At 34.5% G+C, this 52,527-nt stretch overlaps 5 protein-coding genes and 1 pseudogene across 5 annotated transcripts; 4 read left to right on the forward strand and 2 right to left on the reverse strand.

The window, feature by feature from the left end:
- The first annotated feature begins 476 nt into the window (after nucleotides 1-476).
- LOC114721726 (probable WRKY transcription factor 61) lies at nucleotides 477-4,029 on the forward strand. The gene is made up of 5 exons (XM_028907575.1): nucleotides 477-652; nucleotides 1,792-1,848; nucleotides 2,074-2,709; nucleotides 2,844-2,957; nucleotides 3,110-4,029. Exons 1-5 carry the CDS (start codon nucleotides 536-538, stop codon nucleotides 3,878-3,880), a joined length of 1,695 nt encoding a protein of 564 aa, XP_028763408.1. The 5' UTR covers nucleotides 477-535; the 3' UTR covers nucleotides 3,881-4,029.
- A 3,971-nt stretch (nucleotides 4,030-8,000) lies between these two features.
- LOC114721712 (DNA primase small subunit-like) lies at nucleotides 8,001-12,728 on the reverse strand. Its single transcript, XM_028907558.1, has 16 exons — nucleotides 12,559-12,728; nucleotides 12,273-12,323; nucleotides 11,957-12,132; nucleotides 11,483-11,560; nucleotides 11,289-11,400; nucleotides 10,652-10,736; nucleotides 10,516-10,567; nucleotides 10,363-10,424; nucleotides 10,164-10,279; nucleotides 9,950-10,065; nucleotides 9,708-9,776; nucleotides 9,462-9,519; nucleotides 9,189-9,262; nucleotides 8,705-8,753; nucleotides 8,441-8,520; nucleotides 8,001-8,116 (listed from the first exon to the last, which is right to left on the reverse strand). The coding sequence occupies exons 1-16, from the start codon at nucleotides 12,689-12,691 to the stop codon at nucleotides 8,054-8,056; spliced, it is 1,374 nt and encodes a 457-aa protein (XP_028763391.1). The 5' UTR covers nucleotides 12,692-12,728; the 3' UTR covers nucleotides 8,001-8,053.
- Nucleotides 12,729-15,264: 2,536 nt separating this feature from the next.
- LOC114721709 (ubiquitin-conjugating enzyme E2 2) lies at nucleotides 15,265-19,992 on the forward strand. The gene is made up of 6 exons (XM_028907557.1): nucleotides 15,265-15,525; nucleotides 16,081-16,214; nucleotides 16,351-16,376; nucleotides 16,879-16,968; nucleotides 17,052-17,140; nucleotides 19,580-19,992. Exons 2-6 carry the CDS (start codon nucleotides 16,090-16,092, stop codon nucleotides 19,706-19,708), a joined length of 459 nt encoding a protein of 152 aa, XP_028763390.1. The 5' UTR covers nucleotides 15,265-15,525; nucleotides 16,081-16,089; the 3' UTR covers nucleotides 19,709-19,992.
- Nucleotides 19,993-23,516: 3,524 nt separating this feature from the next.
- LOC114721708 (uncharacterized) lies at nucleotides 23,517-25,974 on the reverse strand. The gene is made up of 6 exons (XM_028907556.1): nucleotides 25,890-25,974; nucleotides 25,675-25,762; nucleotides 24,776-25,148; nucleotides 24,135-24,618; nucleotides 23,986-24,038; nucleotides 23,517-23,890 (listed from the first exon to the last, which is right to left on the reverse strand). Exons 1-6 carry the CDS (start codon nucleotides 25,939-25,941, stop codon nucleotides 23,873-23,875), a joined length of 1,068 nt encoding a protein of 355 aa, XP_028763389.1. The 5' UTR covers nucleotides 25,942-25,974; the 3' UTR covers nucleotides 23,517-23,872.
- Nucleotides 25,975-32,155: 6,181 nt separating this feature from the next.
- Nucleotides 32,156-37,770, forward strand: LOC114721701 (protein IQ-DOMAIN 31-like). The gene is made up of 7 exons (XM_028907550.1): nucleotides 32,156-32,197; nucleotides 33,595-33,692; nucleotides 33,775-34,149; nucleotides 34,949-35,152; nucleotides 35,722-35,796; nucleotides 36,102-37,206; nucleotides 37,500-37,770. The coding sequence occupies exons 2-7, from the start codon at nucleotides 33,609-33,611 to the stop codon at nucleotides 37,529-37,531; spliced, it is 1,875 nt and encodes a 624-aa protein (XP_028763383.1). The 5' UTR covers nucleotides 32,156-32,197; nucleotides 33,595-33,608; the 3' UTR covers nucleotides 37,532-37,770.
- Nucleotides 37,771-43,615: 5,845 nt separating this feature from the next.
- LOC114721710 (ABC transporter A family member 7-like) lies at nucleotides 43,616-51,886 on the forward strand (annotated as a pseudogene).
- Nucleotides 51,887-52,527: the final 641 nt, after the last annotated feature.

Consider the following 52,527-nt stretch of genomic DNA (forward strand, 5'->3'; position numbering starts at 1 on the left):
TTGCCTAGACGTAGTGGTTCGATATTTCATGCAAGTTGTAACAAAAGAGGACAGAGAGTAATTAATAGGGCAACCCACTAGGTTAAATGTTACTTGACTTCATCAAGAATGGACGAAGAAATACACTAAAGGCGCGGTTCCGGTCACCGGAGTTGGCAAATTGGTTTGACTTGGCGATGCTTTTGGCTTTTGGTATCGTACGAAACTTCTCTCTCTCTTGATCTTGTCTCGACCGTTGAAGTTGAATTCTTCTACTAGTAATATTTTTTATGCTCTTCTTGACGATAAAAATATTTGTTTACTTTTTCCTCGCTGTGCAGTTGGATATGGCTCTCTGAGTTGTGGCTGACATTTCTTTATCTGTCTTTATTTTGACTTTCCAATTCTGCCCAGCTATATTTCCCCTTTCCAAGAGTCAAATATCTCATGCAAGTTCCGCCCTCTATATATTAAGCTTTCGGCTGAAGAGGCCTAGAAGGAAAGTAAAAGAGAAAACAGGGAGAAGAAAGAAAAAGAGCTCTATATTCTCGCATCTATGGAGTTTCCTTTAGGAAGATCTGATCATGAAAGCAGAGTCAACGGACAGAAGAGGAGTGAATCTGGTGGCGGTGGCGATGAAGATCATCATCGGAAAGAAGAGATTGATATTGAGGTGAAGATATTTTCTGCTATATACACATACACTCACACACACACACACACACAGAGGATCTTTCAACCGCCATAATCAGTTTTATGAGACTGGCCGAAATCGTCTTTCCGTTCATGTTTTGAGTTAAAAATAATCATTGTGATGTTTTTGGATTTGATTTTGGTGTCAAAGCTTGATTAGTATGATTACTTCGGTCAAGCTTTCTGATTTAAATCATAAAGCTTCTTTCTGATTTAAATCATAAAGCTTCTTTCTGATTTGAAGCTTCTTTCCGATTTAATTGTTGTCTTCAGCACAAATTTAAGAAGCACTATATATTGAGATATATATATATATGATGACTTTTTTGTGATCGATCTTGTGTTCTTGTCTGGTTTGTCTCGTTCACTGAAGATAACAAAGAGGTTAATATAATTCATAGCCATTACTTTTCAGTTCTTTGTTTGATTTTCAAGCCAAATCAAATATTAAAACAGTTTATAATCTCTTTATAATCTCTGAGATACACTGTATAGAGGAATTCGAAGGTGCCGACACTAACAAATACTAATATGCAGTCTATTCAGAATATATGGGCACGAGCACACAAATATATATTCCTCCGGTTCTAAATATAAGACTCTTATACTAGTGTATATAAGAATTTTATATTTAAGACCGGAAGAATATATGGTTATTACAAACATATTATTTTTCACTAATAAGTAAAACATGATCTATAGTTGTATGGGTTTTGAGTTGTATAATTAATCTATCACATTATATATCTGTTATTATTATTTCAGACACATCTTATCATCTTTTGATTGAAAAATAAGATACAAAAACTGTGTGTATATTATCCGTTAGCATAAATATAGAGTTGACCATGCATGTGCGGGATGTGCTGGGGAAAACAGGAAATATATTATAAGATGTCTGAAATTATGAACGAAGACACCGAAAAAGATCTCATTAATTATATACTTAGCTTGTTTCTAGTTTTATACCAGAGAAGAGTGATACATTTCCATATGTATGCATGTATAAATAGATAATATATCGAGAAAATGAATATATATAATTGACTAAAAATAAATGCATCCATTTTGGTGACGATTTGATGCTCAAGTTAATTCATGCTCTTCAATTAATTTCAGGTGCCACCGGCTGATACTTCTTCTGGACCAATTGTATCTTCAACTAAAAAGGAAGAGGTGAGTTTTGAAAAATTCGAATGTTGTTCATGTAAAAGTGATTATACATATGTTAAAACTAAAGAAAACGATATACGTGTGTCCTTGGGGGGGGGGAAGAGGTTCATATACAATTTTTTCTGTGGTAATATTATTATTCTTAAATATTGTGTTCTTTTTCTTTTTTGGGGCATGAAATATCGTGTTCTCTTTCTGAAGTTATATTATTGCATAATATGGTGATAGGTGGAAGAGCTAGAATGTGCAAAAACGGAAATGGGTGTAGTGAGAGAAGAAAATCAAAGGCTGAAGCGAAGTTTGGATCGAGTTCTGAAGGATTACAGAACACTTGAAATGCAATTCAAAGATATGGTTCAAAAAGGAAGAACCAAACAATCCATTACTTCTGATCATCACAAAGGCTCACCATCATCGGATCACAGTGGTCGAGACATTATTATAACTGAGGAAGAATCTGATGAGCTAGTTTCTCTGAGCCTTGGAAGAGATATTCCCAGTAATAATAATCCAATTAGAAAGCCGCATGATCAGAAAAGCAAAGCTTCGAAAGCATTATTATTGAAGGATGAAGAAGAAGAGGACTTGGCTCTTGGATTGGACTGCAAATTTGAGACATCAAAGTCAGGAAGCTTAAGTACTCATGAAGCTAATAATAATAATAATTCGCCAAATACTATTAATCCAAGCCCTACCAATAGTTCTGAAGAGACACCCAATAAGGAAGAAGAAGAGAGTTGGCAACCAAGCAAAGCACTCAAAACAACCAGAGATACTGCTTGTTCAGCAGAAGACGAAGTTTCCCAGCACAATCCTGCAAAGAAAGCTAGGGTTTGTGTCAGAGCAAGATGCGACACTCCAACTGTAAGCATCCCTCTCTCTCTCCGTCCTCCAACTTTACATTATTAATTAGATTCTTCCATACAAGTTTCAAAATACGACCTTATACTTCATTTTAATTTCTTTCGAGTTTGATGAATTTGAGTTTCTGGAAACAGATGAACGATGGATGTCAGTGGAGAAAATACGGACAAAAAATCTCCAAGGGAAATCCTTGTCCTAGGGCATACTATCGTTGTACAGTTGCCCCATCGTGCCCAGTAAAAAAACAGGTGCGTCTATATATATACATATACATGTGTGTGTGTGTGTACGTATAACACATGAACACTTGGTTATTTCAATATCTCTTATAATTCATTTTGATTGTGTGTTACTGTACACGTGTGTTATTAACAGAAACTTGATGAACATGTAATTTCAGGTACAAAGATGTGCTGAGGATATGTCGGTTTTAGCTACAACTTATGAGGGAATCCATAACCACCCTCTTCCTCTCTCAGCCACCGCCATGGCTTCCACTACTTCTGCGGCAGCTTCCATGCTTTTGTCTGGTTCATCGTCTTCTTCCGCCGCCGCCACAACCGCCACTTCAGCTGATCTCTATGGCCTGAATTTCTCCTTACCAGATGGTTCCACCAGCAGATCAAAACCATTATATCTCTCTAATCCTTCACTCTCATCATTTGCGCCTTCTCACCCAACAATCACTCTCGACCTCACCACAAACTCAGCTGCCTCCAGATTCATGACCTCATCATCATCAAGCTACAACCTAGCTCCAAGATCATCATCATCATTACCATATCCTTCTTCCACAAGTCTCAACTTTAGTACCCCAAACAATAATAGCTTTCTCAGCTATAACAGTAATAACAGGAACATTTTCAGTTCCGTGAACCTTGGAAGGTCTACAATGGATAATATCTATAGGCTGCCTTACGTGCAAAAGAACAGTGTTAGCAATAACCCAACTCATCCTCCTCCCCAACCTACTGCTCTACCGGATGGTATCGCCGCCGCGACCAAGGCCATCGCGGCGGACCCAAAGTTTCAGTCGGCTTTGGCGGTGGCACTTAGCTCAATTATTGGCACAGGAAGTGGCAGTGGAAGTAGCCAAGGCAATCGTGCCGGTGCCGGAGAAAACTTGACTCATCAGAAAATGAAATGGGGAGGGCTGTTTCCAGCATTATGAGTATCGCAATTTCGATTCAGTAGTGCTATATTGTGATCAATACAATCAATTAATTGTTTAGACCATTTTTCAATTATTTTTAATCTTTGTATATTATTTACTGTCATAGTATATGGATGCCATGTCATGTATCCTTCGGTTATTAATGTAAGACATATTTAACTAATTTGATTAGATTGAAAAATTAGGTAAGTTAGTTAATTATAAAAAACATGATATGTTTTTCCTAAAATAGCATAATCATCTTTCTTAATATCCTCTCATCCTCTTCTATTGATTATGATTGAAAAATCCATAAGATTAATTTAGAAAAAATTGATAAATATGAAAAGTAGAGCTTATATTTAGGACCAAAATCAACTCAGCAATTAGATCCTATATTAAGGACTTAAGAAGTATCATATATCATATCTATGTTAATATTCATCTTCGTAGAGAACAAAGCAATCAATCAAGGAATTTGTTTTTGTTTTGTTTTTTGTTTTTTGTTTTTTTGCCCCCGGCTAATTAAGCGGTCCAGACTTGTACATATGACTTTTTCAGCGGTTTTACATAATCACTTTTTAAGTTAGAAAGCATTTATAAATGAAGTCAATTAACAATAATTTGACAAATGTATATTCCAAGTCCCACCAACCATAAGCATGGTTCTCTCTATATCGTTCTATGCTTTTGAGTATTGTCAACTTCCCCTCTCAACTACCTTTTTTTATTTGCGTCCCATGCAAGTTGATTTCTGCTGCTCGTATGACTTTTTGCGTAGTATCGCTGACCTAATACTGGATACCCTTTTTAATTGGAAACTAGCATAATGCAATATGCCACTCGTCGGTAACTCGTACTCTTTTCAAATTGCTGATGAAAAACATTAGCAACTCGATCTCCTTTCTAAATGGACATGATTCTTTATTTCGGGACGGCAATTGCTTACTTTTACATGGTCGGAAATTTATATATATATATATATATATATATAACTTGTACTACCTCCCATCCCTAATATAAAAACTAATTCAAGATTGGATTTGGTTTCCAATATAGGACCATAATTTATTTTGCCTTTTAAATTTATAATTTTTTTAAAAATATTTTTATTAATTACAAAAGATTTTTATCAAAAGATAATTCTAATGCAGATAATTCAAAATGATAGTTTAAGAAAATTAATACACATTTGTTTAAAAAAAACTAATTTATGAGAACCGGGACATATCATGCCTCGTATTATTACTCTTATAAATACCATTTGGCTTGAAAGGAACATTGCCCTTCATCAAGGTAAAATGTGTCCCATCAATTGTCATTCAGAAATGGTTCTTAGGTCTTTATCATTCTCTGCCTTAGCTTTTTCAAGAATGACCAGCAAATGGGCTTGCTTATTGGTATCGTCATCCACAAAAGGAAGAAAAACAGAATTGCATTCTGTCATGTCATTATTTGTTATTAGGTTACATAAATATTTTCTTGTCTAGATTGTCATACAATGAAAGAAGATTTTCTGCTGCTAAACAAACGGGGCATGATAAAATCTATATTTTATATATTTTATCTCATATTAATTTAGGATTTAAATAATAATTTTGAGTTTAATTAGATTTTTATGCACAATTAGATCAATTGGTTGATTTTTGGATTTTGCATAAAAATTGAGATTTTAAATTAAAAATATAAATATTTTGTGATTTTCTATTTTTGACTTGAAATTAATTTTTTCTATTTCTTTGGAAAAAAGTCTCATATTTTTAGAAAGATTATTTTAAGAAAGTTTTGCAATTTCTGGCCTAATTTTTGTGCATATCTAATATTTAATTTTGATATAGATTATATTATATTTGGATATAATTTGCATTAATAAATGTACTTAAATTCTTGTAGGTCAAGAAAGAACATATAGGAAATCCAATAGTGCAAGATTGTTTCTTAAAATTTAAGCACAATCTAATAACTAATATCAATTAGATCAATTAATTATTAATGGGCTTGAATTTCGGATAAAAAAAATTTTCTTTTCTCCCATTAAAATATTCCTCTCATCCCCTCCACAAAAGGACGAAAAAGCTCTTCCTTCACCAAGCTCTCCAGACTCGCTGTATACCATCCGTTCCATAGTCACCATCTTGGAATTCCCACCATATTCCATCGTCACGTTCAATCAATTTCCTCTCCTTTCTCACTACACGCACAGCTCCTCACTATCACCTTCAATCAATTCATGACTATGACATCTAACAACTTTGGAGGAGGAGACATTTTGATGGTAACTTAAACTTGCTAGAGAGGCAACTTGAAAAGAGTATAAAGGAAACTTAAGTCTTAGACTAGCACTTGAAGATTACAAGAGAGTGATATTCCATTTATTTTTTTAATTCAAGAACTTAAAATTATTTAGTTTTAGATAATTTAAAGTTGTAATTTTGTGAGACAATTTAATTCTATATTGTCATCTTTATGCTTGGATTGGATTGATATTTGGATTTTACTTGTATTGAGACATTTACTGAAATTTATGTTTATGAACCTTTGCATTGTTAATTGAATTTATAATTGAGTTTTCATTATCAGTTTAATTATCAATGTGGTTTGAATTGCAAAATTTGAGTTCTTTTGCCTCTTAATTGTTTAATTAAGTTAGTTAATTGTCTAATTGCTTAACTGGATAATTTCAAACATAATTTTCAGAGTTAATTTGAGTTATTTTCATTGGTTTTAATAAGCTTAATTAACCAACCTTATACTGTTATGAGTTCTCTAATATTTTGAAGGTTTTTGGAATTAAGGGTTCTCTTTGTTTCAAATAGGTGATTAACTTTATTAATTCCACTTTCTTATCACTTCACTTTGGTCTAATTAACTGATTAAGGTTATGAAGGTTAAATCCATACGAATCCTAAGTTGTCCCCTCTACTTTACCTGAAGAAAAACTTCTCAATTTTTACTTGTTAATTTTCTTTGCTCTTTAGTCAATTTTCCTTATTTATTATTTTTTTTCCAAAAAAATCCCCTCAAAATATTGCATTGCATTCATTTAGTTTAATTTAATTTTCATATAGATTTTAGAACATTTGCATCTTGCATTTAGGATTAGAATTTTATATTTTAGTTTAGATCCAATTTATTGTATTTTTTTATCACCTAACTTTTTATATAAAAAAAATCCATAACTTGCTCTTTGGAAGTAATGACCTAGATTGATACTAAATTACAAATTAATTAGGACCTGATTTAATTGAGTGTTTTAACGACAAAAAGCATCATCAAGGCATTAAACAGACTGGCCCTTATATTGACTTGTGATGAGATCATGAGACAAGCACTTGTTTTACATGTTTTAGATTTAAACCATATTTATATATTGCCGTAGTGTCGAGTTTGCGTCATGGATCATATATATGTGTTAGCATTTATCATCTCCTTAGAGAACACAGTGATCAATCAAGGAGTTTGAATTCTGCTTTTCTTTTGGCCTCGGAGATTATCTAGCAACGTCTTCCATGCTCACATCAAATGACATCTCCCTGCTCCTTGCTTATCAGTACATTTGGTGATTAATAAATAATCATTACTCCCTAATCATGTAATTAAAAAAAAAACTACCCCTCAATCAATATATATTAGTATCACCAATCAACAATATTCTATATGTATGATAAAAACAATAATATACTGCCTATTCAAAAGTCAAATAACATAATACTGTTATAAATTAACAGTAGAACTAGTGAATTGTTTAATACTGTCGTTTCCCCAAACCTTTTCCTTGTCGCAATCTGAGAATGATCAAATGTTCAACTATCCAAAAACCAGAAAACCTATTCAAGGTGGAGGGAAAGTTCTGGATTCCTAGCAAACATTGTAATTACTACTCCGTTACTCCTAAGCATTCCTAGGCATTGGCAGAAATATACAACTATTCCATTCAGAAGTTTTTCAAAAGACGATACAGACAGAGCACCTTTCATCGCTAGAAGAGGAGTTGTGGGAATATATTGCCACTACAATCGGCGAATAAATATGCAGATAAGGTTAAATAGTTTCTTATGATTCAATGTCGTCACATATTCCATCCCTATTGTGCTAACTTAGTGCCACAACAAAAAAAAAAAATTAGTGTCGCAACAAACAGCTGTCCTGTCCCATCAGTTGCACCTCCCAAAGCTACTTGACAAAGGGTCATTACCAGCTAAAGGAGTTTTTCGACTGCTGCAATTTTGCACTGTAAGAACTTTCTATCTCCTCCTGTAATATTCAGCATTAGCATAGTTGTTCTATGCATATATTCCGAAATATATGTTTACTAAAATCACAAGAAGCAGCATCAATAGCTATGTATGACCAACGCGTCTACCAATTTTGATCAAAGCATTCAAAAAGATATCATAATCTAGTAAGTATTATATTGCGAAAGTTTTTTTTGCCTTTTGGGGTGTTGGGGAATTCAAAGATGAATAGGGATTAGCTATGCTGCATAAGATGAGCAGCAGAGGATCCCAGCGCATTCAAGTATTGCATAGAGCTTTTTCGAACTTGACTTACAAGGACATGTTGAAAAATGCTCCTTACCTTGCAAGCTTTTAGTAGAGGCTGTAAGAATGACGTTCTGAAAAGGCTGACGGCACCCTCAAGTGAAGTTCCAGTCCATTCTGAAATCCAGCGAGACCAATTAACAAAAGTACTTGTAACAGACGCTAAAGTTGCACTTAATATAGAAAGGAAAATATGATTTTGACATGAGCCATTTTTCCAGCATTGCTAAGATAGTCAATATTATTAGGCCATGTAATGTTTTACACAAAAATGGACTTTCCAATTATCAAGTAAACATACCATCATCTAAATCATCTCTTGGACCTCTTTCGTTAAGTTCTTCTAAAAGCTGCAATCACACAACACAGCAATTCACATGAGAAATATGTATTATATATCAAATTGCTGTATCCCTTCTGTTGTAAGATAACATGAGTACAACATCCTTTTAAGATCCATTTTAGTTATCAAAAGGTGATGATGATATTGGGGACAATGTGTTAGAGATGGTATTGCAATAGTTTTAAGCTAGTGCTGGCAACCAATCCGAGTGCCCAGTAAAAACCTTCTTTTACTGGAAATAGTTTTCTCGTGCCAAATTGCCAATAGACAAATCAGTTACAACCTCACTGGCTGCAGTATTGCCCGAAGTGCAACGATCAATCTTCTTCCAACTAAGCAAATTATAGAGAACCAAGTGGGAAGCTTTCATCTCTATCCCCAAGATTAGTCAGAAGATAGACCAGAAAATCATCATTCTCGTGTTCTAGAATAATAAGTTTACCTGTGAAAGAGTAGGTACTGTGGTAGGATTAAACTGCTCACAGTGATTTGGATCGATAGGTACACATATGCGGCCTGAAACAATGGGAAAAAAGGCTATCTTTACAATATAAATTAACGAGTAACTAATAAAGTATACTAACAGCATCAGTTAACAGACAAACTGGTACATAATAGAATGTAGTTGATAGTCAAAACATCAACCACAGAAACGATAAAACAAAAAGAAAAAGAAAAAAGACAAGAGAAAATCATATGAAGGTTAGTTACTGACCTGTTTTTGGGTGCACACAGAATGGAGCTTTAAGCAAGTGGTTCATGTGCTTCGAAACCTAAAACATATATTGGCCAAATCAGACACCTCAAAAATTTAGACTTGAAACCTTTAATTTGTCAAATGAATAGTTGACTTTCTATCAATAGAGACTGCAGGGACAAGATACGAACGTGTAAAGGTACAATCAGAAACAGTTCAAATAGGCCAGTAAATACAGGAAAAAGGAATCGGATATAGACAAACCTCCATATCTAGCCTTGGGTAAGTAAAGGAGAACACAATCTCTTCAACACACCTTCGCAGTCCTAGTGCCTGCACAAGGGAATAGATCTCAGCAGCAAAAGACAGAAACATGTGACTATTAAAATAGATTTCAGCAATGAGAGTCCACTAACTATTATCTACAAACTACACCACAATGCATAAAGGAAACGCCATTTTCACCTTGAAAATCGATATTTTGCTACTAGCATTTGACTACTAACCTTATTCTTTGACAGCAAGTGTTTGAGCTGTTCCCATCGAACAACATTAATGTCTTCTTTTGCACTTGAAGACCGCCTGTTATCTTGCCATCTACCCCTAAGTTCAGAAGCAATAGCTGCAGACAGCACTCACGAATTAATTACATAGATCAGAGCTCGAAATGTCATAACAAGATTCAGCCGAAGGCATGGCTGGAACAGTAAAAATATGCACCTGCATCTGGAATCAAATCTAGGATCATCTCATATCTCTCTTCGGTAGAAAGTAAATCTTGACTTATTAGTAGTCCTTTCTCAAAAAAATCTTTAAGAACTTCAGTGTATGCTCTCCTGCAAAAACGAAATTCACCATAGGTCAAATAGGAATATGAAATATGTACTCCAGAAGCTCAATCATCCATATTAAAACTTACACCAGGAAAGGATGAAGAGCATGGCCTGTTAATGAAACCTTCTTATGACTATTCTCATTTCCCTGCACAGAATAAAAGATAGAAAGTACTCGTTAAAATAAGCATCCCCCCCCCCAAAAAAAAAAAAAACATTGTATATCTACAGAATACCACCTTATAGACACGAAAATAGTCAGCAATAGCTGCTCTCTGCTCATTAGTCAGCCTGCAAAAGCAAAAGGTAACATATTAGAATATTTACACTATGTAATGGAAGGAAACAAGGCAATTCTTAATTGTAATGTCGCACCTTCTTGCCTTCCCATCACAGACCCAACAATGAACACCTCGGCGGCCACTATAAACCCACAGAATGTGTTTAAAGCCAAAATCATCTGAAAATAGTAGGATTCCACATAATTTAAAAACATAAAATCAATTTCATTAAAAAAAAAAACACATGACAACATCAATGCCCAGGAATTCTAAATATCAGAAAGTGAATACCCATGCAGTTATGGAAGTAATAATATTATTATACATTTCTTATATCAGGCATTGCTTAGGCCATCGATTTCCCACAAATTTAAAAATTTAGGTAGATCTCATTTTGGAATGTATTCAGACCATTGTAATACAAATTTAGAGTGGGATTCTTTCTCTTTCTGGTCTGGCATGATACATCTACCTTTCCGAAGAATGACGTCATCTGGCAAATCAATTTCCCCACCTTATTATTATGAAGCTATCTTCAGTCATTTAGGAGCATTTCCATTTGGGGACTATGCTCATTTTCTTATGAGAAATGCAGCTTGCAGCATGCACACTATTAAATGAAACTTAAAATCGCCAGCATGAAAGAGATCAAAATTAAGTCTACTGTTCTTTAATTAAAAAAAAAATTGTAAATCACAGTTTTGCCACATTATATAAGATACAAATATCACCTCTTAAGGCGGTATCAATCACTTTAATAGCTATAGTCATCAATGGCCAGCAATCCAAGCAAACATCAGCACCAGTGCAGCAGTATCTAACATCATCGTAATCTGTCATATCCTACAGCACATATTTAACTACTACATGTCAATAATTTTCCGGTAGCAGTTTTTATTCGGCGAATTGAGGTTGAAAAGCTTACAATATCGAAAATTAGCTCTCTCTCAACTGGAGCGAAAACATTATCACCACTTTGAGCATAGGCATGCCTTTTTGTGGGCTACAACACATAAGAAGCTATAGATTAAGAAGAGAAAAACAGGATAGAAGATCTCAGTAATAGCATTTCAAATGAAATATACTAGGAATAGATTTTAAAAAACATTTGCATGTGCCCAGAGAGATGATAGCTCAGAATCCATCGAAAGATTGTGCAATGTATACTGAACTCAACAGAGGCAACAACGTTGTCAAGAAGAATTAAAATTGAATTTAATAAAAAAATTACAGCAATTTGTGGCTTGTTTGAGGCTTGAAAATATTTCAAATTTTAATTCTTTTTAGACACTACTAGATACTGCATTGATAACGAGACCAAATTCTAACACACAACAGAACAATGACGGTTCGACGTGATTCCAGAATGCAGAATTGAGGAAAAATATGGTAATCTTACCTCCACGCTGTACACAGGTCCGATATCAATCTTAAATGGGCATTTTTCTCTGATGGAATTTTCAAGCTCTACGGCGTTGTGGAAAGATTGGAATCGTAGAAATATGTCGTTGTCAAGTGTAAATGAAAATTCCCTCCGGCTGATGTAAGAGGGATCGCAACCGGGATGCTTCCCATCTACAAATACATTGAGAGGAAAAGAGGGGGATGGGGAAAAAAAGAAGGCAAATGTGCATTGCACCCACTGATTAGCAACCCTCCCCCGATTATATGCATCGAAAGAGGAATAGGCGAGATAACATATATTCAATGCTTACCATTTCCGTAAGACATCCATCTGAAAAAATCAGCACAAGGAAATAGCTTTCCTGGTGAAAACAGGAAGGGAGAATATGAATCACAAGCAGAAGTAAGTGAAACGTCGATATAGCATAAAAGTAAGATAAACTAATACAATCCCTAGTGACTTGACGGAAAAAGGCAAATTTTGATCAGATTATCACTTAGAAAAGTGCACTATAGTTGAGCAATTGAGCCGAAATTACAGTGAGCTCAACTAAAAGGTAAATTAGCAATTGCAAGCAGATAAGAACCAAAATTTACCGTAAAATAATTTAAGGTGATCGGGATTGAACTCGCCAGGATCATGACTTCCCTGCTTTTGCCCAGGTGCTTCAGGTTCTTGTCCATCGATAAGCATGTCATCATTTTCGTTCTGAAGCTCTTCTTTCGTCATTTCTGTGGTTTTTATGCACACTGCGTAAACAGAATTGTAAGGGGAAAAGCGAGTGATTTGATAGAAAATTTAAGATCAGAGTTCTGAAAGTGAAACGAAGGTGGCGTTGTTGGCCAATGGGGGAGATTGTATGACCGGTGACGGGAACAAAAAGAGATCTGGCGCGAGACACTGGAGATTTGGCGGGAAATTGCGGGGGTATTATGGGCCTAACCATTATTGGGCTCTTTGGCGATTTGATAGTGGGCCTAACTCTAAGTACCCCAATTCTTTTTGGACAAACCAGGTCCACTTTGCCATACTGGGTATCTGGATTGAATTCCTTACTCTATTTAAAAAAAAAAAAAATAGAAGGAAAAAATCTTTTTATTGAAGATAATTATATTGATACGCCTTCGCCTTTTGCCTTTTAAATAGAGCTTGATTGATATTGTTAGGAAATGAGTGGATACAAGAAAGGACTAGAAATAAATAGTTGGAAAAAAATAATTTGCAGGTACTGGTGATTTTCCTCTATTTTTAGGCAAGTGCTTACAATTAAAAAAAAAAAAACTTGCAAGCTGCTTCTCATAATTTTCTATTCTTACAAAGCTAATCCTCCAAAAATCTGAATTCCAATCCTTGATTATTGGAGTGGACTAACAAATTTGACCAATTTGGTGATGCTGCAAACAGATTACATGTAAGATCAATTAGAAATTTAAGTAACATGTGCATCCGTTTTAACGTTTGTATGTGTTTTAGTACGTGTAAAAAGTTTTTTGTTTTTGGGAGAATTGCAATGAGGTCTCAAGCAAGAAAAATAATTAAAAAAAAGTCTCAGATATTGTTATTTTCATTATAGGACTTGTCATTATAGGCTGTTAATGTTGTTATTAGAATTTTTTAGTAATTATTTCTCTTTTGTGGAACTTGATTGTAATTTTCTTTTTGTTTTTTGGGAGCTTTTAAATGCATGCATGCGCCTTTGAAATGTAGACAATTAGGAATTCAAACTACATGTGTCAATTGCAGTTTGGAGGCATTGCACACAAAAGCTACTGCTTTTTTTGGAGCTTTTAAATAAATGCGTCTTTAGAGTTTAGTTAAGTAGTTAAGAACTCAAGTAACACGTGTCGTTTATGGTTTATATCCTTTTTTTTTTTGACATTTTGCATGTGTTTCATTGCACAGAAAAGCTTTTTTTTTTTTTTTAGCTTTTTAAATGAACGTACCTTTAGAAAATGCATGTAAATGCGCGTACTGAATTGAAATTAACTTGTAATAACGCTACTAATTAAAACCCTGCAGTAACTATATTATTCATGCAACGCTCGAATTCAAAGTTTGAGCCATTAAGAGTTTAAATAACACGCGTTGACTATAGTTTATAGGCATATTTATTTTTATATTTGCTCATGTTTCACTGCATAAAAACAACCTGATTTTTTGAAACTTTCAAATGGACACACCTTTGGAAAATACATGCAAATGCACGTAGCGAATTGAAGTCAACCTATCCCTATAGTAAGCTTTTATGTTCATCTTTTGTGGATGGAAACTTGATCATTTTGATTCTTCTCTTTATGCGTTGGAAGAGTATTGTTCAAGGTATCTAAGTTAAATCTAAATATTTGGCTAAAAATAGACATAGATATTATTAACTTCTTAATATAAAAGCTAATTAACTAATTTGAGTATATTAAAAAAATTAGTTAAGTTAGTTATTTGTAATACTACCTCTGATCCTAATTATAAAAGCCAGTTAACTAATTTGAGAAAATTAATAAAAGAAGTTAAGTTAGTTATTTGTAATACTTCTCCGGTCCTTAATGTAAGACCCATTTAACTAATTTGATTAGATTAAGGAAGCTAGGTAAGTTAGTTAATTATAAGAAATGTGATACGTTTTTCCTAAAACACCGTAATCATCTTTTTTAATATCTCATCTCCATCTTCTACTTGATTATGATTGAGGGAGTATTTATAGGGGTAATTTAGAGAAAACTGATAAAAATGAGAAATGGATCTTATATTTAGGACCAAAACCAACTTAATAATTGGGTCTTATATTAAGGACCGGAAGAATAAATAGGTATTGTCTTTTCTAAAATATCCTTATTAATCAAGTATGTTGGTTAAAACTATAATTATTAGAAAGACTATCTTGAAAAAAACCGAGTAAATGTGATAGACAAAATAGATTGGGGTCTTATATCTATAACCAACATAAAAGTCAAATAGAGTCTTATATTGACCGGAGGTAGTAAATAAATACTGTCTTTTCTAAAATATCCTTACTAATCAAATGTATCGGTTAAAACTACTATTATTATAAAGACTATTTTGAAAAAAAAATAAACATAAGAAATAAAATGAACTGAAGTTTTATATTTATGATTAAAATAAAAGTAAAACAAATTCTCATATTAAGGATTGAAGGTAGTATTAAAAGTTAGACAAAATTAAAATTCAAAATATTATATAAAATAAATAAATAATCATCCACGCAAGCTTCGGTGGTGATACGGGGTACAGAAGTTATGCAAATATCCGAAAACTTCAATAATCCTTTGTCCAGAGGCTGGTGTTATGGGTTAGGTTTAAATTAGCAGTGTATGATCGAAAATAGCGCGTAGAAGTGACGGCTGATTAGGTCCCAACACAACGACGCCAGAGGAGGCCCATCTTCCTCGAATCCTCTTCCTCATCATCAACTCAACCCAATTCCCTGTCTTGGTACATCTCCCGCATCGCGATCTGGAGGATCGTCCTGTTCCCACCCGGAAAGCTGAATCATTGATATGCTTTACTGAGTCCTGATCTCTTCAATCCCTTTTGATACCTGGTGACTGGTGAGATAATTTTGTCCTTTCATTCGTTTATGTTCAATCTGTTTCCTTTTTTCCGCCTTTTGTTTTCTGATTTATACTCTTGTGAGCGGTTCTTGTTTTGTGGCTGCTGTCCTTGACGGTGATGAGCAATTCGGAGTCAGGATCGGATTTAAAACCCTAATTTTTTTTCCTCTTGTTGTGTAAATGCTGACTTGTTACGTTTTTGGGGCTTTGTGCTGGCCGGCGATCAAGCTATAGCTGGAGACTAGTTGGGATTTCTGCACTTATTAGAGAAATATGGAATTCGAGTGAACGTTTACATGTGCCCTTTAGCGTTTCTGGTTTTTCTTTTCAACCTTTGTATGGTCTTTGTAGCATCATGCTGCTCCTATTGAACTATCGTCGCGTTTTAAATCTCTCTTTCTCTCTCTCTCTCTCTCGTTTATTTTGAATGAATTTTTTACCATGAATATTCACCTATGAAAATAGAGTTGCTTCTTTAGGTTTATGTCGTTATTAATTTCACGGCTCGTGTCCTAACAACTGTTTTCTCTAATCGGCTGTTGGTTTTGCTAGGTGGTGACAATGTCGACTCCTGCAAGGAAGAGGCTGATGAGAGATTTCAAGAGGCTGCAACAAGATCCGCCGGCAGGAATCAGTGGTGCGCCTCAGGACAACAATATAATGCTCTGGAATGCTGTAATATTTGGGTGAGTTGGAATGAAACTGGATGAAGATCCACCGTCTTGTTTTTTGGTATAATATAATCACTTCATATTATTTCTCACCTTGTTTAAGTACCGATGGATAAGCAATTTCTGCTTTCTTGTCTGCTTTGGATTGCAGTCCTGATGATACTCCATGGGACGGAGGTGAGTTGATCCTGCCCCTACATCTCTTAAAATGATGCTGGCTCATGTGTCACTAGACTCTCCCTTCTTCAAAAAAAAAAAAAAAAAAAACTCTGCCCTCCTTTTATTGATTTGTACATATTCTGAGCAATCGAATTTAAGTCTGTGAACTCCACTTTTGCTTTACGTGCAATGGTTCTTTTGTGATTGATGAGTTTAGTTAATTAGGCCTTTGAATGATATTGCTGAGACTTATAACTCTAATTCTCTGAAAAGTCTCAGGGGTCTCTATCGATGATTGTTATCCTGACATTGAGAATTATGCTTGAACAGTCATGTAGCTGGAACTCGTGTGGTGATGGATTATTCTTTTTATTTATTGTATTCATATATTCATTCTTGTTAGCTGTATGTTTATTGTATTGTTGATACGCTACCTAATTGTGCCTGTGAGAGGTGTGTGTACTTTGTCTGGGTACTCATGGTGTAACTTGCTTTGTGTTATATCTTTTGAGTTGTTCAGGAACGTTTAAGCTAACCCTCCAATTTTCGGAAGATTATCCAAACAAACCACCAATGGTGCGATTTGTCTCTCGGATGTTTCATCCTAATAGTAAGTTGCAGCTGGAAATATGTAAGATTTTATTCATAAATTAGCTATTTTGATGCTAACGTCACATTTTCAACTCTTGTCAGTTTATGCGGATGGGAGTATTTGTTTGGATATATTACAAAATCAATGGAGCCCCATATATGATGTAGCTGCTATCCTAACATCTATCCAGGTAAAATCTAGCTGTTAAGTGTTAATAATATCTCCATGATTTTATGTTTCCACTGCAAAAGAGCACTGCTGCATATCGAAACTATGAATTACGGGCTTCCTCTTTCCACGGTTTTAGCAAACAAGGATGGTTACTATGGCAAACAAATTGCTTTTAAAATTTGTGATGGAACTCAACCCAGACGCTGTTCGAATTAATGTGAAAATACTACAATAGGCAGGAAAGAAAGAAAAACACAAGACTATTATCTCCTCTGGTACTTGAGAGACCAGAGACTATCCATAACAACGCTCACCGGAAGGTTGACTCCTCACTAAGTCTCCCTTTACAATATATATTCCGTCACAACCACCCCCCCCCCCCAAAAAAAAGGGGAAAAAAGGGAAAAAAGACTCGGCCCATAAATCAGTGCCACACCTGACCCATTAGTTACATGCCCGTCTATTTGACATTTGATGGGTGTGGAGTGTGGAACGTGATTTTTTACCCCCTCCTGAGTAAAGAAAATATATCCCTTTTAGTTAGAGGAGTCCAACTGAAGTGACAATTAACATTTGTTATCTCTGTTTTAACTTGATTTGTGTTAGGGACCTTGTTTTTTAGATCCTCAAGTTTATTTCTAATGTTAAAATATGATCAAGAATACATTACTGGCCTTGTTGCTGGCTGTATAATCCTTCTGAGGCCCAATATGATGGCTGCTTTTCTCTTCCTGTTTCCACTTGAAGCTTTCTCCTGCTTTTCCAAGGGAAAAATTAATATATGGAACCAAACTGAACCTTTTATAATTGAAATATTAATTCAATATATATATCCTTTTTATGAAGTCCTCTAATTCCTGAGTCTATTCTACTTCGATTAGAATAAAAGATGAAAGTTTGAGGTCAATTACAATTTCGTTGCAAATATTTTCTGTTTCATTTCGGTCGGGCACTTTCCAAATGTTATGTCCTGTTTGGTTGGATTACATGAATAGAAATTACATGTAATCATGATATAAAAGACTGATTCAGTTGTTTGGTTGTACTTACGTAATGTAAAAGGGATTACGTTTTGTAATCCTCATTCCCTTAGAAGGCTGCATCTTGATTACATAGCTAGATCCTATGAATAAGAATTACAGCATAATAAAAATACAGTATTGTCCTTAAAATGAAGTCACAAGCCGTCGACACCTCCTCTATCATCTCTACGGCAATTGTTGTGCTTTATTATGGTGGGTATCTTGGCTTCACTCCATTAAACTTCTTCTACTCACAGCGTTGCAGCTCCACGATTCCATTTTCTTCTCAGATTTACCTTCACATTGACTTCCGAACTAATCGACGGCAATCTACCTCCTTAGTCCACCTTCTAGATTTGAATCCTCATTAACTTTTCACACAACCCAATCTTTCTTTGTCTTCTACAAATATGGTTTGACCCAATAATTTTGCAATTCTATTTTTGTTTTGGATTTTACCTTGGATTGTTTCTGGTTCTTGATTACGGCGATAGATGAGGAAGGAGAAGGAGGAAGTAGGGTAGAAGGCAAGGAGTGAGGAAAGAAAGAGAAGGGTATTTCAGTCTTTTTAAATTTTTTGATTTCTAAATTTAATATATAAATTATTATTTTTTTTAACATTGTCAAGATTAACCAAACATACTTATTGTAATCCTTTTTGCATTACATTCCATTACTTATGATTCTATGAACCAAACGGGCCATTAGTGTTTTCACAAACCCTAACTCTGTCCATAGTTGTTGCTATTATGTGGTCCAACGCCACGGCTAGTTAGGAAGTACCGGTTGTGGCGTTGCAATTGTTGTTCTTTCATATTTGGGCAGCACAAACCTGGTATAACTAGCCAGAAGTCCATTAAGCCACCCCAAAAAGAACAAACAAAACAAAACAAAAACATGATAGATGAAATCAGATTGTAGAAATATATTAAAAAAATTATTTTATTCACGTATAGTAGTTTAGTTGTGCATGTGTATCTTTATTTTTTGAATTGTATAGTTTTTGAATTATATAATCACCGAGTTTCTTAAATTTTTTTTTTGAAGCAAAATGAACTGTGCACTTTGTTATGCATCATCGCACCAGGGTCTCTGATTGCAGCAACGCACTGATTAAATTACTAGGGTCCTAATATGTTAATTTTTCCTCTTTTACATGTGAGCATGACCTACGTAGCTTCCACAATGTTTAGGTGTTAAAATATCCTTTTTGCATGAAGGATGGCCGTCTGAGTTCGTCAGCATAATAGTACTAGCCACTATCAAAATACTGGACGTTCGAGGGACAGTTTTTGCCCCATCAAATAGAATGTCATTAGAATTTTGTTTGTGCGTGTGGGGTGATCTTGTTTGTTTAGGAATGCTTATACTGTGCAAGCAATAGACAGCATGTGATGATTATTCTTCTTCCGGGGATTAATAGTTTCCTTTGGCAGTCACTGCTGTGTGATCCGAACCCAAATTCCCCTGCGAACTCAGAAGCTGCTCGGATGTTTAGTGAGAACAAGCGTGACTACAATCGGAGGGTAAGGGAAATAGTGGAGCAGAGCTGGACAGCTGACTAAGCACATCCTTGTAGGCGAATTCAGCATATCTGAAGCTTTGCACAAACGAATTTAGTGGCAGTCCTTAAGAATCAATGTTCAAACTCAAAACTTCAATTTTAATTATGCATGCATTGCTATTCTGAACTTTAGGATCACCTTGTCTTCATTGTAGATTTCGCTTTGTGCCAATCTGTGTGTAAAATAGAAAAGTTTGTAAACATTGGATTGCTATCAACATGGTTCAATTCAAAAGTTGTAGTTTGCTAAATGATTGGGTAAATGACATAGATTTATTCAATTATAGCCGATGCTTGGTCTTGAGAAGATGCAGTGGCCAAAGTGATCAAGTTAGTTGCATACAGGAACATAAATCAGACTGAATGTTTCAGAGGGTGTTTTGTTGGTAATGGTTCGGACGTGCCACTTTCTGTGTATTAGCGTGTTGTCGCAGGCCAAAAGAGTTAGCAAGCATTTTGTAAGGGGGAAGAAGGCATCGCAACAAAACAAGGTCCCTTTTAAGTTTTAATAATATCGGGATGCGAGGTTTATTTTCACTATACAAAATAAATTTATTGAATTTTTGCTATTATTAGTTAATTATTTTAACATACGAAGAAGCATTATTTCCCACATTTTCTTCTGGTAATTTCATTTTATTTTTAATTAAATTTTTGTAATTTTTTTATAGGGTCCTTATGGTTTCCTTAATTATAAGTATTGAACTCTATATTCATAATTTGTTAATTTCACACAATATATACTTGAATTAATTTTGTCATATGGATTTAATTAAAATAAAAATAAACCAAATGCATAGATATAAAGAGACATTCATGCGCATAATAATTTATTATTTTAAAGCTTACACGAACCTTTTCTAAAATCAAAATTTATATAAGATAGACCTCTTTTTAATAGTTGATATTTTATTTCTATCCATTCAATCTTATTCACTAGTAAACAATATTTTAAGGATCAAAGCGCACTCTTTAACATGAATGATCTATAAAAATCATTTACTAACATTACCTATCACTTGGAAAAAAATTTATTAGTTCAATATTTTTTTTTTTCAATTTTTAAGTATTATCATAATTATTTAAAATATTATAAATCGTGGAGATTGCAAAATTAGATTTGAGCTCTATAAAAATCATTTAATATAGTTTTGATTTGTAAAATTAATTATTTTAGAATATTCAATGAAACATTTTTAACAATATTAAAAATCGGATTGAAGAGTAGATCTCTGTAATTTTAAAGATAATCATTGTATTTTTTTTTTCCTTTTTTGTGAATGCATATTTAGATGCTTACGTAAACTTTTTTCGGCTTATAGATTGGAATGAGTGTATTGTGAAGGAATTTACAGATCGAAGTTCAATGTGTCAGGACAAGAGGGAACGGCTTGAATCGTAACAAACAATTAAGGCTCAATACATATTAAACGTGCAATAAGGTTCAATATTAGTCGCTAGGGGATATACTAGTACGGCACGATTATGAGAATGTGATACTAATTCAACACCAACCGGACTATTATCTACTCTTCTTGTCTTTAATATAAGACCTAATCTTTAATATAAGACCTAACTAATTTAATTAGGTTAAGAAATTTAGGTTAGTTAGTTAATTATAGGAATTATAATATGCTTTTTTTAAAACATCATAATCATCTTCTTTAATATCCTTTCTCCATCTTCTACTTGATTATGATTGAGAGATTATCTATAAAAGTAATTTAAAAAAAATAATAAATATGAAAAATATATATTATATTCAGGGTAAAAATCAACTTAATAATTAGGTCCCATATCAAAAACCGAACGAGTATATTCTACCACTCAAAACAAATAAGAAATGAACACATTATCCGTTAAGAGAAGAGCACATATTAACGCTTTTTTATTTACATACTACCAACGATGAAAAAAATTCCCAAATTTCATACTTATCTGATTTTTAATATAAGGCCTAATTGTTGAGTTGATTTTGGTCTTAAATATAATATCTATTTCTCATATTTATCAATTTTTTCTAAATTACCACTATAGATACGTCCTCAATCATAATTAAGTAGAAGAGTGAGGGAGGATATTAAAGAAAATGATTATGGTATTTAAAAAAAATATGTCATTTTTTATAATTGACTAACTTATTTAACTTCTTTAATCTAATCAAATTAGTTAAATAGATTTTATATTAAAAATTCAAAGAGTATAATAAAAAATACTTACTAAAATATTATATTTAAAATCATTCATAATAAGAATGAGTTTGAAATATTAGCAAGAATGAGTTCACTTTATGATATCAATAAAAAGTGAACTCGTTCTCACAGAAAACGATATCATCTCTGACACCCAAGTACCATTAAAAAAAAAAGATTTCTTAAATAAATGGGAGGAGTGTCAGTGGGGAGAGATAGTGGATGGGTGGGAGTGGCTAAGCAGTCAGTATGTCGGATGTGTTCTTCTGGAATACCTTCTCCATTCCCTTCATATCTTGATTCTCCATGTCAAGATCATGCACATGTGCCAAATAAGAAATTCATTAATAAATAAGCATTATAAATTTACAAAAATATATTAAAGATTTTTTAGACCTAGTTATAATTTTTTATGAATGTTAAAAGATCATACTATCTTAGCTTAATACTTTTCTAGTCCTATTTTTATGGTAGAAAGAGAATAAAATTTTTGGTCCTATATACAAAATAAAGAGAAAATTTTAGTCAATAATTAGGTGAACTGAATTCAGTTCTCACCCTGTTAAAGAAGACTCTTGAGAAAGGGCATTTTAGTCATAAACCAGGCAGTCCAAAGTGCTTTGTTGATCTTATAAATGTCCATCTCCATTGTGTTAATTGGAATACACTTTATCATTTGTATTGACGTTATTTTGATGAAGTATATTATATATTAAATAGGAATAAAGTTAAAAAGTTATTAAATTTTAAATGAGAGTTAATGGAGTTTAGGATTTTTATTCATCTGTGTAAAACATATTATAAATGACTTATAAATAAGACTAGTAGAGTACCTATTAAATCATAAACACAAATTTAGAATTATAAATACAAAAATACATATAAAATTCCATAAATAAATTATGATATAAAATTATTATTTTGAAATTTCATAATAAATTATAATTAGAAGCATGCTTATTAGTCAACATACCTTATGGCTTAATTATCATATGAAATTTTTTTTTTAATAACTCTTGTTTTTTGGTGATAATTTTTAATAACTCTTTGAGCCGCCTGGTTTGTGACTAAAATGCCTTTCCCCAACAGTGAGAATTGAATTCACTCAATTATTAACTAAATTTTAAATAGGATAAAAAATTTTATTCTCTCTCTATTCTATAAATAAGACACTATTAAGCTAGGATAGTATGATCTTTCAACATTCATAAAAAATTATAACTAAGTCTAAAAAGTCTTGAATATATTTTTGTAAATTTATAATGCTTATTTATTAATAAATTTCTTATTTGGAAATTGGCACATATGCATAATTTTGGCATGGAGAATCAAGATATGAAGGGAATGGATCAGATGTTCTAGAAGAACACACCCCGCATATCGTATAACTAGCCACACCCACCCCATCCAGTCTCTCCCCATTCACAATCCTCCGATCCATTTTAAGAAATCCTTTTTTTTTTTTCAATTGTACTTAGGTGTCAGCGGTGAAAACTTTCTCCACTCTGTGAGGATGAGTTGACCTTTTTCATTCTTATTTTGAGCAATTTTAAATGCAGTATTTTAGTAAATATTTTTTATTGTATAGGATCTGGGAAATTTTTTTCACTGCTTGCAGTATATGAGTAAAAAAGCCCACATCAGACATACCATCTATTATTTAATAAAGCCTCTCGCCTCAACAAATATAGCATTTCAAGGTCAAAAAAAAAAAAAGAAGAACAAATATAGCATTCAATCAAAATATAAAAAACAAATCCAAGTATAAACCATGATACAATTTGAATTTGGTTTAATTAGCAACTGTTTGACAGACAAACACCACGCCTTCGTAACTGATCACAAAGATTCAGGCTTTGAGGGGTAGGTCCGAGACAAATTTCATGCGACTGGTAAAAACGCCAGCTCCACACATAACAACTCAGAAGTTCAAACACAAGCTTCGTCACATGGCTTGTTACACACTTATCTCTTCAGTGGGTTACTGCATCCTACAACAAGACAGGAGTGACGACGAATAAGGCCCTACTTTTATACAATATTTCTTTTAAAGAAAAATAATCTATAATCCAAGCCAACATTTTACCAAGTTTTCTTTGTTTCCTTGCTTATCTTCAGCAATGGAAGTGCTGACAGGACCTGCATGTGGAAAGTAAAAATATTGAACGCTTAAGACTATCTTGAACTGAACTTTTGTATTATTGCATGTCAAAGGAGAAATTGCTTCAGGCTTACCTTGTGCAACATTAGATTTCTTCCCCTGCTTCCTGATCTTCCCCTTTTCTTTGTTAGGTTCTTCCTTACCTGGCTTTTCAGGTTTTTTCACTGACCTGCGACTCCCACTGTCCAAACCAGATCTTGAATTTGCAGAATTCTCACTGAAACTTCCTCTTGCTCTGCATTTGGGATTACTCTTTTGACAAGTCTCCTTCTTGATTGGTTCTTCCTTAGGAGAGGGTTTACTAGGGTCCATGTTTAAGCACTTAGGTTCCATATTCCCAGTACTCATGGTAGATGAGTTATTCAAATCTTCATCGGATAACCCACTTGCCTCTTCTCGAACCCCTGAAACAGATTCGGGGACATCCTGCTGTAACTGCTTTGTGTTTTCTGAGATGTTGTAGCTCTCAAACAATTCTCTCACAAGTTCTTGTTCAGCTAGCTGGTGGCGCTGTGCATAAGATTTGAGCTCATCTTGCATTCTCTTCAGATGCTGTGGCTGATGTCAATGCCAAACACAAACCAAAAGATGGTTCAGATGCGCTGAGAATAGAGACAAGGACTAAATACCCAAGTTCCCAAAATCTTTAGAGTAATTAACTTAAAGAGTAAGAGTATGAATGAAAGAGAGAGCATTGGATATGAATAATATGTACCTCGGATATTGCCTCTAAAGCCAGTTTGAAAAATCCAAGCGAGATTGAGTGCTTAGCAGCCGATTCTGAGACCTTGATCTGGGATAACCAAAACGAAGCAGAAGACAAAGCATTGAACTTCTTTCTGCTAGATGGTCTTGACATGTCAGAAGTGGGAGTTTCACTCTTGTTCTGACCGTAAGTTGACCTAGAAGTTCTGGTCTCCGTGACTGGGGAAATATTAGTAGGCTTACCAGCCAGCTTTGGGCCTGGAATTGCAGATGCTTTGGCAGGAATTGAGAGCCTTCTCGGCGGTTTAGCACTACCAGACTTTTCCTTTCCAGAAAGATCAAGAACACCCACACTTTTACTCACACTTGATGTTGGTCTTCCCCTGAAAAATGAAAATGCAACTTTTTTTTTTTGGTCATGAAAGCCAATTATCACAATTCTTCTTGTTATCATTTGTCACTCAATTTTGAATCATGAACCATAAAGCTAGTAACGGCCGCATGATTAGGTGAAAGTGATTTTGTAGATGAGTAAATGATACAAATCTCATCAAGAGAATCAATTCACTAAACATATAATCGTTGAGAAGTATGAGGGGATACACGTGAAAGGGTCCATAAATTCACAATCTTAAGGTCGCTTATTTATGTGTATCATCTCACACGTTCTCAACAAGCTTCAATAATCATAATGAGAATCAAATTTTAAAACTACAGCATATAACAGAGACAGAGACATTGCATTTCCCAGGTTGTCTAATAACATTCATTCAGAAGCAAATTTTAGACCAAAATAGGGGAATTCAGGTCCCAAGCACTATTCGACAGACAAATTGTTCGAAAGCTTTATAAGCGGCAATAAGAGAGAAAATTTGGTAAGAAGAAAAAGGAAAAGATAAAAGGAAAAACCTCCTGGACGCAGCATGTGGCTCCTCTTTGTTTGATTTATTCGCGGAACGCAGAGTGTATCTTGGAAGCTTCGGCCTTGCCGAGTTCGCTGCATCACAAGACAAAACGATTAAAAGACCAAACGATTTTCTGTTTGGCGACTGAATCAAACGAAATTCGTAAGAAGAACACAGAGGAAACAAGAGAAGAAACAGAATATGGGGCGAGCATTGTACCGGAAACACTCCCAGCGCCAGCAGAGGCATGTACCTTGACAGGTTCCTGCATTGATGCTTGTGTTTCTGATTCAGAATTCACAGACCGAGGTTGCTTCTGTCGAATCGGCAACTTCAAAAGTGGATATATAAGGGTGTCTGCGGTGGCCAAGTGTCCGTTGGGCGGGAAAAGCAAAGAACCACCCCTCTTTCTCTAAAATTAAAAATTTGTCTGTTGTCTAAGACCACGCGCCCAGGTTGGACGGCAAGGGTACTCGCTCGATCACATGTGAGCTCGCTGACGTGGAGAGATTCTGATTTAGAAGGTTCATTGTGAAGGACTGTAAACCGCAAGATGGTTGAACGTGGCAATTTCGGGACCGTTCGATGTGATGATTTGCAAAGAAAATTACGGGGGAGGTGAGGATTTGTGAAGCCAGTAATAACGGTTAAACGTTAAGATTGCATAATTGTGGGCTCTGGCTGGCTTGTGAATAAAGTCCCGTAGTGGGCCCTGAAGGCTCCCTCATCGTTCGAATTTCAAATTTCAAAACCCGGAGCCGTTAGATTTCTTTTATTTTGGGTCAAATGACCATAGACATGGCCCAAACATACATATTTTATAAACAAGGGAAAACTAAGTCCTAGGTCCTTATAGTTTTTGTCAAATTTGGTCAAGGTCCCTAGAGTTTATTTACTTGGATACAAGTCCTTATAGTTTCAGTCAAATTGGTTCAAAATCCTTCCGTTAACTAACAGTGTTTAAAATAATTATGTGGCAAATAACTTAATGAGTTGGCAATTTTTTGAAGATGGCTGGCCTTGTTTTCCGCAAATTGATGCCAACTCACAATTTTGGGAACCCCCTTCCAAGATCCATCATTTACGATTTTGGCCACAGATTGTCGTCTTCTTGCGCTTCTTCCAGATCTGAGTTTCATATCCTTTCCAGATGAAGCTGATTTTAAATGAGTTGTTTAAGTGATGGTGGAAGGCTGCACATCGCAATAAATAAAGGCATCAGACGTAGAGAGAACGCTTGGAATCTTGCATAGAGCAAGTAAATGGATGCAAATACAACGATTACATATCATAGTGGAAGGAATTCTTTCTCAGATCTATACCTCCATCTCCGTTTTTCCTTCATTCCTTCAATATTGGGGATTTAAATGTGAGAAAAGAGTACTTGAATATGCAAGTTCTTCCTCTGGTGTTTATCACCATCCCTGGACCCCTTTTTTCTCTCTCCCTCTCTCCCCCCAACTCGACAAACAAGGAAGACCCATTCTCATCTGTTATTTGCTTCTGGGTTTGGTTCGAAAATTGCTTACAGATATTGCGAGAGCAAGAAGAATTTTTCTTAGCTTCTTGTAGAGGTTGTCTCTCTGGGTTCCTTCTTATAATCTTTTCTCAGATCTATTACCTACCTCTTCATCTTTTCCCTCGTTCATTCATTTTTTTGGGAGGCGGGGGTTAAGTTTATGGAATGGAAGAGGTAAGTTTAATCGTCCCCTTTTGGACACCGCGTCCCCTTTTGATGATGATAGATTTGAAACTCAAATATCCCAGGAGCACAAGAAGGAGACGATCTGGCATTCCCTACCAGCACCAATTTGGAGGAAAAAGAAGCCCAGTCATCGTAAAGAAATTGCCAACTAATTAGTCATCTGCCAAGTAATCATTTTTAACAGGGTTAGTTAACAGAAAGAGTTTGACCAAATTTGACTGAAATTATAAGGATCCATATCCTAAAAAATAAACTCTAGGGACCTTGACCAAATTTGACCAAAACTATAAGGACTCAGAGCATAGTTTTCCCTATAAACAAAAGGCACTAAATTTCAAGAATTGCTAGTATGTTTTTAGTTCACTCTTTTTCCCTCAAGTTTTTATTATGACGCCATTTTTTTCAAATTTTGAAAAATTTTCGAGTAATATGTCAAAGAAAAAGAATCTTTTCAAAGTAATGATCTCGTGTGAGTTTGTTCCCAAATGTAAACTATTTTTATTCCTAGGTATTAAGGGCTAATTCAATTTATCAATTTGTTTGAAAAATACAAAGGCCACGGCATGGTGCCATATGCAGAAGAAAATGAAGAACTAAGGGCATTTAGCTTAGTACACAGGTTAGGCAAGAGGAAGCATCTATGGTCATGAACTCGGTATATGCATGCAATGTGTTAAAAGGTGCTAGTTGGTCAATATAAATATTAACGCATCTCAATGTGGACTTAACATATTACTTCCTTTTACCTCATGCTCTAAATATAAGATTTAATTTATATCTTGTACTCCTCTAGTCCTAAGTATAAAACCCTTATACACACTAGTATAAGGGTCTTATATGTAGGATCGGAGGAGTAGAACTTACATTACAAACTATGTCTTATATTACTTTTAGTCCGTAATATAAAAACTAATTTCAATTTCAATTTGATCTTAAATATAAGACTTCAATTCATTTTATTTTTCATATTTATCTATTTTTTTAAAATAGTTTTTGTAGTAGTTGCACATATTAAAGGTTTCATCAAATGGTTATTTTAGTTAATACACATGATTAGCAAAAGTTTTTAAAAAAGATAATATCTATATATTATAAATAACTAATTAACAAACCTTCTTAATCTATCCAAATTAGTCAACTGACTCTTATATTAAGGATCAAAGGTAGTATGTAGGATCAGAGATAGTACCATTTTCCCATACTATGCAAAAAAAAAAAAAAACTAAGAATCAGATATGGATTGGGAGATGGCACCCAACAATCGCATGGTAGTGTCACAGGATTTTTGTTCTTTTTGGGCCAAGTACATGTATCTCCTATAAAAAATAATATTGTTTGAGATATTATAGAGTACTACCTCCGGTACTTATTATAAGACCCCATTTGACTTTTTGTTTGGTCCTAATTATAAGATCCCAATCCATTTTGTCTCCCATATTTATGTATTTTTTTCCAAGATAATGCTTCTAATAATGATAGTTCTAGTCAATATACTTAATTAGCAATGATATTTTAGGAATGACAATACTTATTTATTATAAATAACTAACTTAACTTATTTCCTTAATCTCCTCAAATAAGTCAACTGGGTCTTATAATTAGGACCGGAGGTAGTATTAAATATAGATATTCAAACATTAATTGTTCGCATCATATGGAAGATGAGAATTTATTCTATGCGGTTGAAGTAAAGGATGATATGGAGAATGGTTGGGGGAGTTGGGTTCGGCTTGTCTTCTCTGCCTCTCCCATTCGCTGCCACAAAACACCAACATTTTGCCTCAAAATGGAGAGACTAAACTTGTGGATTGAATGAGCAAAAGACATGGTTTAATGAAACCTTAAACACGTGCCTTGAACCCGGACGCGTATGTGCAATTTCCTCCATCATATTTTTTCCATTCAGCATTATTTTATTTTAATATTCAATTTATTTCTCTCTTTATATATAATCTTTAATGAGGTGAATTATTGTGGATTCTCATTATTGCCAAGTTATCAACTTATCATCACGCAAGGTCCTTGAAAAAAAAAAACAAAACTTATCATCATATATTACTACCTCCAATCCTAATTATAAGAGTTAGTAGACTAATTTAAGAAGATTAAAGAAAAAAATTAAGCTAGTTATTTGTAATAAATAGGTATTGTCTTTCTTAAAATATCCTTACTAATCAAATGTATTGGCTATAATTATCATTGTTAGAAGGACTATCTTAAAAAAAATACTTAAATATGAGAGAAAAAGTAGGTTAGGGTCTTATATTTAGGATCAAAATAAAAGTCAAACAAGGTCTTATATTAAGGACTAGAGGTAGTGCTTTCTTTAGTGAGCATATGAACTAGCAAAGACTTATCCTAAAGGAAACATTTTAAAAAAATGCATTTAAAATTTAAAAATTTCAAATCAAGAATCACTACAAAAATATGTTATCATTTACTTTTCAAATATAGTTAATTGCTATTAAAATATAGTGAACAAAACTGATTTAAAATTTTAAAATTTAAAAGTATTTTTTTGGATTCTCCCTATCATAAATATTATATATTAATCCACTTTCTTTCTTAATTTATTTTTTTCAAAATATTTATATTGATTACACGTGTTTAAAAGATTATCAAGAAATAATTATAAGCAAATTGTTAAAAAAGGTATTTTAACAAAACAAACACATATTTTTAACAAGTAATTAATTTAAATTATTTTCTTAATTTTTACAAATTAATTACTTTTTCGGTTTTAAATATAAGACTCTTATACTAGTATGTATAAAGGTTTTATATTTAGGACCTGACAAGTATATAACTTTCGTATTAGAAATTAGAGAGAACAGTTTGTGGGTAACTTCTGTGATCCATTCAAGCTGCCAACGAGTATTGGCACCGAGACACAGTCAAATGCTATCTTGTCTACTTCCCATTGCTACTCTTCTTCTTGGCTTTGATACCTGCTGTCGCATGTATATCTGAGAATGATGTCCAGTAAAAGATTAGCTGAAATACAATGAAAGCCAAGCTCTTTGGCGGAGGCAAGCATAAAAGAAGGATCAAGGCCAGCCTCGACTAAAAATTTTAAATTTGCAAAAGAGTTACTCTTCTGGTCCTTAATATAGGACCCAATTCTTAAATTGGTTTTGGTCCTATCTCATATTTATTAATTTTTTCTAAATTACCCCTATGGATACTCTCTCAACAATAATCAAGTAGAAGAAGGAGATGGGGTATTAAGAAAGATGATTGTGGTATTTTAAGAAAAATGTGTCACTTTTCTTATAATTAACTAACTTACCTAACTTCCTTAATCTAATCAAATTAGTTAAATGGGTCTTATATTAAGGACTGGAAGAGTATATATATGTGTGTGTGTGACTTATTGCTCAATTCTCGTCTCTATAAATGTTTTTCATTTGGTTGAGAAAGGCATAAAGTTTCCTACATATTGAGAAAATCAACAAAGATGAATATAAAATTTCCTATGTATTGAAATATTTGTGTGTATTCTTTATTTAAATCTTCTAACAAATTATTTTAATTGTTAAACCATTATTACTTTTGATCTTAATTACTCCTCCGGTCCTTATTATAAGACCCCATTTGACTTTTTATTTGGTCCTAATTATAAGATCCCAATCCATTTTGTCTCTTATATTTATGCATTTTTTTTCCAAGATAATCCTTCTAATAATGATAGTTTTAGCCAATATACTTAATTAGTAAGGATATTTTAGGAATGACAACACTTATTTATTATAAATAACCAACTTAACTTACTTCCTTAATCTCTTCAAATAAGTCAATTGGGTCTTATAATTAGGACCGGAGGAGTATAAGATTTTGTATTTTAGGTTAAATAATGTGAGTTGATATATCATGTCAAGAGGATGATGGGAATAATGATAACAGTACAGTAACTGTGATTGCAACTTTGATTGGTTGATGTTTTGTTGTTCGGTGAAGACGGACAAAAGCCCTGGATTAACCACCAGACCAAAGAGAACAACTCAAAAAGGAATAAAATGTAATCACCGTCTTATTGCAAAACTAAACCTGGTTTTTGTGTCAGAAAGCATAATTGTGCTGCATAAGATTATTGCAGCAATCGCCTGGTTTGCTGCTGACAGTTATCAGTGACGTGGCTCTTATCCTCCTTACTCTTTTTGTCCCACGTTGCCTCCTAACTTCACTTCATCCCCCCACCTTGTCCTACCCGCCAGCGTGGCTCCCACGTACCAACCGTAACCCCCCTCCTACCTCACCTTTCCAAACTCCACGCGCCGTCCGCTCATGGTCGTCCGGGGACTTGCCCATCACATCAACGGTCCATATTATTTGCACGCGCGTTTGAGCGTGTTACCCTTTTTTGGTAGGGAGGACGGAAGTGTAATTTTGTAATGCTTCCGAATAAAGAACCTGCAACACTTGGTTTCGAAGTAACTGCACTGGGACTCCCCACACGTCCACTTACTATCACGAATCTCGACTTTGATATCATCTGCGCTCAAGCGCACCATATACTATCGTGGGAACCGTCCGATCAGACAATTTTTCGCGTCTCTGGTCAATAGCGTTAATGTCAATCATAAGCCATTACATCTAGCGGTGAAATTGAGATTGGCTACATGACATTCAGTGAGTTCTGACTATAGGGGGTTCATTTTCGACCAAATTTGCCACCTTTTTCAGTTTCAGACTTTGTTTTCTTCGCTTCTCCAGCAGAGGGCATCAAAGCAACTCAGCAAGCTAGCAGAAAATTGATGGAGCTTTAAAGATCACATTTTTTTTTCCCTTGGGTTTCAAGGTCTCTCTCTGACTCTCTTCCATGGTAAGCCACATTTGCTTCTGTTCTATCTCTCGTCTACTCCAATGTACATATGATCACGTTCTTCTAGGAATCAGTTCATGCACATTTTGTATTCTCATGGTTTGATTCGGGATTTCAGGAACAATTGACTTGGGTGAAGATAGGTTCTGCATTTGTTTGGTACGGGGTAGATCTAGCTCGAATTGACCTCGTTAAGTTTGATCTCAGACTTTCAGAAATGTAGCAGCGTGTGTTCGTAGTTTAATGAGCAGTAGATCTTGTGGGTTTTAGGGATTCTCGACGTCTTTAAGGACTTTCCTTTGCTTCTTTTTCTCTTTTGTCATTATGAACCATGCCTAAACCAGTCTGTCACATCTTGGTATTCCCTGCCTTCTTCGTAATCGTTTTAGGTACTTTGGAAATAACCATCTTTGACTAAAACGACAACTTCTACTTATAGCGTCCCAGGTTGATTAATGCTGAGCTAATTGTACATTTTCCTGACAAAAATTGTCGCAAAAACGTTTCTTTGGGAGGTCGGAAAGTAAAACTTGATTTGCTTATTTGCAATGTGCTTTGTTTAACTAGCTGATTTAAACAATGTTATTATTGGGAAAAACATGTTTCAGCCAGAAAGAGGAAAATGCTTGGAGATCACACTCTAATATGCTCAACCCTTACTGGGAAAAAGGAAAATACTCAAATTACTCTTTCTCTATAAAACTTTACTCCTGTGATTTCCCTCTTCGTCAAACTTTTAAACCCTTAACTCTATTTGTACTAACCTTCGTGGCTTTTCAAACTCTAGTGCGGTGAACTATATTTGTTACCTGAATTATACAACTTTAGATGAATTACATGATTCCAGGAACATAAATGAAAGAGTCAATACCAAAAATCTCACTCAATTCCAAAAACGGAAACCTCTAAAAGTTGTTTAATATTTAAACCTATTATTTCTAGCAGTTCTTCTTAGTTCTTACGTTTGATATTACAGTCACAGCAATGAGTGAGGTGCACCATATGTATAAGCATAAATGATTCATCTGGTTTCAATTTATGTGCTGTATGGTCATTGCTTCACTTGACACTGTTTCAGAGCCTTCAGAACTTCTTGCTTGGACATTAGGGATAAAGTTATTGAGTTTCTTTACTTATAAACTAAAAAAGATTACTTGCGTATCTGAACCATATATGGCAACACTTCCCATCTCAAACTTAAGAAAAAAAGCATGAAAATCTCAGCAAGAAACTAAAATCTTTGTTGCACTGAAATAACTGAACTTGATGATCGTCTATAGCTGGAATCTTGATTTAGTGAATTATTCTTGTTTGTTGTCATTATTTAATTTTTTATGTAAACAATGTCCATGCAAATTGATGCAGAGAGACCAGGTTCACCCTTTCTAATTTTACAGGTCCAGACCTCATCATGGGGAAGTCACCGGGAAAATGGATCAAAACTGTGCTATTTGGGAAAAAGTCATCCAAATCCAATATTTCAAAAGCAAGAGAGGTAATACTCTGCTATGTCATTGTGGGATCAAGTTTTTGCTTATTTCATCGAAACTCCTGACTTTTAAAACTTCGTAATGTAGAAACTTGTTAAACAGAAAGAAGCGCCAATTGCTTCCAAGGCATCAGAAACTGAGTTCTCTTTTGATCCAACTCCCACTACTTTTGCTAGAAGTGAGAGGGATCTAGGAGTGGAAAATAATGGATCAGAAAATCTTTTGCTGCAGAATCAAGCAGATATTGCAGGATCTGATCATCAAGATGCCCCTTCCGATCCAGAGAGAATTATGCAGGATGAATCTGCAACAAAGGTGCAGGCTACTTTACCGCCTGATCTAGACAAAATTAAGCAGGAGGAAGCTGCAATTAAGATGCAGGCTACTTTACCTCCTGATCTAGACAAAATTAAGCAGGAGGAAGCTGTAATGAAGGTGCAAGCTACTTTCAGGGGTTATTTGGTAATTTTCATGTATACTCTTAAAGCTTCAATTGAAAATGTATTTCAGGGGAAAAATGGTAGTCTCAAGTGTAATCCTGAAGATGATATAAATGCAGGCTGCAAAAAATATAAAAACTGTATGGAATTTGTTTACTGTTGATGTCATGAATTAGAGTCAAGTGACATCTGTCTTAAAGGCTTTGTTGGAACAAGGAATCGAGAAGTTAAGAAAACATAATCTAGTGCGATACTTGAATTGTAGAGTTAAAACCAACTGATGTTTAAGCTGCTTACTGTATCTGATGTAGTGGTGTATAGCCAGAAGCATTCAAGTGAATGTTCTCAGTGCCAACTGGAGAAAAAGGGAAAATTAGGGAAAAGTCTTCCATTAAAATTTTTATTGATGAGAAGGACATAAATCAAAGTACTGGTACTCTGTGTGGACAAAATTTGCAAAGTACCAGTACTTTGTGCATATAAAAATTTATCAGGTTCTCACTAGTAAAATTTTCAATGGGGGACTTTCCCCAATTCTTCCAAAAAATAAAAAAAATTGTGTATTCAATTTATTTTGAAGCTTAAATTTCCTGTTGATCTTCTGCTGGACATTCATTCTGCCTTGTTCCCACAGCTGTAATGCTCATCAAGAAAATGATTGCAGCTGTCAATCTTCTTTACTGCTTCTGTTCTGGCAATTCTCGTAAATGTCTTCAGAAACAGTTATCAATAACAGCATTCTTAAGTTTGTTGAATGTATTATTTTGGAATTCTCATTGTCATGATTTATGCCTCAACTAATGGACGTGACTGGTGTCAAGGCTCGCAGGGCTTTCAGGACTCTTAAAGGCATAATAAGGTTGCAAGCACTTGTCCGAGGGCACCTGGTTAGGAGGCAAGCTATTTCTACTTTATGTTGCATGTATGGGATTATCAAGTTACAAGCACTTCTTCGTGGCCGAAGAGTTAGGCATTCTAATGTTGGACGTGAAATGCATGGGAAGTGCAATCTTGTGAAGCCTCTGGTAATGCTTTCATAGAGCTAAGTCTCTCGATTTTCAATAATCAATAATAGGTCATATTATTTATATTATTTTAGATTTCTCTAATGAAAGCTCCTCAAATGAAAAAAGACTAAAGAATAATGAAACTCCACCAAAGATTTAAAAAATGGCTCTTCCAGGAATTCAGTCACATCCTTTCTTGATCATGTAAACCTGAGCCTATAATAGGAAGTAGTAGTCAGTGGGTAGTAGTTATTTGAAACTTCATGCATGTCAAGAGATGAAGAGAATACTTCATAATGTGCCTAACTGTCTTGGTGGGTAATGTTATTCGAGTTTTCATGAAAATAAAAGCTGAAGTGTTTATGCATGGACAGTGTCTAGTTGTATGCGAACTTTTGAACTATAGTCTGTTAATCGGTGGGCACTGTCTCCGTAATGCACTTTTAAGATCGAAACACAGGGTATCATTGCTTCATAAGTCAATGCAGAGAGAGAGAGAGTATGACTTTATGCTACATTTATCATATCATATCTTTCAAACGTTGTTTCTGCTGATTTTTTTTCCTCCTGAATATGTTGTGCTTCAGGTTGACAAGTGTGGCAACTCAGTTGGGTTAACCACAAAAATTGCAAATACGTCACCGAATGTTTTTATCCACAAGGCAAGTTGAATTATGTTATGCTTGTGATAACTGGTAAAGTTATTTTGTATTCGTGGCTTCTGAGTCTGGATATGTGTTATTTTTAACAATGAATTATAGTATGATTCTGTAATATAATAGACATGCTTTTATGGTCTCTTATTGTAAAATGATGAAACTCTGTGCCTAAACCAGTCCCCATGTGAGTTATGCGCAAGTTTCATTCATGTCTTGATCCTAGTTTACCATAGCTTAATTTGGAAACAGAGGGACTTTCAGAGCTGCATCATTGATCTGTCTTGGCCAAATTTGGTTCGTTGTTTCAGCTTCTTGCTTCATCAACTGCAAAAACTGCTTCGCGTCTTCAATACGCATCTGGGGATCAAAATGTAGTCCTAAGTTGGTTGGAGCGCTGGTCAGCATCTCACTTTTGGAAACCAGTTCCCAAACCCAAGAAACTCATAGACTCTAAATCTCAGAGAAAGCTGGGTAATATTTCAAATGGAGATGCTCAGATGAGCAAACCAAAACGTGCTAACTGGAAGATTCCTTCTACAAGTTTAGACTTGGTCTTAATGCGAGAAAATTCTGATTTTGAGAAGCCAAAACGAAACCTGAGAAAAGTTTCAAGCAAGCCCACAGATCCAGTGCAGGAAAGTTCAGAAAATGAGTTTGAGAAGGTTAAGCGTAACTTGAGAAAGGTTGGTAACCCTGTTGTAGAGAATTCTGCTCAGTCAGAAGTTGAATCAGAGATTGCGAAGCAGCATCCGGAAGAGGAAGCAGTTACCTCAGGCTATGGTGTTTCAGAAGACGGGATCAAAAGCTGTTCCAATGAGAAGATAAAAATGGACACAGCATTGGCCATGTCCAATGAGCCTAACGGAGTAGTTACACTTAGAATTTCAGTTGGCAAGGAGGCGTCTAACATTCCTGATACTCAAGTGCCCATCAATTCGGCACCCTTGAGAGAGAATACAAGTAGATGGAAAAACAATTCTGGTGAAGAAGATGCCAAAGTACTAAAAGATCCACACGAGAGTTGTAATGATGAAAATTCTCCCCTAATAAATGGGCATTTGAGTCTTAAGGAAGATTCAATCAGAAATGAAAACCAGAAAGCCGGTGGGAAATCCCCAGCTCTAGCTAAGCAGGAACCTGTGGAGGATGGTTTACAGAATAGCCCAACTCCCACTTTACCAAGTTATATGGCGGCTACTGAATCTGCCAAGGCAAAGTTGAGAGCACAAGGGTCCCCAAGGTTAGGACAAGATGGTGGTGAGAGAAGCAACCTTACCAGGCGGCATTCTCTGCCATCTTCAAATAACAGTAAAATTAGTTCGCATTCGCCAAGAACACAGAGACCAGCTCAAGCAGGAGGCAAAGTGGGACACAGGACTGACAGAGCAACAGGTTCTTCCAGAAGTGCTAATGGTACGATATATTTCTTCTTAGATAAAATGGATTGATATGTCACATATGATGATGACTTCACTTGCAAACTAGCGTTCTAAGTTTTGGAATTGCAGGGACCAGAATAAGCAAAACAGTACTAAAGTTAAACTATTGGTTTTTGTTCGTTTCGCTTTTTGCTACACAATATCCTGGTTTTCAAAACAGTACAACTCTGGTGGAAACAACCTGAAAATTAAAATCGATCTGAAATATGCTGTTTTATTTTATGTTTTCATGATTGATAGCCATAAACTAGTTTCCTCATCTCGCAGGAAAGTTAACTCAAGCAGAGTGGAGAAGGTGATTTCAAGTAATGATTTTCTTGAGTTTAACATGAGGATATGCTGAAACTTGCAGAGCTCGTGTATCTATCATGATAATTGATTAATTGTTGAACTTCACAGAACTATAGGAGAGGTGAATTTGATCGGCTTGTTTTTCCTTTTGGTGTATTTGGGCTTTTGAGGGTGATTTCTGCATTATTTGTGGTTCAAGTTTTTGAAATGCTGCAACCCGAAATTTAACTCCTTCATGCCTTTTGACTTTTGATACGACCTGGGGACTATCCATTTTGCTTGGGATTAGTGTGTGATTTTTTTTAACTTGGCCTTGGGTCATCTCTCACCTGAGGACTAATCTTACTTCTTGATATCATCATTCATATGTGTAAGCCACTTTCTTGATTGTTACTTTCTCATTCTGCTACTCTTGGATTGGATCCTTGTGTCATTGTGTGAGCTTCTTGTTCTGTTGAGTCTGCAACAACCTTAGTTCGGATTTTAATCTCATGTAGTTTCTTTGAAATTTACGGGCTTTGTTCAGGTTCGACAATAACATTGTAAGTTTCAATTATCACTAAGATGCAGATTTTCCTAACAGCCACACGGACTAACTCTTGAGATTTCTTTTCCTTTTGTTCTTTTAGCATGAGGCCAAAGACTAACACCTTGTTTGGATTTATAAAAAAAGAGGGGAGGGGAGGGAAAAATATTTTAATATGGACAATTTTGCTCTTATTTTATTTAAGGCGTGGGCATAATAGTCACAACATGACAAAATATAAACATAATGGTCACAACATGACAAAATATGAACATAATGGTCATAATATGACAAAATATTGCCTTTTCCCTCCAAATCCTCCCAATTTTGGAGGGGAGGTTGAGGAGGGGAGGGGAGGGGAAATTTTAAAAAATTTTCCCTCCCCTCCTAAAATTTGTGTGTTGCCAAACAAGGGAAAATGATTAAAATCCTTCCCCTCCCCTCCCCTCCCTTCCAAATCCCTCATACCAAACACACCCTAACTCTCTAAGATTCACGTTATTAGAGACCAAGGGGAAGAAGGCGACTTAAATCTGTTTGCTTTTGTTCGTTTCAACCAATTTTTCAATTAAATCGCAGTACTACTAGATTTTTTTCAATTCACCAATGATAAATGCAGGCGTTAATGTTTAATTAAAGAATTAGTTGTTCTTTGTTTTGACATGAGCAAATAATGTTAAAAAAAAAAACAGATAGAAACTACTCCATGATATATGACATTTGTATATTATAATGGGATATAAGCATGGGACTTGGTTTCATTTTCAACTGGCGTAATTAATTTTAATTTCTTGTTTTATTACTTCTCCGGTCCTTAATATAGGACCCAATTGTTGAGTTGTTTTTGGTCCTAAATATAAAACCCATTTATCATATTTATAAATTTTCTCTAAATTACCTCTATGAATACTCCCTCAACCATAATTAAGTAGAAGAGGAAGATGGGGTATTAAGAAAGATGATTATGGTATTTTAGGAAAAACGTGTCACATTTCTTATAATTAACTAAGTTACCTAACTTCCTTAATCTAATCAAATTAGTTAAATGGGTCTTATATTAAGGATCGGAGAAGTATTTCATAAGTGTAGGCTTCTCAAGGACCAACTAAACTACGACTAGGTCAAAAATTAGGCAAGAAAGAACAAAGTATATATACATATATACATACATATATATATATATTAATGTGATGCTAAAGTTGTTACATCAGTTTGCTTGACCATGAAGAAATCAAAACAAGCTACAATGCATATTATTTTATATATTTTTCCTCGGTTTTGGATACATTACTAAATCGATTTAGTTTATGGATGTGGTTTGGTCTTATAATACATGATGCTGTCTGCTTTGTTTTCCCCGTTTAATGTTTTCCCCACATTACCCTAGTTAATCTCACTCTTTTCATTTCTCACATTTAATACCCCCACTAGAAGAGCTGTATTTTAAGGGGAATGGCACAAATTTTTTACATAATAATAATAATAATGATAAAATAATGAACTTAGTTAATAATGTTCACGAATTAGTTAATTAGATTGTACGCCCAAGGGATATTATTTTTCTCCCAGGAAATTTCATGCTAGGTACTTGCAACGCGACTCATAAAGGTCTTAAGTCACACATTTTGGATTGTTGACCAGTGTACCATTTTTACGCGGTGGGGGTGGAGAATAGTGAAGTGGCCATCAGATTGCTTGCAGCCCAAGTAACCTCTTAGTTTTAGTACCCTGATTTCCCTTTTAAAATTCAGTTATTCTCGCTGGCCGTTACGCCAGGACACCGCCTCTCCCTGCAATGCGAGGTTCCTTTCTTTATTCCCTTTTAAAATGATAATGACGATAATAGAATAAAAGTGGGCATCGAGTTGAACCAAGTCCCACTATTCACATAGCTAATGAATAGTAAGTTACCAAAAAAAATGTACTCCTCCGGTCTTAATTATAAGACCCAATTGACTTATTTGAGGAGATTAAGGAAGTAAGTTAAGTTGGTTATTTATAATAAATAAGTGTTGTCATTCCTAAAATATCCTTGCTAATTAAGTATATTGGCTAAAACTATCATTATTAGAAGAATTATCTTGGAAAAAAATGCATAAATATAAGAGACAAAATGGATTGGGTCTTATAATTAGGACCAAATAAAAAGTCAAATTAGGTCTTATAATAAGGACAGGAGGAGTAGTAGATCATGTTACCCCAAAGAATCAGACTGATTAATATATGTAACTTCTGATTGGATTATTGTGGAGTATTATTTATAATTTGTAAGTTATAAATGATTAATGTGATTTATATAAGATTTAATATGATATATTACCTTCGGTCCTTAATATAAGATCCTGTTTGACTTTTATTTTGATCCTAAATATAAGACTCCAATCCACTTTGTCTCTCATATTTATATTTTTTTCCCAAAGTAGCTATTCTAATAATGATAGTTGTAGTCAATACACTTGATTAGTAATGATATTTTAGGAAAGACAATATCTATTTAAGATAAATAACTAACTCAACTTATTTCCTTAATCTCTTCAAATTAGTCAACTGACTCTTATAATTAGAACCGGAGATAGTATATTTTTATACATTTACTCAAAATAAGGTTTATGACTTATAAATAACATGATTTTTTTATTTTTTAAAATAGTGTGATTGGTTATAACTTGTATATTTTATATTGACTGATTTGTTCTGATGATAGAGACAGAAGGTTGTCTATGTGTTATCTAGCATTCTAACCTCGAATGGGAATATATTCTATTTCTAGGAAATTTCTTACAAGTTAAGAAAAATAAAAAAATGAGATGTTTTCACTTGAAGAATATATTTTTTTCCTTCTTATTCTTTCAACCAAAACAAGTGAATTTGTTTATAATGTACAGTTTTACACCCACGGCATGATCTATTTATTTGTATTAATTTGATCTATATGATACTTATTTATTTGAGTTATAGAAAGTCACATACTCTAATATAAGGCTCACTAGATCTCTTTAGGTTTCGAGTTCAAGTTTAAGAGAAATCAACTTTGTAGGGAGGAAAAGCACGACCCTTGACTTAGGGGGTGTTTGGGAAACCCAAAACCATGGTTTCAGAAGCACTTTTCCGCAAAACGAGGTAATCTCCTCCACATATTTACTTCGTAATCCGTAAAAGCACTTCTGAAACCATGGTTTGGTTTCTATCCAAACACCCCCTTAATATTTAAAAAAAAAAAAGCATACACACATATCCTACTTTTTCCACTGTGCATGCGTCATTGAATTTTAAGTAATTTGCTTTTTTACTTTAACTAAATACAAATTACTCCTTTGGTCCTAACTGTAATACTTATTTTATAATGCAAATTATATTATATAACACGTCTAACTTTTTTAATTAATCGGAGGAGTACCAACTCGCTGCAATTCAATGCTGAGAAAAACAATCCGCGTACCTGGAAAACCACAAAACACACACAACACACAGAAGAAAGAGACATAGAATGAGCAACCTGATTATATAATGACACCATCATAGTTGAATGAGAAGAGGGAGTAAGATAAATTACTTAAAATTGGCAATATTTCATAACGTAAGCGTAAGCTGACAGTGATAAACTAATTTATTCTCAATTAAGAGAGCTCATCAACCATAAAGAAGCCGCTTTATCAGCTAATTAGCATGCATACGCACACTACTCTCTCTCTCTATATATATATATGGGGAGTTGGTTTTGAAGTTGCCTCGGTATATAGTACTCTTTCGGTCCTTAATATAAGACCCATTTAACTAATTTGATTAAATCAAGAAAATTAGGTAAGTTAGTTAATTATAAGAAATATGACACGTTTTTCCTAAAATATCATAATCATATTTCTTAACACCCCATCTTTCTCTTCTACTTGATTATGGTTGAAAGAGTATCCATAGGGGTAATTTAGAGATAATTGATAAATATGAGAAATGGGTCTTATATTTAGAACCAAAACCAACTCACCAATTGGGTCCTATATTAAGGACTGGAGGAGTATGTTATTTTCAATATATTTTATTGGGATCAATAATAAAAATATTTATGTTAATTTTTTTATATTTATTATGTCAAGTTTTCTAATAACATATAACCAAGAAAAAAACTTAAATGATTAACTCTCATTAACTTTGTTTTTTTTTTTTGTAAACTCTCATTAATTTTGTTTTAAAAGTTAACAATTTTTTAATTTTACTCCATTTAACATATACACTTCTAAAAAATAATAATAATTTACACAATAATAAATGAGAGGCAAAATAGTAAATTTGTGTTAAAAGTTTAATTATATGACTTATAAAGAGGGCAATTTTTTTTTCATTTTACCTTATAATATTAATAAGGGGAGTAAATAATTAGTATATGGTATACTGTTGTGTATTTATGTGGGAGTTGGTTTTGAAGCTGTGTCTATTCTCTGTTGTATATTTATATATAGTTTTAGTAATAGTAATTAGGAAAAATAATAATAAAATACCTATTAATTTTTCCTTCTTTTTGGGTCTCTTCTGAGATAGTGCTTTGGAGTTTTCCCAAAGCCACATGACCAAATCCAAAAGGACAATGAAAACTTGATATTTGACCGTATAATTAAAAACATAGTCCTTGTCCAAGTTGTCTGACTCATGAAATAATCGATAAATTATTTTTCTTGTTTTCAAAGGGCATCTGGGCATGTAATTTTGAGATTTAATTTTAATAGAAGCAATATTAAACTCTGATGTTTTATTACAGATAAAAAAAAAAAACGTAAAGTTGTTCTCCCAGCTACTTTCGTATTGCGTGGTCAAATCAAACAATGCATTGATTAAACAAAAAAAAAAAAAAGCTTGCTTTAATTTGTATGAGCTAAAGTCAAGAAATGATCTCCGAAGTTTCCATGAAATTTCTTCGAAACTGTTAGGATGTGACTGGGGGTTATGTAATGGAATTGAAGTTCATTATGAAATGAAAAATATGTGTGAAAATAATTTTAAAAGCTTAATATAAAAATACAAAATAATATTTTTCCTCGGAGAATTGCATTGATTAATCTTCTTAGTTCATTTGGCCCAAAAAAAAATCTTCTCCCACTTCACTTTTTTTTTTCTTTTCAGTTTTGTTAATTTTTGTCCCCATATTTCAAGTTCCTTTTTTTTTTGTGTGGCCAGAACCGAAATTTTAAGTTTCAAAAGAGTAATAATTGCATGTGGGGTAAAAGAAAAATTGCAAATCAAATACATTTATTAGAGAATCCTTGATTGATAGATGTTGCGTGAGGTATTCTCCAATTACTGTTACATTTAATTGAAATTAACTCAGTACTCTGAATATGAGAAAATAGTTATGTATTCAAGGGATTGAACATGAAAAATTTGTAAACTGGAATATTGAGATTGATAATAATTGATACTAACGTTGATAAATTGATGAGAAGATCCGGAGCAATAAATATTAATATGGTATTTCATGAACAAATCAATTCCGAACGTTGTAAGCAAACGGACCATTTTAATACGAAACGCGTATATTTAAACGGCGGAAGGGCCCCAAGATTTGCTTTGGATTCGATTAGTTTAAAGTTGTTGACTTCAAACTTCCTCGATTAAAATTCTTGAACTTTAAAAAGGGGGTAGCAGGAGCGGAGTGCAGGCAGAGAAGAACGAGATTGGTTCTCTTAAGCAGTTTCACAGTTACAGTACTTGATACTTGGCGGGAACTTACGAAATTCCGTTGCCTCCGGCGCGGTGTAACGGTCATCAATGGCGGATTCGCCCAGGGGCTCTTCCAGCTTTTGGACTCAGGCTAACGCTCTCCTTCGCAAAAATCTGACTTTCCAGGTTCCCCCTCTCTCTATTCTATCTTGTTTGTAAAAGCGTGTGCGTATAATCCGCTTTTGGGATCCTTAGTAACCCCCAATTTCTCTCTCTATTCCATTTCTTAATTTTTCGCGTTGTTCTTGGGGGGTTTTAATTTTACCAGAGCATATTCAAGAAGCCAGTGATACAATGATTTTTGAAGCCGCCTTGCTGATTTTTGGGTAACACACGAGGCGAAACCAGGATTATTTCCTCTAGGATTCTTACGTAGATTTACTTAGAGTCTGATGTGTACTTCAATTTGATGGGTTTGAAGCAGAGACCTGTCATTCTTAAATTTTAACGAGTCTGGCTGATGGCCATATATATTTTTTGTGGGTTTGTCTGATAGTACGCGGATATCTTTTTTTTGCAGAAACGAAATGTAAAGACAAATATACGGCTCATCTTATTCCCATTTTTCGTCTGTGTGCTGCTTGTTATTATCCAAGCAGTAGTTGATAATGAATTGGATAAGCCAGAAAATAAGTGTGGCTGCACTTGCACTAGGAGAGATGGCGATCAGTGTCTGGAAGAAGCATGTGGGATTGAATACTCGGACACAGATCAAGTTGCAACTTGTGCAATTCCTAATCCTCCGGAATGGCCTCCATTGTTACAAGTGCCTGCTCCCCAATATCGAGCCGTACAAACCGATCTTGTTCCGTTCTCAGATTTGCCAAATGATTCTTGCAGGAGGACAGGCTCTTGCCCTGTGACTTTTCTTTTCACTGGCAATAATCAGTCTTTGGAGAAAGTATGTGGGTGTATTTCAGTGCTTGCACTTGCGCTTTTATTTTATTATGATACTGTTAGATTTTGTTTGCTGACTCAATTGAATCATGGATTTCACTGTTTTAGATGTCTTGACCACCAGTATCTATTATTTTTACAGCTTTGTTTGGAAATATGTTTAAAAGTCCCTTTAGTGTGAACACCTCTGATATCGTGGGTAGTTTGGCAAGAAATGTCCTGGTGAGTTAGTATGTTTACTATTTATTATTTAGAATTTGATTGATTGTTTGTATGTGTATTTCACTTGTTCTTCCATAATCTCTCTATCTGGACATATTATCTTGCTCCTTCTGCTCATTATTATTTCATGAACATTGTTGCTGATGCAATCATCAAAATGATCCAGGGATCAGAATCAATGCCACAAACGCAAAATTTTCTTGAACCAGCTTTCCTTTCGGATCGTCCTATTTATTATCTGCAATCTCAGTGCACACAGAACTCTACATTCTCTGTTCCAATCGAGATATCAACCAATACCATCCAGCAAGGTTTGCAAATTGAAATGCTACTTTTATTCACAATTTATCATACAAGATATGATTGCAAAGAAACACGTGATTACGCAAGGCTGCTCACATACAGAGCTCCTACTATGATAATATCCTTAAAATATGAAGTTCTTACGTATTTACTAGGAAGCCAATAAATTATTTTTAAGTTTTTATAATTTTCAACTGATATGGATGCATTGCTTTTTTAATTAAACCTTTCTAAATAGATTATTTTACTCTGTATGGCAAGTAAAGTAATAAACTTAATTTATGAAAGCAATTTTAACTTTTTAAGCACATCAGGAGGAGTTAATACCCAATTACTTATTGGGTTTTGCAAACACTTAGGCAATATATTTTATTAGGCACATCCAACTCCTTTCTGCACAACCCATCCCATGGTCATATGTCCTGAAGGCTATCTAAAGTTGCTGAATTTCGAATGATAATAATTAACTCGTCATGAATGATAGCTTCTCCATGGATGCTTTTAACTGTAGGCTGACCATACATTTTTCCAAATCTCTTAGTTTCTATTATTTAGATGGTTAGTTGATTTCTATGTAAAGACTATTGACATTTCATAAAACGCAACGCATGAATTGGAGAACTTTTGGAAACTTAATTATAAGATTTGCTTATTTCTCATCTTTCATACGGTCATAACTGTAACTTTCTTTGTGCATTTGAAACACTTGCTTGCTAATAAACGCTCAAAGGAAAATGCATGTGGCACATTGTTTTTCTTATGTAACAATGATGCTTTCTAGTTAGATATGATCAAGATGCAAATATGAAAGTTTATAATTTTATTCTTAATTTCTGGCTCTAAGCAAACATCTGCTTGGAGTGCACTGATAATTGCTATAGAATTACATTGCTTTCTAGGTTAGATATTTTGAGGGCTTGCATCTCATGTCTTAAAATCTTGTTCCCAATTTACCTTGGATCTAGAGATCAGGTGTGCTCAAGGTTTACCAATTATGGCGAAATAATTCTTCTGCTGTGAACAATGAGCTATATAAAGGTTATCGGAAAGGGAACCCAGAGAGACAGATCAATGAGATAGTCGCAGGTAAGTACTTGTTATCATTCAATTTTAAATGTGGCGATAGGGGGAAGCCAATATTTATTGCAATGTTCTCTTGACAGCCTATGATTTTCTAAATTCAAGTGAGAATAGCTTCAATGTCATCACATGGTACAACTCAACGTTTAAGAATGACACGGGTTTCCAGCAAATTGCATTGGCACGAGTTCCTCCTTCAGTAAATTTGGTATGATATTGTTTTACTTGTTTCATCCTCTTGTTAGTATTCTGATACCTGATAAAAATCTATAAAGCATCAACTCCTAACATATAAGATGTTCATATGACCGAAATATGAATATAAGGCTTAAAACACAAATTTGAGTCATTAGAGTGGAATAATTTTGAACTGAGGTATAGATACTTTCTTTTGAAATGACTTTTTAAATCATTACTATCTATCACTATCTAATTTGAATGGAAGAAGCAACTAGCAAGTAGTGATACTGACCGACACATAAAATATATTGGCAATGTCCCTTTATATTTATTTCCCTTGTTTCCCGTTCAATTTTTTTGGTTTATTGACCTGCATCTGACAAATCACGATACTGACCAACATCTAACATGTATATATACACTTGCAGGTATCAAATGCCTTCCTTCAGTTTCTGCTGGGTCCGGGTACTGAGATGTTATTTGAGTTTGTAAAGGAAATGCCAAAACCTGAGACCCCATTGAGAATTGACGTGGCTTCTCTTCTGGGTCCCCTCTTCTTTACTTGGGTCTTCCTGCAACTTTTCCCTGTATGTACATCAATCCAATAGCAGAAATGGTTTCTGATGGATAATTAATTGATCTGTGGAGTCTATGTTTATTTGCCAGTCTTCAGTTTCCTTAAGAATCCATGATCAAAAAACAATCTTATGTGGAACCTCTTTATTTATTTATTTATCTTTCCAATATAGTCCTGATATTCTTTCTTTGCCCTATGTCTTCTTGACCTGTGAAAGTAGCCATATAGTTACTTGTTTTGGACTTTCTTTCCTGTATGTAATGAAGTAGATAGACAATTATCTTGGAGCAGGCTTCCTCCCTGCTGGACAATTCATGTAATCAAAGTCAAGGACCAGAATTACATAAACATCTGACGTTGATATGACAAAAATGTCAGGCACTTATTCTAGCATACATAACTGTTTCAGGTGTGTAACTTCTCTTTCATTCGTGTAGGTATTTTTTGACATCACTGGTGTATGAGAAGGAAAAGAAACTCAGAATAATGATGAAGATGCACGGTCTTGGCGATGGGCCATATTGGATGATATCCTATGGCTATTTTTTTTCCCTGTCAGTGCTCTATGTGCTATGCTTTGTGATATTTGGCTCCCTCATAGGTAAGGATGGTAGAATACAAGCATGTGAATTATTTTCACTTTTGACATTTTGGATTCTCTTTAATACAGCTGACTTCATTTACAGGGTTGAAATTCTTTACAACGAATGACTACAGTATCCAATTCGTTTTTTATTTCATCTTGATAAACTTGCAAATTTCGTTGGTATTTCTTGTGGCCACCATGTTTTCGAATGTTAAGACAGCTACAGGTTTGGCAATTAATCCTTTTGTGTTGTTCATATTAGGCGTTCAGTGCTTCTATTCTCAGGTCTGATTACTGACATTTGTTTGTAATAATTGCAGTAATTGCATACATTGGTGTCTTTGCATCTGGGCTTTTAGGTGGCTTTCTTTTCAACTTTTTTGTTGAAGATACATCATTTCCAAGTAAGTTGGTTGGCCGAGGAACAATAGCAATTCTTTTTTGTCCTTCTGATCTTCTATATTATTGATGTGCTTTTTTTGTCATCTTTTGATGGATTCTTATACAATAGAATTAGATAGCATTTTTCTAATAGTAAATGGTGGTGCTGATGATCATAACAATATCCTTCAGAGTAACTATTTATGTTCTCGCCAGTAGATGTTTCAATCTCTTTAGCATATAGAGAAAGGAAACAACTGAATTGTCTTCAACTGGTGTCTTTTCCAATTTCCTCAACATTCTTTGTCCCGCTAGTCACGGTAAATTCATTATTTCAGTGGCTATGAACATGCCTGTCCAAATTTAGGGTGAAGAACATTGTTCTCGATTTTGCTTCCCCTTATATGATAGGCCTTCCTCATCAATATTTTTTCCCCCATAATGAATCCTCTGGTATTTATTATCTTTTCAAAGGGAATAACTTGTGCAAATCATGTGTAGGTTTATGCTACTTGTCCAGCCTTCCCAGCCTCTCCATTTAGCTTATTGGTTCAAGTTTTTTTTGTAAACTTGTGATAACTGAAATGGAGTGAATTCTACTCTATCACTAAGTTCATCATTTTCATGTAGCTTAAAAGAATGGATTAATATGATGACCATTCTTAGAATTTGTATCCAGTATATATTAGAGATTTTGCTTGTCATCTTTATACGTGTCGTGTCTGTATTGTAAAGTCTAACCTTTCTGGCCTATTAATTGCCTGCTGTGTCTTCAGGAGGGTGGATAGTTGTTTTAGAGTTGTACCCTGGGTTTGCGTTATATCGTGGACTCTATGAGTTAGCATCATATGCCTTCGAAGCACATGCTACAGGAAACAATGCGATGCGATGGGGAGATCTGAATGATAGTGTAAATGGCATGAGAGAGGTCTTAATTATCATGGTTATTGAGTGGTTTATGGTGCTTCTTGTTGCTTATTACATTGATCAAGTATCAGGAAGTCGCAAAAGTCCTCTTTTTTTCTTGAAAAGATTTCAGAAAAAGCCTATGTCATCATTCCGGAAGCCTAGCATTCAAAGGCAGGGATCAAAAGTTTTTGTTCAGATGGAGAAACCTGATGTCAGTCAAGAGGTATTTATGCATATTTCAAATACTTGTACTATATATTTTCAGTGCAAGCATTTTGACTTGCTTAGCTTCTACTCGTCACTCAACTATACCAATAATTTTACCAGATATTGATCTCAAGCACGTGTCGCCACTTTTTTTCTTGGGTATTTTTGGTCATTCATGTTATCGTGTGACTTGCTTGCATGATGCGTTGATTTCTTCTTTTTTCCAGAGGGAAAAAGTCGAGCAGCTGCTACTTGAACCATCTGTGAATCAGGCAATTGTATGTGACAACTTAAAAAAGTTTATCCAGCTAGGGATGGAAACCCAGAGAAATATGCAGTGAGAGGTTTATCTCTTGCTTTGCCTCAAGGGGAATGCTTTGGTATGCTGGGCCCCAACGGTGCTGGGAAGACCTCATTTATCAATATGGTCAGTTAAATTGAAGTTCTTTAAGATATATAAACAAACCTTTGGAGTAGTCTCCTGTCTTTTTTTTTTTTTTGGGACTAATCAGGGAGCTTCCAATTTGTCAGTATCTAGAGATGAATTTTGGATGTATATGCCCAAGGGAAAATTCTGATGGGTTCATTTCGGTTCTCTTTGAATCTCCCTTTGATGCCAAGATGTTTTAATCCTTCGGGTGGATTTGGCCATTGACAATCATTATAAATTGTATATGGTTACAGATGATTGGTCTCACGAAGCCAACCTCTGGTGCCGCATTTGTTCAAGGTCTGGACATTAGAACTCAGATGGATGAAATATATACTAGCATGGGCGTATGTCCACAGCATGAGTAAGTCGGAATTTTCCTCCAACTTTTATTCATATTTTTCTAAAATGAAAATTACATTTACTAATTTTTTGGGTGACATTATAGCTTGCTTTGGGAAACTCTAACTGGAAGAGAGCACCTGCTCTTCTATGGCAGACTTAAAAATCTTAAAGGTTCGGCCTTAACACAAGTAAGTTCGTTTGCGATTGGTGTTTCAGAAGACTTGTTATTATAGGATTATGCAAATCAAATTTTCATGTAAATATCTTCTTTTTGCATATATGATGGTTTTGAGGAAGTGAACAGTACTTTAGCTTGTAAACTCTCAGTCATTAGTATGAATGTCCAGAGTCAAACCTTTCTCTTTGGCACTTCTCTGCCAATTAAGAACTTTTTGCTTTCATTCTGCTGCTGCAGGCAGTGGAAGAATCCCTGAAAAGTGTAAACCTTTTTCATGGAGGAGTTGCCGATAAAAAGGCTGGAAAGTACAGTGGAGGAATGAAGAGGAGGCTTAGTGTTGCAATTCATTGATTGGAGATCCCAAAGTATGTATTGATCCCTCCTTAATCCAATCTGCTTCGACCAAACCTATGTTGGAGATGTTTCCACGTTAGGCTAAGCATTCTGTAATTGCTGGAAAATTTTAAGGTTGTTTATATGGATGAACCAAGTACTGGATTAGACCCTGCGTCGAGAAACAATTTATGGAATGTTGTCAAGCGTGCAAAGCAGAATCGGGCAATCATACTAACCAGTATATTCCTTCTCCCTATCATTGTAATAGGATATTAGGATTGTTAATAATCATATCTGCTCATTTTCTTTACCCAAGGCTTCATAACAGCATAATAGTGATTTCTTTTTCTTATGTATTTATATTGCTTGATTTCAGCACATTCCATGGAAGAAGCAGAGGTCTTATGTGACCGAATAGGAATTTTCGTAGATGGAAGCTGGCAGTGCATGGGAAATCCAAAGGAGGTAAAACCATGAAAGTGTTATGCTTTATCAACAACATATCTAAAGACCTTCATTCTGTGGATGCTGAAAAACTTGGATGTGGTTTTTAGATGTCTCCAATAACATAGACGCAAGTAGAATAATTTAAAGAACTTGAGTCTTTGTGCCTTTGGAGTTTGGACCCTACTTCCGCTGGCAAAAGTGATTTTATTTAACTAGCTTTTGCAAACTGAAGTTGGGATAAAAGCTAATTATCATAATGTGATTTTCTTTGCATAGGATTTTATAAAAATCATTTTGATAGAAACTTATTTAAATGATGTATTGAAAAATCACAAGATTCAAATCTGAAAAAAAAAGGGAAAAGTCAGAAAAAGCCATTCTAGCTTTAATTTCACTTTTGGTTCAAGAACTTATTTTCTCATAAGCCATCCCAAACATCACATGTTGGGCCAAAGTGGCTTTTCGCGACAGAAAAGTCGGGTTGGCATCACGTTTCAAGCTCTAAACGTGATTTATGAACCTCTTCTGGCATTGCACTTCCCTTGATCTTTCAATACTGCTATTTTTCCTAACACTTGATATTTCAATTGTATGTGATAGCTTAAAGCAAGATATGGAGGAAGCTATGTGTTCACAATGACAACATCTATAGAACATGAGAATGAAGTGGAGGACTTGGTGCACAAGCTGTCTCCAAATGCTAGCAAGACATACCATATCTCTGGAACTCAGAAATTTGAGCTGCCGAAAGAAGAGGTCAGAATAGCAGATGTCTTCCGAGCTATTGGCTTTGCAAAGAGAAACTTCACTGTGTTTGCATGGGGTTTAACAGACACCACAATGGAAGATGTCTTCATTAAGGTTTCACGCGAGGCCCACGCATTCAACTCTTTGTCATAATCGCTACGCAAAGTGTACTGATAGAAAATTCTGAGATAGACACATAGTCAAATTATAAGAGACAGATAGGTCAAACTGATCATGAATAGAGATATACGCATGTGACACACTTTTAAGTGGATTATGTCTATTTATGATTGATTTGATCTATTCATCTTTGATATAGTTGGGTCCACTGGAGGGACTCTTTATCTTGATATATAATGGCTTCCTGTAGGTCAAGTGCTATTATGCTTTGTTTTATAGGTTTTTTTAAGGAGAATTATAATGAGGTCCAAAGAAAGAAAATAATTACAAAATAAGTCTCAAAGTTATCATTTTTTTATTTTGGAACTTGTCATTACAAGCTACTTAGCTTGTTATCAGGATTTGATAATAATTATTTTGCTTCCCTAGGACCTCACTATAATTCTCCCCTTTTAGGTTTTTTTTTTTAAGTTGAAGTTTGTACTTATAATATGATTTTAGACTAGTTTTGTGGTAATTTTACTATATAAATAAATGATATTGCCATTAATGATAAGTTGGTGACCTCTTAAATTCCATTATTATGTTCTTGAACGCGCAGTTTTTTAAGTGAATTATAGTAGAAAAAAATTTGAGTAGTATGAGTAATATTAATATCCAATGAAAATAGTAATAGTCTTATTATAAGTGATAGTAAGTAGAAGGTCATAGACCTGATTTCAGTTATAACATCAAGCTTCTGGTATTCCTCTCTCTAATTTTTTTTTTTCCTTAAGAAAAGTGATAGCGTTCCTAGTAATTTACTAACTCCGATTCTTAATATA

The sequence above is a fragment of the Neltuma alba genome, unplaced genomic scaffold (assembly GCF_004799145.2).
Source record: "Neltuma alba isolate B1F8T4 unplaced genomic scaffold, ASM479914v2 tig00012062_pilon, whole genome shotgun sequence".
Classification (NCBI taxonomy): Eukaryota; Viridiplantae; Streptophyta; class Magnoliopsida; order Fabales; family Fabaceae; genus Neltuma; species Neltuma alba.

Excerpts from the sequence above, each read along its gene's own strand:
- LOC114721726 (XM_028907575.1), top strand. The coding sequence starts at position 536 with ATGGAGTTTCCTTTAGGAAGATCTGATCATGAAAGCAGAGTCAACGGA. Across the intron at positions 653-1,791 it reads AAGAAGAGATTGATATTGAG|GTGCCACCGGCTGATACTTC; the intron begins GTGAAGATATTT and ends AATTAATTTCAG. Across the intron at positions 1,849-2,073 it reads CTTCAACTAAAAAGGAAGAG|GTGGAAGAGCTAGAATGTGC; the intron begins GTGAGTTTTGAA and ends ATATGGTGATAG.
- LOC114721712 (XM_028907558.1), bottom strand. The coding sequence starts at position 12,691 with ATGACGAAAGAAGAGCTTCAGAACGAAAATGATGACATGCTTATCGAT. Across the intron at positions 11,561-11,956 it reads GACCTGTGTACAGCGTGGAG|CCCACAAAAAGGCATGCCTA; the intron begins GTAAGATTACCA and ends TATGTGTTGTAG. Across the intron at positions 11,401-11,482 it reads GAGAGCTAATTTTCGATATT|GATATGACAGATTACGATGA; the intron begins GTAAGCTTTTCA and ends TATGTGCTGTAG.
- LOC114721709 (XM_028907557.1), top strand. The coding sequence starts at position 16,090 with ATGTCGACTCCTGCAAGGAAGAGGCTGATGAGAGATTTCAAGAGGCTG. Across the intron at positions 16,377-16,878 it reads TGATACTCCATGGGACGGAG|GAACGTTTAAGCTAACCCTC; the intron begins GTGAGTTGATCC and ends TGAGTTGTTCAG. Across the intron at positions 17,141-19,579 it reads CTATCCTAACATCTATCCAG|TCACTGCTGTGTGATCCGAA; the intron begins GTAAAATCTAGC and ends TTCCTTTGGCAG.
- LOC114721708 (XM_028907556.1), bottom strand. The coding sequence starts at position 25,941 with ATGCAGGAACCTGTCAAGGTACATGCCTCTGCTGGCGCTGGGAGTGTT. Across the intron at positions 25,763-25,889 it reads TGGCGCTGGGAGTGTTTCCG|CGAACTCGGCAAGGCCGAAG; the intron begins GTACAATGCTCG and ends CTTGTGATGCAG. Across the intron at positions 25,149-25,674 it reads CCACATGCTGCGTCCAGGAG|GGGAAGACCAACATCAAGTG; the intron begins GTTTTTCCTTTT and ends TTCATTTTTCAG.
- LOC114721701 (XM_028907550.1), top strand. The coding sequence starts at position 33,609 with ATGGGGAAGTCACCGGGAAAATGGATCAAAACTGTGCTATTTGGGAAA. Across the intron at positions 34,150-34,948 it reads CTACTTTCAGGGGTTATTTG|GCTCGCAGGGCTTTCAGGAC; the intron begins GTAATTTTCATG and ends ACTGGTGTCAAG. Across the intron at positions 35,153-35,721 it reads GCAATCTTGTGAAGCCTCTG|GTTGACAAGTGTGGCAACTC; the intron begins GTAATGCTTTCA and ends GTTGTGCTTCAG.